This window comes from Eschscholzia californica, unplaced genomic scaffold, assembly GCF_041429995.1.
Source record: "Eschscholzia californica isolate CP2 unplaced genomic scaffold, dmEscCali1.0.p SCAF_2, whole genome shotgun sequence".
In the NCBI taxonomy this organism is placed as follows: domain Eukaryota; kingdom Viridiplantae; phylum Streptophyta; class Magnoliopsida; order Ranunculales; family Papaveraceae; genus Eschscholzia; species Eschscholzia californica.
Genome location: NW_028238309.1, coordinates 47,702,181 through 47,772,474, shown reverse-complemented (window position 1 = coordinate 47,772,474; position 70,294 = coordinate 47,702,181). Strand labels below are relative to the sequence as shown.

General features: G+C 37.7%; 5 protein-coding genes, 1 long non-coding RNA gene and 1 pseudogene across 15 annotated transcripts; 5 read left to right on the top strand and 2 right to left on the bottom strand.

Moving 5' to 3' along the window:
- The first annotated feature begins 11,327 nt into the window (after positions 1–11,327).
- LOC147558534 (iron-sulfur assembly protein IscA-like 2, mitochondrial) lies at positions 11,328–14,325 on the top strand. Of its 2 annotated transcripts, none has more exons than XM_086660224.1 (5): positions 11,328–11,644; positions 12,077–12,313; positions 12,945–13,075; positions 13,384–13,492; positions 13,990–14,325. In XM_086660224.1, the coding sequence occupies exons 2-5, from the start codon at positions 12,155–12,157 to the stop codon at positions 14,050–14,052; spliced, it is 462 nt and encodes a 153-aa protein (XP_086516350.1). In that variant the 5' UTR covers positions 11,328–11,644; positions 12,077–12,154; the 3' UTR covers positions 14,053–14,325. The 2 variants fall into 2 exon arrangements, with proteins under 2 accessions (XP_086516350.1, XP_086516351.1); XM_086660225.1 differs by having other exon boundaries at positions 11,390–11,644; positions 12,086–12,313.
- A 1,390-nt stretch (positions 14,326–15,715) lies between these two features.
- On the bottom strand, positions 15,716–17,120 carry LOC147558533 (uncharacterized). The gene is made up of 2 exons (XR_015233490.1): positions 16,910–17,120; positions 15,716–16,534 (listed from the first exon to the last, which is right to left on the bottom strand). It is a non-coding gene; the product is annotated as an uncharacterized LOC147558533 (long non-coding RNA).
- Positions 17,121–22,017: 4,897 nt separating this feature from the next.
- EMB1345 (Transducin/WD40 repeat-like superfamily protein) lies at positions 22,018–30,032 on the top strand. 2 transcript variants are annotated; one of them, XM_086660241.1, is made up of 11 exons: positions 22,018–22,176; positions 22,868–23,213; positions 23,339–23,485; positions 25,335–25,553; positions 25,712–25,776; positions 26,730–26,795; positions 26,995–27,066; positions 28,212–28,274; positions 28,879–28,948; positions 29,115–29,198; positions 29,700–30,032. In XM_086660241.1, exons 2-11 carry the CDS (start codon positions 23,019–23,021, stop codon positions 29,772–29,774), a joined length of 1,056 nt encoding a protein of 351 aa, XP_086516367.1. In that variant the 5' UTR covers positions 22,018–22,176; positions 22,868–23,018; the 3' UTR covers positions 29,775–30,032. The 2 variants fall into 2 exon arrangements, with proteins under 2 accessions (XP_086516367.1, XP_086516366.1); XM_086660240.1 differs by having other exon boundaries at positions 22,030–22,176; positions 22,863–23,213.
- A 7,435-nt stretch (positions 30,033–37,467) lies between these two features.
- Positions 37,468–45,820, top strand: LOC147558531 (ethylene receptor-like). 6 transcript variants are annotated; one of them, XM_086660234.1, is made up of 9 exons: positions 37,468–37,919; positions 38,864–39,089; positions 39,443–39,629; positions 40,576–41,521; positions 42,405–42,773; positions 42,906–43,172; positions 43,301–43,428; positions 43,606–43,803; positions 45,107–45,820. In XM_086660234.1, exons 4-9 carry the CDS (start codon positions 40,619–40,621, stop codon positions 45,465–45,467), a joined length of 2,226 nt encoding a protein of 741 aa, XP_086516360.1. In that variant the 5' UTR covers positions 37,468–37,919; positions 38,864–39,089; positions 39,443–39,629; positions 40,576–40,618; the 3' UTR covers positions 45,468–45,820. The 6 variants fall into 6 exon arrangements, with proteins under 6 accessions (XP_086516360.1, XP_086516364.1, XP_086516361.1 ...); XM_086660238.1 differs by lacking the exon at positions 37,468–37,919 and having other exon boundaries at positions 38,904–39,089; positions 40,576–41,045; positions 41,134–41,521; XM_086660235.1 differs by lacking the exon at positions 37,468–37,919 and having other exon boundaries at positions 38,928–39,089; positions 39,443–39,502.
- Positions 45,821–56,281: 10,461 nt separating this feature from the next.
- LOC147558530 (glycolate oxidase 1-like) lies at positions 56,282–59,768 on the bottom strand. The gene is made up of 12 exons (XM_086660233.1): positions 59,625–59,768; positions 59,191–59,376; positions 58,940–59,064; positions 58,821–58,867; positions 58,653–58,730; positions 58,171–58,295; positions 58,018–58,084; positions 57,865–57,927; positions 57,619–57,688; positions 57,421–57,521; positions 56,926–57,030; positions 56,282–56,605 (listed from the first exon to the last, which is right to left on the bottom strand). Exons 2-12 carry the CDS (start codon positions 59,331–59,333, stop codon positions 56,420–56,422), a joined length of 1,110 nt encoding a protein of 369 aa, XP_086516359.1. The 5' UTR covers positions 59,334–59,376; positions 59,625–59,768; the 3' UTR covers positions 56,282–56,419.
- A 3,088-nt stretch (positions 59,769–62,856) lies between these two features.
- On the top strand, positions 62,857–65,224 carry LOC147558529 (indole-3-acetic acid-amido synthetase GH3.5-like). The gene is made up of 2 exons (XM_086660229.1): positions 62,857–63,217; positions 63,522–65,224. The coding sequence occupies exons 1-2, from the start codon at positions 62,913–62,915 to the stop codon at positions 64,669–64,671; spliced, it is 1,455 nt and encodes a 484-aa protein (XP_086516355.1). The 5' UTR covers positions 62,857–62,912; the 3' UTR covers positions 64,672–65,224.
- A 232-nt stretch (positions 65,225–65,456) lies between these two features.
- LOC147558528 (pentatricopeptide repeat-containing protein At4g14850 pseudogene) lies at positions 65,457–69,313 on the top strand (annotated as a pseudogene). Of its 2 annotated transcripts, none has more exons than XR_015234407.1 (3): positions 65,457–65,654; positions 66,020–68,416; positions 69,015–69,313. The product of XR_015234407.1 is annotated as a pentatricopeptide repeat-containing protein At4g14850 pseudogene, transcript variant X2 (transcript). The 2 variants fall into 2 exon arrangements; XR_015234406.1 differs by having other exon boundaries at positions 65,457–65,680; positions 66,056–68,416.
- The last annotated feature ends 981 nt before the right edge of the window (positions 69,314–70,294 follow it).

Sequence of the window (70,294 nt, the reverse complement as noted above, 5' to 3'; positions counted from 1 at the left end):
TAGAGAGAGAAAACAGAGTTGAAGAAGGTGAGAAAATTATTTTCCCAGAAGGAAAATATTTCCGGGAAGACGAGAAAATCGTTTTCCCAGAGGGTGCGTTTGGCAGATTTCCGGGAAAAACAGAAGGAAATCAACTCCTTAAGGGTCTGTTTGGTGGGAAAATCGCAGAAAAGTAAGTTTCTTTCATCTTTTTCTTCTATTACTTCGAATATTTATCGTTTCTAGCATGAGTAGCTAAGTCTTTTATATCTAGGGTTTAGATGAAGTTTAAATAACTATTCTAATAATAAATTTATTACAGTTTTTATTGTTTTAACGATAATATCTTCCGGGTTTTTAGACCGTTCATGGACTGAAAACCTGAGTTATACAAAGAACTATCAAATTAGACCAAAATTAATTTGTCCTTAGAATTGTTAGGAGAACGGATTCGAAAACCCTAGGTTCCCTTTTTCTGAATATCGAAATATTTATTTATTTATTTATTTTTCTTGAGTTTTATATTTTAATTCTATTTTATCACCATCAAAACCAATTTTAAATCTCAATAGTTTTAAGGTTAGAATTAATTTAACTTAGTCTCTGAGGAACGAACCGGTCTTACCAGAACTATTACTTGACGCCCGTATACTTGCGGGTGGAAACCTATTTAGGTAACTTTTTAGGCCCATCAAGTTTTTGGCGCCGCTGCCGGGGACTTAGTTTAAATTTAATCTAATTTTATTTCTATTTTTTAAGTAAGTTTATATTTTTGGACACTTTTACTTGCTTTTCCGTTTTTGGTGTAGAAAAACACTAAGGAGCAAAGGAGAAGGCGCAACAAGGAGAGGAGCTCAAGAAGAAGAATTTACATTTTTTTGTTATTTTTTATTTTTATTTTATTTTTTTGTGAGAGAGAGACTTTTTAGACTTTCTAGTTTTATTTTTTTTATTTTTTAAGTTTTGACCCTAATTTAAAGGGCTAAATTGTAACCGAAAAAAAAAAAACCAAAACGAAGTCTCGGAACATTCGCGGGTCATCTACAAAGGTCATCGCCTGTCTTGAACGGGAGGTAAATTTCTTGAACACCCACGAATCTCCTGTCAGTGGGTTTTTGGTGTGAATTCGTGTGCCTAATTGCTTTGATCAAACTGTTAGTGTAATCATTCTAGTAAGGGCACTAACCCAGTTACAAGATAAGAAACGGATTTCATCACCGTTCTCTTGCTCACATAGGTAACAACATTCACGAACCCAAACCTCACTTAAAAAAGCTAAAATATTATTTAGACATCAGCCCCTAAGGTATCGAGCTCATAAGACCCTTCAAAAACAACTCAGGAAATTGACTTTTATCTAGGCATTCTCAGAGGAAAGTTTGTAAACAATTCTTGTCAAAAAGGCCGCCTCGAGAAGAGGAAACGTTTGCCGAAGGAACACGGCTATCACAACGTTCATCGTTGGTTGTCTTCCTGGAGAATTGTTTACCGACTACTCTGATCGAGTAACCTTTATAACAGTCAAAGTTCAAGTGTTGTGGTGAAGTAGGAGCTGTCTAGCTTTTTAGGTGAATCTGACAAACCCACTCATTGCTAGATTTTGTCTAGGTTGCTTGGTGGAGTCAGCCTGATTGTGTTTGCTTTCCTATAAGATCTTTGTAGGGCTTCCTCAGTTTTCGGTCTTAAAAAAAAAAAAAAAAAAAAAAAAAAAAAAAAAAAATTTGATGAGAAATGGATAGATCGTGGTCCCAATATAATGGCAGAAGGGACGAGAGTTCTTCAAATCTACCATGGTGGTATTTAACAAATGGGCAGAATAGTAGTAGTCATCCTAAAGACAATGTGCATAATGATGGTCGTAGGGATTATTGTCAACCTCAAGAAGGTTATGAACCATATTATAGATATCCTGATAGATCATCTTACATGCATTATAGTGGAGAGTCTTATGCTCCAAATGTGTCCCAACCTCAATGGGAAAACATTGAAACTATTGACTCTCCATCTTTAGGATCATCTTCGTTGGCCGAAGAAATGAGTATGTTAAAGAAGGTTCATGAAGAGTCTATGAGTGCACTAAGGAGGATTAGTGGAGAGTCTTATGCTCCACGCGTGTCTCAACCTCAATGGGATAATGGTGAAACTATTGACTCTCCATCTTTAGGATCATCTTCGTTGGCCGAAGAAATGAGTATGTTAAAGAAGGTTCATGAAGAGTCTATGAGTGCACTAAGGAGGATTAGTGGAGAGTCTTATGCTCCACGCGTGTCTCAACCTCAATGGGATAACGGTGAAACTATTGACTCTCCATCTTTAGGATCATCTTCATTGACCCAAACTGTTAGTGATCTTCAAAAGAGTACTTTCGAGTTTTGTCAGACTTTAGAAAAGACTGACAATATCTGTAGACCTCTACAAGAAATAACAACTAGTATTATAGAAGAAGATCACCATGAGAATGTAGAGTACGGTCCACAATGTCCTGTGTACTATGATGACGAGGATACAATTTTAGAGGAGTACAGTTCTCCCGACAACATCGTTATTGAGACTAAAGTCTCAGAAACGATGGAGCCCAATATAGAGATATCCTCTCATTGTACCGAACTTGAGATCCATTCAGACCATAATGAAGAGTTCACTAGAGTTGAAGATAATTTGAAGTCGTTTGACTCAACTGAGGATGATGAATCATGGTTGACCAATTTGCTAAATGAGAGGATTGACTCGCCTGATTTAGGCGAAGATTTAGAATTCTTTAGGGACACCGATGATAACATGATAAAAGAAATTATAGAAGGACTATCTAACTCGACTTCTAGGGATTGTGAGTCTGATAGTAGGGTTTCTCCATTGAAGGAACCCGAAGTACCTGTTTTAGAGAACCCTAGTTTAAGTCCGGGTGTCATTGATAGTCCTCTAGATTGCTTTGTATTTTGTCCCTCAAAACCATGTGTAGATTTTGAAGCACTCACTCCATCTGTCGATCATCCATATGAAGACCCATTATATCCGGTCTGTACTCTCTCTAGTGCGGTGCCAAACTTAACGACCTTATTGTCGTCTAAGTTTGGGGATTGCCCTTCTTTCTTGATAGTCTCACTTACACTATCACCAAGTTACGAAAATGTGAGACTATCGTTCACTGAAAACTTTGTGTTTTGGGTGGACCCACAGATGTATCGATTATTGGTTTACAGTTAATCGCATATTTGTAATCCAGTAGGTATAATTTTTTTCTATTTTTCGAACCATCTGTTTCGTCTGGCTGAAGACGTTAAACTTAGCGCTTTCTGGGAGGCAACCCATGCATAGGACTCCTGAATCTGGTAACATCTTTCCCTATTCCTGTTATTTTGCATAGTCTTCAGAACATTGAGGACAATGTTCGGTTTAAGTTTGGGGATGGGGATTGAATTTTTAGTCCTTATTTCAAAAATTCAAAAGGGTTCAATAGTCCTTATTTCAAAAATTCAAAAGGGTTCAAAATTTTTAATTTTTGGATTAGAAACGTGAGTCTAGTTGTTTTTGCTTGTTAATAGTTATAGAGTCTAGTTGGTTGTACTATGCTTTTGCTAAGGGTTTTTCCACGAATTTCGAGTCTTGAAATTGTCTGTGCACTAGCCATGTGAGTATTAGATAGGTGAAGAGTAGACTTTTCTAAGAGAACTTAATCGATCATTAGTGGAGACTTAACCCAGGTGAGATTCTGAGCCTTTCTTTTTGTTTTGAGTGATCTCTTCTGAGCTAATTCTGAGTAGAATGAAGAGCTACTCAACCTCGCAATATTCATTAGAACTCAGTTGATCTCTTGAGTTCAAATTTTACAACCACTAGGGATGTCATCAGGAATGCAAACCTTCTCTTGTAGTCTGAGAAACTTGAAAATAGTGTCAACTAGAGGAAGATAGGAACGCCATCATTATTTAGAACCCTGAGAATAAGGCATGAAGCAAAGTTGAAAGAATTTTACCCAAGGAAAAAAATAATGTGAAGAAAGCATGTTATGCATTTTGAGTTTTTATTACCAGAGTCAGTAGCAAAAAAAAAAAAAAAAAAAAAAAAAAAAAAAAAAGAAAAAAAATGAAAGAAAAAAAAGTGTTTATGTATTTTTGTTTGAGTGTTTACTCCTTGAAGTATTTCTTGAAGATTTGAAGACGTCGAGTTCTCAGGAGTTCTAGTCACATCATCATTAGTATCTATCTACCTTTAGGAAGCATTGTTAGATAGTAGATCAGGTGAGAAGAGTCGGTTAGCTTCCCCATTCCATATTAGTGGTTGTTTCCTTCTTTGAGATCAGTCGTCCACAGAATTTTAGTCCGTCTTTTTCATGTGTTAAGTTTTCCTTCATATTCATACCAACACATAGAGTGAACCATTCTTGAGTGACTTTGATTTTTGAGTGAATGACCGTGAGGCAGTCGTCGAGGCGAAATGTATCGAGACGGTAATCGAGGTCTTGTCTTTTCAGAACCGAAATGATACTCATATTGGCTGGTCACGTGCACTTCGAGTCTTGATTACTAATGAAGGGATTTTTAGCATGTGTATGGTTCGATTGATTCGGATTTCATTCCTATTAACTTTCGAAAATCTACCGGATGAACATTTTTAGTCCACATCATATTTAGACCCTTTTGCATTTTTGATTTTTGAATTTTGTGGGTATATTCACTGCAAACCCTCACGAGACAAAACTCGTCCTCTTGGGTAACCTAGAGGTTTAACGGCTTGTTGCACGTGCTAAGTGCAATCGTGGGTCCCTACGAAAGTGGTGAAATGGGTTTAGTTTTATTTTTCTGTTTTGCTCGAGGACTAGCAAAATCTAAGTTTGGGGATGTTTGATGAGACATGGAAATGTCCCATCTGAGTCTCTTAATTTAGACGAGATAGTCTCTCTAGAGCAGTTACTCTCACGAATTACTCTCTTTTATGTTCAGGTACCTTTTTACAGAGTTACGCGTGCAAAACGGATAAAGTCGGAAAGAATACAGACTAGGGGCATTTTGGTCATTTGTTGATTCTGTTTTCTTGGTCAACATTAGTGTTCGGATGGAAAGTAGAGTCCAAGGCGAGCCCGTAGGCGAAAACGGAAGTCAAATCGGAGTCCGGATCAATGAAATATTCAAGGTCAAAGATTGGGGTCAAAATCATTTGACCAAGGGTCAAGAGGGACACGTGGCGCGCATCCAGGAAGTCATCGGAGGGACCAAAGAAGTCGCGGGCTACATTCTGTCACGGTCAGAAGTACACCCAGCTATTAGAAAAACACGGGATTATTTAACGGACCCGATTTAGCTGAGATACGTGGCAACATCAGGGAGCTGAGGCCGTACCATTTCCGTCCAGCCGCGAAGCACCGAATCCTATACAGATTTCCAGCAACAGAACACCGAGATTTTATCTTCTCCGGCGACGAAGTTCGTTCGGATTTCCGTTTGAAATCTGGGGATAACGAAGAATCTATGGGCCGGGTCTATAAAGGAGAGAGGAGTTCGGCTGAGAGAAAGAGGTTTTTTTTATCATCGGTCTTAGAACAGAACGGTAGAGAGAGAGAGAAGTTGAAGCTCGGCTGGGAGCAGGGCTCCTCTCAAGCTCAACTAGAAACAGAAATCAGAGAGAGAGTGAGAAGGAACGATAGATAGAACAGAACAGAAAAGGAGATAGAGAGAGAAACCGAGAGCTGAATCTCGGTTTTAATAGAGAAATAGAACAGTAGAGAGAGAGAGAGAGTTTTTGAGTATTTCTGCTTTTTCTTTTCTTTCTGATTGTACTCTTTATTCGTGAGAGATAGAGAGAGAGACAGAGAGATTGAGAAGAGAGTTTTGTAGAGAGAGAGAGAGAAAAACAGAAACTGGATTCCTACACTTGCTCAACCTCTTATTAATCATACTAACTCTCAATTGTCTAAAGTTTCGCAGTTGATAGAGCATGATAATTGGAATGAGGAACTTCTAAATAATACTTTTGATAGTAATATTAGAAATTTAATTTTGTCAATTCCTATAGCAGGTAATGAAGAAGATCAAAGAAAGTGGACCCTTACCAAATCTGGCCAATTTTCGGTAAAATCCTTATATCAAAATCTATGCATCACTATGAACTCGCCTATACCTTTATCTCCTAATTGGAACTTTATATGGGCCATTCCAGTCATCCCCAGAATTAAGATGTTCATATGGAAAATATGTGCCAAAGCTCTCCCGGTTAGGGAAAGAATAGGTAAATACATTGACAATAACTTGCAGTGTCCTAATTGCAACGAAATTGAAACTATAGATCATGTTTTGCTTCACTGTCCTATTGCAAAAAATATATGGTTTTACTTCAATATCATTTCGGAACATATACCTTCGGTGGCAGAATGGATTTTTACTTGGGAACAGAAATCTCAGGGTAGTAGCACGAGTAATAATATTCATTATGCCACAATTCTATGGATTATATGGAAAGTTCGTTGCGACCATTGCTTTCAACATGAGATTAATACTCTTGACAAAATACAAAATATGATTACTACCTTCCCTAAATACATAGAAAACAATATAACCACAACCAAAACAATACCAGGAAAATGGAACCCTCCTGACAGGTCTTTCTTGAAAATAAATGTAGACGCGTCCTTCATTGATATTCAGAATGTTGCAGGTACAAGTTTGGTAATACACAACAATGAATCTAAATTTTTGGAAGCATATGCAACCACCACTAAAAGCAGAAATGCAGAGGAGAGCGAAGCGATCGCAATCCTAAATGGAATGTTATGGGCTGAATCCCATAATTATAACAAGATCATCATAGAAAGCGATAACATCATTATCATACAATATTTACAAAATAAGAGGCAAGAAATACAATGGCAATCCAACATTCATATCAAAAAAATTCAGGATATTAGGCGAAGGCTGGAAACAGTCAAATTCTCTTACACGAACAGAAAGTTCAATCAAGTGGCAGACAAGTTGGCAAAGTGGGCGAGGAAGAGAAATAAGACGCAATCATGGAAAAATGTTCCGTATATAGTTTCTAATATGTATTGTAATAAGACTCTATTGTTCTAGTTTTTAATATATTTATCACTTTCAACAAAAAAAAAAAAAAAAGAATAAGGTCTATTTTCTTAGAACAAGTCCAAAATTAGAGGTTACAATCCAAAATATATTAAATGACAAATTCACTCCTATCTGAAGTTAAATTCAATGGGCAGGTCTAAAGGCACCCCAAGTAATTGTTAAAGGCGCTTTAAAATCAAATTCACTCCTGCATCTGGAAATTTCATGAGCCAATTAGGGTCGCAAAGGGCTCTATCCAATCTTTCTTTTGTAAGATGGTGCATAGCCTTATTATTGGTCCAAGTATAAGCCGGGCCATTATAACCAAGGTCTATCAAATTAGCATCACTAATAAATTTCTGGAAATTATTCAAAAATGGGATGCTAGAGGTGCCACCCCATTTTTCATTATGGTTAGAAAGGGCATTAAGATCCCCCAAACAGCAGTACGGGTTGTTGGTAGTACGAATTCGGCCAATTAAATTGTTCCAAAAAGTCGCCCTATGTTGTACATTTGGGGGACCATAGATACAGAAAATGTCCCACTTATCACCCGAAGTGGAAATTACAGTAGCATGAATTAAATTATGCGAAGAAAAATGAACATCTAAAGTAATATCGTTAGCCCAGTGCAGAATTAAACCACCACTGCGACCAAGAGAGGGAACAAACATATAATTAGAAAGATTAAAATGCTGAAAACAAATAAGAGGGATATAGTTAACAATCTTCGATTCAGAGAGAAAAACCAATGACGGTCTAATGGCTCCCAGGAACTGTTTTAACGTTTCTTTTGTCGGGGTGTTCCCAAGTCCCCGACAGTTCCACGCAAATATCTTCATGGAGAATTCGGCATTTGGGTTGCCGGCACCCTTTCTTTGTCAAGAATGATTTGATTAGGAGTTCGTTTATAATACTTCAATGAACGTCCTACGTCGCCTGTTTCCATACAATCATCTGTTGGGTATGGATCTACTTCCATCCCCGGACGTGATTGTCCACCATGTTCCTGTCTAATAGAAGGCAAACCTGTGACTGCATAAGACAAGTCAATTCCTCTTTTTCTAGATTTACATAAATTAGACAATAAATCACCAAAATTAGAGTGAATAGAAAAATCATTAGTGATACAGGCCTCACTAGACTCTTCAATATCCTGTCCAAAAGAGTCTATTTCTTTCAATTTATTTCTAGAATTGAAAGGAACCTTGTACTCTTCACTATAATTCGGTGTCATGGCTTTTAAAACCTTAGCTCTCTGTTCCTCTGTAAGATTTTGTTTAAGAAGATCATTAAACGCCATCATAGTAGGGCAAAACTTGATGGTATGGCCTGTGAATCCGCATGAAATACAGAATCTAGGCAACTTTTCAACTCGTATATGGACTGCCACCATCTTATGGTTAGTTAATTTCAGATAAACGATGGCCGGAAACTTGCTAATCAAACTTAATTCTATTCTAACACGGCCAAACAGATTCCACTTTCTAGCCTCTTCGACAGTAGTAGGAATAAAATTCCCTAATGGGGCTGCCAATCGGTTAATAGTTTCTGAAGTTAATCTAGTCGATTGATAATAGTTAACCACCATTTTCAGATCTCAGATCTGAATCTTATGAAATACGTAAAACAAAATCAAATCAATGTCGAAGTTTTTATTCAATTTTACCTGTTCAAAAGGTGTATAAACCTCGGAGTTCAGACCTATCTCCTTATGTAATTCGGTGTATAAATTCATCACTAAATTGATAGCTAACAGAATCCGACCTTACTTAGAAGATAGTATAATGTGGACCCAAAATGCTTTCGTTCCTTCCCGTCAAATATTAGATAATATTATTGTAACTAAGGAACTATTGCACTCTATGAATTCTTCTAAAGCCAAGAAGGGTCATTTTTCTCTGAAAATGGATATGGCTAAAGCATATGATAGGGTCAATTGGGATTTCCTCGAAAAGGTCTTAAGAGCTACGGGCCTGGATGGCCTCATCCTCCGTTTAATCATGTCATGTATTACCACTGCTAGATTTAGTATTCAATTGAATGGGTCAAATATTGGAGATTTTACGGCCACTAGAGGCCTGAGACAGGGCTGTCCTTTATCGCCCTATCTGTTTATTCTATCCTCACAGTCTCTCTCCCTCCTTTTCAATTATTATGAGAATCAAGGTACGTTTACAGGATTTAAGATCAATGCAGCAGCTCCTACTGTTACACATCTACTCTTTGCTGATGATCTCATAATCTTTGGTAAAGCAAATCAACAGAACTTAAATGCAGTAATACAGATCATGAATCACTATAGCAACTTCTCTGGACAGAAGGTGAATTTCTTTAAATCCTCTCTCTATTTTAGCAGAGGTGTTCCTCAGCAAATGGTAGATGCTTTTGTTCAACAGCTCAATGCCCCTTTAATGCTTGATAAAGAGAAGTACCTAGGAGCTCTCATACTCAAGAAGGAAAACCGAATAGATAGCCACAATTGGTTAGTTGATAAGTTCAATCAGAGTCTTTCAGGATGGAAGCAAAAGTTCATAACACAAGCTGGCAGAACCACATTAATTAAGTCAATTCTAGCATCATATTGTACTTATGCTACTAGCTTTCAAATTATGCCTGCAGGAATCATTAACAAACTAGAGAAGATAGAGAGATGCTTTTGGTGGGGACATAGTATGGATGAAAAAAAGCTCCATTTTGTTAATTGGGATATCATATGTAGCCCTAAACATAGAGGAGGCTTGGGTATTAGGTCGATTAAAGAGACTAACCTTTCCCTTATTGCTAAATTGGTTTGGAGATTCCTAACCAATCCAGACGATGTTTGGGTCCAATTACTTAAGGCTAAGTATCTAAAGGATAATAAATTTTGGAATATCAATAGTAAACAGGGTAGCTCACATATTTGGAACAGTTTTCATCAAATCAAGAATCACATGGAAGGTAACATACTGTGGCAGATAAGGTTTGGTAATAACATAGATATTAGATCGGATCCTTGGATTCCATCCACTCCTAATCACATGCTCACTTTTATTAATACATTACCTAACAACTTTGTTAAAGTTTCTGATCTTATTGAACAGGAAACAGGGAGGTGGAATTCAAATGTGATCATGGCGTATTTTAACCAAGATGATGCTAGAACAATATTAGATATTCCAATTCATGCTAACAATATGGAAGACAAACTAATATGGTGTCCTGCCTCTAATGGTAAATTTACAAGTAAATCATTCTATACCCAGATCAAACAGAACCCAATACTAGGAGACCAAGCATATCAATTTCCATGGAAGCACTTTTGGAAACAAAAACAGATGATTCCAAAAATCCAACAATTTATATGGCGTTTAGTTCATGAAGGTTTACCTCTTTTGTCTAACATAGGTATGAGAATCCCCCATATAGATCAAGACTGCATGCTCTGTTCGACAGGAGAAATGGAATCAACTAAACATCTATTTGCAGAATGTCAAGTGTTTCATCGTTTAATAAGCTATGCAGGATTACAGGACATGCCGTTTATTAAAGAAGATCCAATCAAAACCATGAACTATATACTAAATAATTCAAATATTTCAAAAGAGATTTGGTATCAAATTACTTATCTTTACTGGGAATGGTGGAAAGTTCGTAATAATCTCCACTTTCAGAATCAAACCCCTAATTTGGAACGGTGTTGGTGGAGTGTGAAGGAATCCCTAAGGTATCTTTCTCTTTCTCCTCCTGATTTCAATACTAACCACTCGGTGCAGGTTAACTGGATTCCACCTCAAGAAGGTAAGATCAAAATCAATTTTGACGGATCTTACAAAGAATCAGAAGCTTCCTGCGCTGCATTAGCGAGAAATGAAAAAGGGGAGATATTAGGTATGAGAAAAAAGCAGATCCAACCGGAGTCTCCATTGATCGCCGAAATCGCCGCTCTAGAGGAAGCAATAACCCTAGCTGAGGAATGGAGCAGCCGACCTCTTATAATAGAGGGGGACGCTAGGGTTTTGGTGGAGTGGATGACGGCCGTTGATCCGGACATATCATGGAGATTATCTTACAAAATCAACGGCCTCAGGAAGAAAGCGCGTGATAGCCAGCTGGACATCCAGTACTGTCCACGTGACTCGAATCGGGCGGCACACGACCTGGCCCAGTCGGTCCTCCCATCTAGAAACTAAAGTTTAATTTTTAGCCACGAAATGTTAACAGTTTACTAGTTAGTCCCCAGAGTTGTTATGTTTGTGGATTTGGTCTAACTTTGTAACTTTATTTGAATTAATATATTGGCTTTCAAAAAAAAAGTTTAACTTGGGCGTCTACATCAGTCATGTTGGGCGCTTTTAGCTCCAAATTGAAATGGAAGAGAGAAATTTTCTGGTTCAGCTTGTTCTTCACGTCCTCTTCTATCGTCTTCTTCTCCTCTTCTTCTTCCACTCGAAACCTTTGGGTTTAGAAAACAACCCTAGGTCGAAGGATTAAAGTTGTTGCCATTATTCGTGCTTAACTCATCTCTTTTGAGATCTCAATCGTTCTCCCACATAACCCTCTCTCTGGGTCGAGCCCTAGATTCCGATTTCTTTGACGATTTTCAAACTGAAATTAGCTCCAGATTATAGGTATGTATTATTATGGTGCTCCTCTGAGAAATTTGCTTCCTATTATTGTCCATATGCTTGAATTGATCATCATGTAAATGTATTCCTGGAAAATGTTCAGAATATTGTTTATCCATATATATGTTTGAATTGCATTAATGCTTCTAAACAGACAAATCACTGTCGAATTAGGGTTTCATATGTTGTCTGTAAATTAGGTTTACACTCTTATTTGACATAGACACTAGATTAATTAATTCATCTTGTTATTCTTTTTCAGTTTTAATCTTTAATGTTAAAACCCTTTCTTCTTTCTTGTAATTATCTTTTATTGATGATAAATTAGGTGTCAGGAATAGTTCATTTACTTTTAAGGGTATAAATGCAAAATATCATTTCAGATTTAATTATTCAAGTTGAGAAACAAAAATGCTAACTTGTAAAACTATTCAGTCAATTCAGATTCAACCACAAAAAAAAAAAAAAATCACACAACCGAATTCTTAAGTTGTAAGATGCTTTGAGAGGTTAATGATGGCATCAAGATCTCTTCTTCACCGACTAACTCCTTTCATCAGTAATCGACTCCGGCAAAATCAGAGACTTCTTAGCTCTGCTCCTCTTATACAAGAATCTCCATCTCCATCTCAATCTCAAGATGCTGTTCAAATGACTGATAACTGTATCAAGGTAATGTTTTTGGTTTGTTGTTTCCTTTTTATTCTTCTCATTATATGTGTTAGATTTTACTATTAGGGTTTTACATTTTCGTTTAATGTGTTAATGTTATCTTTTGGATTATATCGTGATTCACAAGCAATTGACTTCAATTATGGTTTACTGTGTTATTCTTGTATGAGAATCATTTTAAGTAATGAGTGAAGGAAGGTTTCAATAAGAGTCATAACAGATACTCCATATGAATTATATGAACTAGATAAGAAACTAACAATAATCTTTAATCGTTTATAGGTAAACAAGGGGATTGTCACATTTAGTTCTTTTGACACAGTCTAAAGAAATCTTTAATAGTTAGATTTCGTAAAATATATGAATCTATAATGGCAAATGTTCGATAAATGATTATGGGTTTTCTGTAACCCATTCCAGGAACAAAGTGTCCGTAAATGACCAACTTTTGAGTCTTTTTTGCTGCGGAAATTCATTGTTTTCTTGTCACTGAATCTCAATGATTGTTTAATCTCACATTTAAAATGGTGTTTTGTTATAGTGTGTAGATGTATACACTGTTAGTCTATATCTATCTTATCCTTTCTAAGTATACAATATAATTATTATCGTGTTTACATTTTTCCTGCAGAGACTGAAAGAACTGCACTCAAAAGAATCGTCTGCTGAGGGGAAAATGCTCCGGTTGAGCGTGGAGACTGGTGGGTGTTCTGGCTTTCAGTATGTTTTCTTGCTTGACGACAAGACAAATTCGGATGACAGGTTCTTCTCTAACCCCTTACAAGGTGTATTGAGATTTTTTATTTGCCTTCGAGGGATGCTCCTTGAATTCCGTCATAACACTAGGTGTTCCAAAGGTCTTATCTGGGAACTACTTGTCCGAGTCATGGGTGACTTTGCTTGGACTGTCAACAATCCCATTCCCGTGATCTCACATATTTGGCCGTTTGGGAAACAATAGGATGGTTTTACCCATGGATAGCTGCTCACCTGGATTTGCTTATAAGCCACTGGACATCTTTTTAAAAATTAATACTAATCGTTTTTTTTTTCTCTTTCGATGCATGTAGAGTTTTTGAAAAAGATGGGGTCAAACTTGTGGTCGATAAAATCTCACACGATTTTGTTAAAGGTGCAACTGTTGATTATGTGGAGGAGCTCATTCGTGCCGCTTTCCTGGTCAGTTACATTTACCCTGTCACAATTTACTCTTTCTTTTCTCAAATTGGAAAATTCACCCAAGTAAACAACCATTCCATATTGTCACTAAATCTTGACTAAAGTTTTGGATGTTAATTGATTAAAAATTATTTGAAAACTATGTTAAGTGAATTAGTAAACCTAGCTTTTATTGGATCAATCATCAAACTGATCTTTTCACTAGCGTGCCTTCAAGCACCGCAGTTATGAATTTCCAGCAAGAGTTTGACAAACTGCAGATCTGTTATTTATTTGTGTGCTTCAAAATACTCATGGTCGTGGCACTTAATAGTCTTCCAGAGAGCAAAATAGGCTTCATGCTCGTAAAGAAAATACAAAATTTTTAGCTCAAGCATTATTAGTTCTACTGTCTTATTGACTAGCCATAGAGGTGATAGTTGTTTCAGTCTACTTATATACTTAAAAAAGAATCTAACAACAGTATACCGTAAAATGTTTGTTACTATTATTTGCAGGTAACCGAAAATCCAAGTGCGGTAGGCGGATGTAGTTGTAAAAGCTCTTTTATGGTGAAGTAGTTTATTCTTTTGCTAGTGGAAGTCTTCTTCATGGAACTCCATTCTTGCTCGTGCCCCATCAAGGAGTTACTTCATTCCTACATCTTCGGCTCTTGAGATACATATTTTATATTTTGACTTAAATAATTAACTGAAGTTCTTAGTCTCAGTTGTACAATAATCTCACATTTGGAAAGAAAAACAGCTTAATATGTATATTTCATATGTATCTTTTGACTAGAATATCTCTAGCTCTTTAAATTTTTTACTGCCAAAATTTTCAACTACCAAAAATTGGTGTTCTTGTTTCTACTAAACGGAAAAGCTTCTTTTGTATTGAGTTGCTTGATAATTGGTCGTTGCTTGTTAATAACGATTACTGTACAAGACTTGTTTCCAGCAAGTTTTTCTTATCTGTTATTTGAAGTGTGCTGAAGTCCTTGTTGAGTAATACAGATAATATGACTATATGAGCATTATTTGGTGGCAAGAACAGGATCCCGAAATCTCTTTCACCTAGGTTATTGCTTTCAATCCGGTTGAGATACCAAATGGAGTGTAGATGAAGACGATGATGGTGTTTTTCCCCCTTTCTCATTGTCTGAATCTAATTCGTTTGGCTCCTCAAAATCAAATGGACCCAAAACAGCTCCCACTAGTTAAATAAAATAAACATTCTGAAATCTAACTCGAACTAATTCGTAGTATTTAGAAAAAGAACAGATATTGTTGATCTCTTGTGTGAAACACTGGATGACACAGTACCCATTGTAGACGTAACTTAATATCGAAAAGACAACTTTTTTTTATCTGAAAGTCAAAATGTATAGCAAGTGATGCCGATCGAAGGCCAGGTGAGGCGTCTCTTCCCTCTCTAGGAGGGGTTCGTTTGAGCCCCTCTGATTGTCTACTAATTCTGTTTAAACTTACCCAATAAGAAACCAAAGTAAATATCCAGATGCCGGAGAGACTAAAGGAGGAATAAAAAGGTGAAACAGGAAAAATCTAAACACAACTTATGAATTGCAACAAGAAGTGGAATTTATGTTTTTAAATTTCAGTAAAACACTCACAGGTGACTGTCAAAAAGTGAACAGGGGAAATTTTTGAGCATAAATCAGAAAGAAAACCTGAACATTCTCAGCAAATGTCTACCCTTTGAAAACCTGAGCAATTCTCAGCAAAGAATTGGGAACTTCCCTGCATTAGCGATGAGTAAGAAGATCGATACTTCACTATGATCGAGGTCTAGTTACTCCAAGTAACTCGAGAAAACAAACACGCCCAACTACTCAAAACTAGACGTTGTTGCTTGTTAAGACCACGACCGAGCAGCCGTGGAATCAGCTTAAAGCAGTAAACTTCCACATGTTCCCGCTTCAGAATTAAGAAAATCTTGATGAAAACAATGACCACTTTGACTATGAACTGATGACCATGATTAGGTGCCATGAAAGTTCTTGGCGGTGGTAGTGTCTTCAGAAAGCGATTACTGTCGGTACCTGTAAAATTGCCTATATTGCTGAAATGAGGTAGCAACATTGCTGCTGCACTCACTTGAGCAGCAGCAATGCTACTGAATTGATGCAACAGTGCAACTGAAATGGGCCTTCTTCATTATCATCTGCTGTAATTGCCTGGACTGCATAGCAGAATTCTAACTTCTAAAGATCGAAACAAGCAATTCATCACAAGAAACTGAAAAGTATATTCAAAACAAAAACAAGAAAGTGAGTCATATAGCGTAACAAAATTCTAAACATTGAAATGAAACATCAGATAGCTAATCATACTAAAAAAAATAAAAAATAATTAGGTTACTTGAGTGCCGTATTGACAAAATATAAGTTTCAACATCTAACTTGTTTTTAAGGAAACATCTCCAAATAAGTATTCAAGTCTTCCTCTACCCATTCCTTCTTTATTTGAGTTTGCATTTTTTTGAACGCATCTCGTAATATAGGTTGGAGGTTGCTAAGATCAGTGTTCATAATTCGTTCTTGCTCTTTTCTTTTTCTTGCTTTCTCCTTTCGCTTTTCTTTGCATTCCTTTAGCCTCAGAGCTTTCTCCTTCAACTCTAGGGATCTCTCTTTAAGTTCTATATCTTTTCTCAGCAGCACTAATCTAGCCTCCATATATCGTTGATTAATAGCGAATTGTTTTTCTAAAGTAGATTGCAGGTTCCTCAACACGGTAATCAATTCATTGTGCTCGCCTAATCTTCTCCTTTTCTCTTTACTACCTTTTCGGTAAAGAGGTTGGGTAATATCTTCCATGTCATCATTTTCAGTAGTGGCTATATCCAAGTTGATTTGATTATCTTCAGTAAAAGGAAAAACTGAAATTGAAGAACCTTCGTCACCATATAATTGTTCATTCGTAGGAGGATACGCAGCAAGAACTTCATTTGAATAGTCTGTATGTTTCTCCATCTGGAGAGAATCGCTAACCCTAACCCTCTTGTTGTTCTTATCATATTGTTGAGACTCCATGACCCCGTTTTCTTTTGAATCCAAGAGTACATGCAATCAAAATAAGAAACAATTGTTCGTTAATAATTATTTATGATTTAATAATCACAGAAGAAATCATCTAAACTTATAGAAGATGAAGAGAACTGGTCAAGATTTACAACACAAAAGCTTATTGGGAATTTCATCGAACAGTTCGATGAGCGGAACCCAGGAGTTGCACATGGTTGATGACAATGATTAGGGTTAACAAATTCAGTAGATATAATGATGGAGAGAAAACTAATGCATTAATCTAGAGATTTAGATGATGACTAAAATCAGAAATTAACAATGTAATCAAACTAATGTATGAATCTATAGATTTTGAAGATGGAAAATATCACAAAATTGCAAAAAAGTATTACTTCGTTGCAGTTGATAGGAAATTCAGGAGAACCCTAGGCCAGAAAATTTCATTCACCACAAAAGGTGAACTTAAAACCAAAAGCTCCCTCCAAAAATTAGTGAAATTTTAATTTTGGCGGGATCACATATTTTTGGGATTTTAATTAATTATGTTTTGACCCCTAATTTGGGACCAACTCACCGTTTTAGCTCCCAAGAGTCTGAGAGTTCGATTTGGCCCCACGAGCATTTTTCAGTTAGTTATTACATCAGCAAGTTCGAACCTGTATTTTGCCCAAGGGAAGTTTTATAAGGCCTCCCCAATTTTGTTAAAAGGCCTCCCATGAATCATTTTACTTGCTAAATTATCACTGAAGGGAGGCCTTTTAACAAAAATGAAGGGGCCCTATAAAATCTCCCTTTGCCCAATCTGTCCCTCTGAGCAAATCAGCTATGACCAGGCCAATCTCGAGACGTCAAATCTGAGCGGTTAATAAATGTTCAAAACCTTCCTTTATCGTGAGATATTTACTTTAAACCTCATTTCTCTATCTTCTTCTTTTTCCTCAATTCAATTTATCTTTTTTCCATTTATTCCAATTGAGGTCCTTCCTCTATAACGGATTTAATTTCTTCTCCAAGTTCGTTTAACCGACGCCAGAACTTCTTCTACTTAGCTCTTCTATTTCCATCTTCGGTCAACCAACGCATGTTCTCCAATTTATAGAACTTTTGTATATGTTCATTGTTGTCTCTTTTTGCGAGTTCAAAGTAGAAAACCTTGTCATTACTATTGTTCATATTAATGGGGAGTGGTGGGAGAATGTAATTAAGACTGAAGTGAGTCCATCATCTTATGCCAGTGGGGAAGAAATCTTTCTCGTTCCAGACATTCAAGTCCAACTTTGAAAGAAATTCACGTTGCTTTGTTTGGTGGATAAAGTTGGTTCAAACATGGGGCTAGAAGGGGGGTCTAACAACCACACTTTGGTCGATTCTAGAGGTTAGTGTATTTGAGACAATATTGATTCCGGTTGTAGACGATATTTTGTTGAATACCTATTTGAAGTTGGACTGCCACATATTTGTCACATATGCTTTTACATAGACTAACCTGAATGCCCTCCTCCATGCACCGAGAATACCCAAGACAAAATATAAGGCTATGATGAAGGAAAATAGTCTGTGAATTGGTAAGGGAGTTCAATTTCCTAAACAGGTTGTGTGCAAAGAGATGAAAAATAATGGAAAATGTAGTGCACCTGGTTGGTCCAACATGGACCTTAACACAAGTGCAAAAGATGATGAAGATCATGATTTTTGGGGTGATATAAATCCTGAAGAAACATATCATTTAAATGGGGATGAAAAGGAGATATATCCTAAAGTGAAGGTGAACAGAGTGAAGATAGTGACAAGTATGTTCCCTGATTTGGAGAATTCGAATCAATTTACATAAAAAAATGACTTGTACAATACATATGAGGAAGATGGGGTGAAAAGAGAAATAGGGGCCAAACAGAAAATGACTTGATTATCTCACAAGTCAAAAATGAAATGAGAAGATTGAAGTTTAAATTCAAAGCAGATGACTGCAGCTAGTTTGTGTATGTTGTTTTGCTTAGCGATAAAGAGACATATTAACTCACTAGAGGTAAAGCGTACTTGTTCTACGAATCAAGATGATACAACCCCAATGGTTAGTTCAACTTGGATTCCTCACAAACTAAAAGGATACGTTTGCTGAGAACCAAAATCTAACACTTGAGAACACACAAGCCTGGGTAAAAGCTCACTATGGTGTTAATGTCAAGTACAAGAAAATTTGGTTCGGAAGAACTAAGATGTTAGAACGTATTAATAAAAACTTTGAGGAATGGTATAAACTAACACTTGAGCTTGCAAGACATATATTGGTCTCAAATCGAGGGAGAAGAACTACAGTTTAGAGACACGACTTAATCGAGTCCTTCACAAGTATGTATGTCTATTTTCGAGCTTTTATTGAAGGGTTTGTGAAAGGTTGTAGACTAGTAGTGGGTCTTGACGGTTGCTTCTTAAAAGAAAAATATGCATGCGTTTGTTTATTAGTTGTGTTTGTAGATGTTACAAGCAAAATTTTTAACTATCTACGTATGTAGATACAAAATACAAGGATACATGGTTATCATTTCTACTTGAATTGGTTCCACAATTGCAAAGACACGAAAATCCACTAACTATCTTATTTGTTTTTTTTAAAAAAAGGTATAACAGATGATGTTGATACTGTGTTTGGTAGTGGAAGACACCGATATTGTTTCTGACACTTATACTTCAATCAAGTTCGCCCAGGTCACACATCTTGAAGAGATAACATGGAATACAGATGCTTCATCACACATTTCACAGAAAATGGGAGAAGTTAATAGTGGGAATGAAGAACTGCCACCATAAAAGCTTATTTCTGGGAAGATTAACTGAAGCAGATTTGATGCTTCTTCACAAATGTAAAATTTTTTTGATGAAATTTTAATGGAGTTCTTATGTCAGACTGAACAGAAGTTAACGACTATGAAGAAGTAAATGGAGGGAAATGGGTGATTGACTAAGGGAAGTAAATGGAGAAGAAAGTATATTGGGAAGGAAGATTTTGAACATTTATTACCATCTCTGATGTGACGTTTCGAGCTTTCAGCTTTGGCGTGGTTATAGCTGATTTCATGAGGGGTAGATTGGAAATAAATAAATATTGGTCAGAACTTGCTGACGTAATAACTAAACGAGAAGTGCTCCCATGGGCCAAATCGAACTCTCTGTTACTTGTAGGAGCCAAGATGGTGAGTTGGTCACAAATTGAGGCCCAAAACGGACTTTAACCCTATTAATAATTCAAAATCTGTAAAAAATTGACACCTAAGTAATTTTTAAAATTTTAGGGTGTTGCACTGGAGATGTTAACAATTTTTAGAGAATCTCATCAGAAATACTTCAGAGTTCATTATTTCATTTGATTTTTTTTTTGGTGAAACGTTATTTCATTTGATTAATTAGAGTAAACAATCAGTTCATCGAAACGAAGGTTTGAACAATATTAACAACGTGAGAAAATATTTTTTTTTATCAACCATAACTATTAAGTGAATATCATGATGAAGAATTAAAAGCTTCTTGTGAGAATTTTACAAATAGTCTAAGAAAAGACGATTATTGTGACGTTGTAGGGGGGGGGGGGGGATTATTTGTTGAGTTAACACTTTTGCTAGATGTTTTGTCAAATGAGATTACAGAAGTCGATGAGACACTGATTTTCTTGAAGAAAACAAATTGTTTTCCAACTGCAAGTGTTGCGTGTAAAATTTTATTGACTATAAGAGTGATTCTTTATCAATAGAAAGAAACTTCTCAAAATAAATTTTTTAAAACTACACTTGAGCTCGACTATATTGTTGGACAAACTAAATTGATTAACTTACTTGAAAGTTAATCTTTTTGCGAGGTTATTATTAAGATTTAGTAGATGAGTTAGTTTCAGTAAACTTAAGGATAAAATATTTCAAGAAAAGATGGCTGCAATGAGGAAGGAAGCATCAGGGGCGAGTCCACATAGGGGCCCGTGGGGGCACAGGCCCCCACGACCCTACCGTGGCTCGTTAATATTATGCGACATTTGCCGCTATATTAGATACATATATCTATATATATATATATATATATATATATATATATATATCCGTTTTTCACATGAAATTCTTCCCTAGCTTAACTGGTGAAGCGATTATGTTTCAACTTTGAGGTCAAGGGATCGAGTTCCCCACACAACATTCTTTTTTTTTTCTAGAAAATTTCTACTACTTACACTTTTTTTTTCTAAAATATCTACTACTTAAGTTAGTTGAAAATTAAAATTATTGTTTGGTTTAAGATGACTACTTATTAAAAATACATTATAAAGGTCATGCTTGGCTTAAAATTGGTTCTTATTGATTGAGATAACTCAATTTTGACTTCCTCAAAGTGACCAACTAAATAAAATGGTCTCGTAGAGACGATGAGTTTTCTAAACGTCTCCCTTAATTTTGATTTTGTCTGATTTTTCGGTGACTTGTATTTTGAATTTCAAAATTGTCTTTTTTAGACTTTTGTCCTGATAAACATGTTATTAGAAAGAAAACTTAATCTTCATCGTTTCTTCAATTACGATCACTTCCCCTTCATCATCTAGCATCGTTCTTCTTAATCTTCACCATCATCTCTTCATCCCCTCTTTTGTTTTTTATTTCAGTACATTTTGGAATCCAGTTGGAGGAAAGATCCTTGATCCATATTGTGAAAACTAGAGATCGATTGTTATACATCAAAATTAATACGGAATATCTAATAAAATTTTGTTAAGAATTTGCTGTCCGATTCTAGTTAGATCGTGTACTGTGGAATTCTTTCATTACCTATAATAAAGAGGTGCCCCCACTCATAAAAGTTTCTGGCTTCGCCACTGGGAAGCATTATGGAGACGAATAAATGATGAAGATTCTAAGTTATTTATTTAATTATATTTTTTGATATCAACAAGGCTACAAAATCCGCCTCTAGGGACTCCCACTCGAACCGCATGTGAGAGAAACAAGAGTTTCTCTCTCATCTCACATGTTTAGTCACGTAGAGAGAGAAACAATGGTTTCTCTCACATGCGGTTCAAATGGGAATCCCTGGAGACGGGCTGAGTATACTTTTTATTTTGATATATTTTATCTGTGGTTTGAATTTAGTTGCAACTTGATATCTTGTTTAAAATTAATTGTCTCAAATATCGTTTTCAGTTCAACGGAGGATTTTTTTCATTTTTTGGTTAAAATAATGAGAGACCTTGTTAAAATTTGACATCGGACCGACCGTCAGACCGCTGAATCCTTAGCTACCACGCTAGCCGGAAGAAGACCACTAAGATTGGTGAACTACAGCTAGGTACGTGTTGACTACTATGATTTAGATAGAAGTATTATTTTCTCTCCAAATCATAGCCATCTAATCCATGGCGATACTTTTTCTGTCTAATCCATGGCCGGCGGACCAACATAAAAACCTTGGCAATGTCCTAAGCTGGGTTTTGTAATTATTAAGAAAGGTAGGGGTAATTTGGTACATTTACTTTATTTTTATTTTTTTTTAAATTTTTTTTTTTTTTTTTTTTGTTAATTGGGTCGATTTTTGGGGTGGGAAAGTGTTGAGCGTGAGTTTCTTCATTCCTGGGCAGTCAAGAGAGCTTGCTTCCTGACTTTGATTCTTGTCTTGGTCTCTAAAATTTGAGGTTTGATCTTCTTATTCAAGTTATACTCTTCAATCTATAATACATTTTACTTAAAAAAAATTTCAATTTGAAGATTGGAGTTTTGAGTTCTTCAACTTTCTCTCTAGGGTTTACTGTAAAACTTAGGTTTATGACATTATATACCTTCTGATTTAGAGGTTTATGGGAGTTGGATTGAAATCAAATTAAGGGTAAGTTTTAAAAAAAAAGAAAAAATCAGATTAGGGTTAGAGTTTATCTTAGTTTCTTTCTCTAGGGCTTATTTTACAATTCCTAAATAGTTTAGTTTCATTGAAATCATATTAGGTTTAAGAGTAATGAGTTTATCTTCATTGTGAATTCCAAACCCCAAGGTCTTGAATCTTGATAGATTATACAAATTCTACTTGTGACTTGTTAAGTTTTATACTTATTGGTTATTACTTCTTTGGTTTTGATTGATTTATTAATGTACAAAAAATATACAATCATACTGAAGCTCAATCTTTAGTTATTACTTCTTAGGGTTTACTTTTTTGATTTTTTTTCTGCACCACTTTAAATCCTGTCTGGCTAATTTGAAATCCTGGTTCCGCCCTGTGGCCGGTCACATACTCTAGCTGGGATTCATCAGGATAGTGGTCGGACATACCATCAGTGTTGTTTGCAAAATAATTCTAATTTTATTCATGTACTCTTTGACACAGAGCAGTTTAACCATATACTCGAGTTACCTTGAAAGCTTTTTCAAAGAAAACCACCATTCTCGACGAGAAGGAGCATTTTCTTATAAAATCTAGACAAGACTATCAGCCGGGTAAGTGTGGGAAGAAAATAGTCTCATCAGTCAATTAGCACTGAAAATGGATTTGGTTGAGGGAAATCTCGAACTGAAGGAGATTCAAAAACTTGAAGGTCACACTGACAGAGTATGGAGTCTCGCTTGGAATCCGACTACCGGAATATCTGGAACTCCAGCTATGCTTGCTTCTTGCAGCGGTGATAAAACCATCCGTATATGGCAGCAGAATCCATTTGACCTTTCATGGGAATGCAAGGTTCAACCTTTTTCTGAAATTTTGTGTGTTACCCATGTTTATAATGGAGTTGCTTAATGAAAACCCTAATAATTGAATTGATTTTTTTTTTTTTTAATAAGTTCATGTTTGTCTGATTGAAACAGGCAGTTTTGGATGATACCCATACTCGTACTGTTAGATCTTGTGCCTGGTCACCTTGTGGGAAATTATTAGCTACTGGAAGTTTTGATGCCACTACTGCTATCTGGGCAAATGTAGGAGGTGATTTTGAATGTGTAGCTACTCTTGAGGTACTTGATTTATCTGTTTCAGTTCAGTCTCATCTTAATTAAGCAGATGATATTAGGAAATATAAGCAAGGCAGTTGCTCCAAAAGAGAATTCCCAAATTAGTTCGAAGTAGTACAGTAACCGATTTTCTTTTAGGTGTCGTTTGGCAACACTAAAATAAGTTACTTTTTTGCTTATTTAAGTAGAAAAGTCGAAAAGTTAGTTTGGTACGCAAAAATTACCGACTTCATTCAAGTTAAAATTTGACTTTCTTTTAAAGTTAAAATTTTTAGCTTTTGACTTCAAAGTAAAGTAACTTTTTTTTGAGACATGCATGAATTTTACTTGACGATTTTTTTTTTATCTGTTTCCGTTCCATTACCACAACTAAACTTCTACCATACCATTCTACCCCCACCACCACCACAACAAGCGTTGCACCTCCCCCACCACCCTACCTCAACTACCACCACCACACCTTAACCACCACCTTCGTACCACCACCACCACCACCACACACCACCATACCTCGACAACAACCATCTCGTAGCTCCACCACCAAGGTACCTCCTCCACCACCACTGTACCTTCCCCGCCACCACCACCACCACCACCATACCTCCATCATTACCACCTATATATCTTATCCACCACCTTTACCACCATCACCATACCACCACCACCATTACTCCGTCAATATCACTCGCATACCTTATCCACCACCAACGTACTTCCACCTCCACCATACTTCCACCACCAGCACCACCATCATACCTCCACCACCACCCATACCTGTATCACAATCACCACTGCTGCCACCATCATACCTCTACCACCACCATCAAACCTCAACCACCACCATCAAACCTCAACCACCACCACACCCCATAACCATACCTTCATGGCACCACCACTACCTCCAATATCACCACTACTTCGTATACGAGAGTAATCGTGGAAATCATAAACAAATTCAATTAAAATCAAGTATCTCTATGAGGAAGAAAAATAAAATTATCAAAAGTAAATGAGTTACCAAACTAACTTTTTGACTTTTTTACTTATAAGTAACATTTTTGTCAAATATACTTTTGAAATTTTTTTACTTTTTTAAAGTAAAAGAACTTCTGCTACAAGTAAAATGACTTCTACTTTTGGTTGCCAAACGACACCTTAATCTGCGTAATCTAAACAAGTTAGGTAATCTTCAGCATAAGACTGAAATCCACTGAAGCACTAGAGGAAGAAAACACACTGATAGTTTGTAGACTATGTGCTGAACATAACGTGGATCGAGTATTTCCCGCACACCATTTGATTGGTGGAAACTTGGATTGTCATAAACGGTTGGAGGGAAGGGGAAGTTTGTCCAAGTTCCAAAAATCACATATTTTATGGTCGTTTAACCCGAACAGAGTTTACAAAATTGCGCTCGTCTAGACAGCTCTCTCCTATAATGAGAAAGCAGTTCTTGTTCGACTGCTTGTCTATATGTATATGTATATGTATATACGTTCAGCTACTTGTTCTTTTGATTAACAAGAGTCTGTTTTACATCGGGAGCTCCTACTCGGAGTACGCATTTTAAGTTCAGAAGGATAAATTGTTTGTTACTCTTCTCTATCAGCATGTCTGCTCTATTTGTCTAGAATCCTGTTTGTTGGTTAGCAAGTTTTCAGTGTTCCCGTTATTGTTACCCAGAAGACAGTTTTAATAACTTGCTTAATCAGAATTTTGTACAAAGTGCATCTTTTCTTACAACTCTTACTTATCACAAACAGTTGACATAGTCAATATGGGCCTTTCTGTTTTTTATTTTCGTTCTTTCTCTCTGAGAATTCACTATGGGGCTATTGCTTTTTCTGTGTAGGGTCACGAAAATGAAGTCAAAAGTGTGTCATGGAATTCATCTGGTTCCCTGCTTGCAACATGTAGTCGAGACAAATCTGTTTGGATTTGGGAAGTACAACCTGGGAATGAGTTCGACTGTGTTTCAGTTTTGCAAGGACACTCGCAGGATGTGAAGATGGTTCAATGGCATCCGCATCTGGATATTTTATTTTCTTGTAGCTATGATAACACTATTAAGGTATAAGAAGTTCAAAAGCATTTCATTTGGTTCCTTTCAAGTTTTCAGATGAAAAACTCAATTAAAATGCTCGGCTTTTAGGTTTTTCTAATTAAAAAGTGAGAACATCTTAGTGCAATTGAAGAATTTTGCATGTCGTTCTCTGTGTATGATGACAGATATGGGCTGAGGACGGGGATAGCGATGATTGGCATTGTGTTCAAACTATGAATGCAGCAAACAAGTATTGTTCTATAACATCTCTGTTTCACTCTACTAGTCTTTAAAAGCAAACTCAGCCATCACTATAGTGGTCCTCTCTGGTTTTAGTTCGTTTGGGTTTCCACAGATAAAAGAAATTCAGACTAATTGTGTGATGAACTAAGAAGAGACTATATAGTAGACTCCTCTTTCTCATGTTGTACATAAGATCCAACTTCAGTCTTAAAGAAACTCCAATTTGGAATTTCGTTCTCTTTATATTTGTAAAACTGTTTTGCTTAACTAATTGTAATTTCTACCTAACTTGATAGTACTATAGTAGAAGTGCATTTGCTACAATAGAATGATTTGGTATTGGGTTTGTCAGATAAAAATACATTTTTGACTTGATAAAAAAGATCTGCAATCTTTCCTGCAAATACAGGAAAAAAAGCTATAGCTTCCCAATAAAAGAAGAAGAATACCAGCTAACTTTGTCGGAATTTAATTCTTTTTCTTGTACGAGAGGATAGCCCCTTACGTATTATATCTGTTCATTTACAATATGGGTCTGTCCATGAGATGGAAGTATCAGCGATTACTATATGCATATATCCAATTCAGAATCTTAACACTTCCTTAGAATCGTGTGATGAGTGTCTGCTTGAAAATTGAAATCCCTGAACATAACATCATCGGAGGATGAAAGTACCATGTGTCATTGATATCTACCAAAAGAAATATGTCATTGGTGCTAGTGTATTACTGTATCTTTATTTCCCTTTTTTGCCTTCATGCTATTCTGTATCTAGTGGTTTCTTACCTAAAAGAGCCTCTCCGGAGTTGAGTATTACTAATATAAACTCTAAACAAATGTTATTTGATTGGTGTTTCTATCTTCACATGTACTTCTTTGTCACTTGGATCTATCCCTTTATCAACCATCCTTTTCATCAATAATGTTGCTTCTTACCTATTTTGACTATTCATTTGTAGTGGGCACTCGTCTACCGTGTGGGCATTATCATTCAATTCTACAGGGGACAAACTGGTTACATGCAGGTGACTAAAGCTGTTATTTGCAAAATCATGTTTATTTCTTCCGATTTGGTGACATTAACTTCTTTTTCCCAAAAAAAAAAGAACGTAAATATCCATTTTAGTTCTAATTTCTAAATATGATTTTGTTTTTAGATCCTTTTATACATCTTATCCCGAATACATCATAAGGGGTTTAATACGGTAAATGGGCTTATTGCAGTGATGATCTTACCTTGAAGATATGGGCAAGTGATACTAGAACATCACCCGATGGGAACGGCTATGCACCTTGGTGAGAGCCACTCATGTATATTTGATTATATGTGCACATAAATTGAAAATAAGTATTTTCATTGACTTTTGAGATATTCGTGGGTCCAGTATATAAAGCTGATGTTTAGTCTTCAAGGAAAAATGTTATAATGCCAATAACATGCATGACATTGAAGTGTTATATTCAGTTAGTAGGAATCTAGATCGCCAAGAAGTTTACGTTCCTTTGGATTGTTTTGACTCAAATAGGTATGTATTTTGAAGCACTCAGAAAGTTAAAAAAAAACTTCATTTTCAGAAAAAAAAGTTAAAAAAAACTTCTTGTATTAGTTCTCGGAAGTTTAGGAAGGTGAAATGATTATGGTGTCAAAACCATTCAAAACTTGCACACGACTGTTCTAACTTAATTATGTCTTCTATTACGCTGTTACAAGCACGGTCCACATGTTATTGGTTCCCGACTTCCCGGCATGGGTACCAGGTGTCACAGAAACTTGGAGAAAGGCAAAAACAGGGGACACACAGTGCACATCTATTTTCCTGTCTTCGTTATTTTATTATAGATAATGATCTTCTCTCTTACTTAAACTTTGTTTCATACTTGCATACAGACAAGATCTTAATTTAGAGTGATGTTTTGTGGTCTTAATATGATTATGTGCAATTACAACATACAAGATCTCACATTATTATATAAACTTGCCCACAGAAGTGGCCACAGCTGACTTAATGCACATTCGTGTGACAAAACAATAAAGAATTCCCGGACTCCAGTGCCCTATTACATAATAGATGTGGATTGTAGAATGAAATTTTGTGGAAGTTTCTTAGTAATGCTCACTTCTTATGAGATGCAATCCGTAGTTCTATTTTGCTGATAAACTTCCTGTTACTAGTGAATTGGAGATATCAGTATAACTAGTTTTTCAGAATCATCCCATTGGGCGGTTGGAGTTGGGAAAAAGAACTGCAAAAATGGTGCGACGGTGAAACGTCGATATGATTGCTGGTGGACTTTATTTTTAATTTTTAATTTTAGGTTCATCATTGTTACATAATAAACACAAGATGCTGATCTTAAGTAGTTTTTGTGCTTTTTTGTACATGACAAGGACCTTCTTGTTCTTCCCTTTATCCACTGACTCTTTCACTCCATTCTTACAGGAAACATGTCTCCACTCTCACAGGATATCATGATCGAACAATATTCTCAGTTCATTGGTCAAGGTAACAATTCATGATACCAAGTCAAATCATATCTTCATTCATATCCAAGTGTGCTATCTAATCTGCTATTTGTAGCTCTGTTTGTTTCATAAATGTTGGTATAAATTTGCCTTCTTCCAGTATTTTGAGCTGTTAGTTGTCTATACTCGTTAAGTAACCATTCAATGATATACTTATATTTAGTTTATAAAAAGAAAAAGAAATGGTTTTCTAGGTAGGTGTCGTTTCGTTTGAACAAGGAAAACTAATATGTGCTTCTCTATATGAAATATTATAATTCGCTTTGCTAGGATACCAGATGCTATGAAAAAATGACAGATGCTCAAGCTAACTACTGCTAAGTTACTGAGTAAGCGACTCAGGTCTGCTTTAGAAGTCAGCTCTCATTTCAACCAATTCGCGTTCCTCATTGGCTATGTCATTAAGCTGACTTTGTTGATTAAAAGCTAGAGTAGTAGTTTTTTGGGACATTGTTCCTGTGTAGAGTGAGACTGTAGGTTCTAGTTGTTAATTTATTCTTCATTTCTTTTAGATATTCACTGTGCAAATTCTCTTATTATTGTTATATTATGGATATGTTTTGGTGTACTTGTGATATCCACAGAGAAGGCATAATTGCTAGTGGAGCTGCAGATGATGCTATACGTCTTTTCATCGAGAATAACAACGGATTGGTACCCCCTCTCTCTCTGTCTCTCTCATACACAGGCACCTTTAAGAATACCGTATTTAGCGCGTCTCGTGTTTTACTTGGATTTATCCCTTCTTCTGCAATGATCTTTCTAATACCGTTCTTGAAGAAAATGCAAGTTTTCATCTCATTTTTGTGATTATTTTCAGAGTGATGGACCATCCTACAAATTGCTGCTGAATAAAGAAAAGGCCCATAACATGGACATAAATTCAGTGCAATGGAGCTCAACAGTAAGTTTTATCTTCACGTTAGTTATACTCTACAGAAACAAACTTGAGTTGGTAGTCATTATTCCATTATTTATATCTACAGTCTCAAACACCTTTTATCTGGATCCATGGTAGGATACCATCCGATGTTAACTTTTATTTTCTCGCACTTCTCAAATTTTTGTGACGAGACCATCACGGGCATGAGGTTCATTAAGTGTATATAATGAATGGGATGTGAAAATTCTCTGTTGGAGCCTTAATCATTTGGGCCTAATACCATTCGTGACTCCCTGTGTCCTGAGTCACGGTTCACCATGGCAATTTATAGAAGAAACCCGGTCTATGTCTCATTCATACAAAGTCTAGTATAAACCCAAGTCGATACTCTATAACTCGAGAACAAATGCAGCCGAAATCATTTTAACTCTGCTTAGTTCTCCATCTTTATCTAATTTTCGGCGCGACATTTGACTTTTGGAGTCTAAAAATGTTTATCTCTCTGTTTTTCACATCGAGCAGGAAACCAGGTTACTAGCCTCTGCAAGTGATGACGGGAGCATAAAGATATGGGAGTTAGCATCAGCAATACCCTGATACACACAACTGTATTTTCCTTCATCCATCTTTCATGTCTTATAACTTTGCATTTACCATATGGTATTTTATTGATATGTAAGAAGTCTCACAGATATATTACTTGAAGCCTTTGTAACCGATGAAATATTATCCTTGATAGTTAGGTTAGTAAATTAAAAGAAATCAAATTTTTTATCGGGGACATAGAAGAACGGAAAATAATCTCAAGTATCCAAGTTATTATTAAGTACCAAGGTTTGAATCCTGGCTTACATACTCTATCTCTCTTTTTATATATGTATATAGATCTACTTAGTGCCCTATATTACTATATATAAAGTATAAACATAGGATATGAGATAACAATGATCACTAGGTAACGAAGAAGAAGATGAAATGAGACACTGTTCTATATCTTTAATCTACCTGAGTTAGCCCGTCGACCTTCTTGAACTAATGCGTCACGAGCTGACATTAATCCAGTAGGGAAGAGAGATGAATCAAAAGTAGAACAATCAATCCATTCTTTGAGAAGCTCTTCTTGTCCCCATAAATCTGGTATCCATACTCGACCTGCTACTTCATTCCTATGTTTCTTTAATTTCTCTCTTCCAGATAGTTCAGCCGATGGCTGCTGAGACATCGATTTCTTCATATTAGCAGTTGATTCCTCTGTTATTCCAGCATGAACAGGAATTGAAGGTCTGTCTGTCGGTAGTTTTAGTAGTACGTGTTGTTCAAATTGCGTGTCGTCGTTATTACCATGATCATCAGGATGGGTTTTTTTCGGTTCCGATAATGAGGGGAAGGCTAGAATTATCTGTTCTTGTTCATCTTTGTTACTAGTAGTTCTATGTGCCTGATGAAACATTCTTTCCGTCTCTTCTTGATCTTCTTCTTCTTCTCTGTTTTCTTCTTGATCTTCTTCTTATTGAATTTGGAATGAGTTCTTGTTGTTTATGTTCTTGTTGTTACTGTTGATTGTCTGAAGTTAGGTTATGAATATATATGTGGGTGGGGGGGGGGGGTGGGGGGGGGGGGGGAAGATAGAGAGAGAAAGAAATGGGTGGGAAATTAGTTTACACGTCCCTATATTGTGTTTGTATGGTAAACAACATAAGAACGTGCTTTGTTTAAGACTAGAATTTTGATTGTGTGACCTAATGCAATTCGGAAATACGGAAGTTGTCAAACTTGGAACGAGAAAAATCTTTTCAAAACCAACTACGGAACCAATCGCGTGGTCAAAAGAGATTGTCATATCTGGTAGACATAATTAATATATATTTTTTACGATTTCAATTTAGTGGTGGACAGCAAAAGTATCCGTATGGAAATATGGGTTTCAAGCCAATCAAAGCGTTCACGGATTGGCTTAGTGACCCTCATTTGATTCAATATTTTTATCGATAGAAGTTTTGTCATCCTGTAGGCATTCTTCTTTATATCGTAGCGTCATCCTGGTATGGAGAAGGTTTTTTTTTTATGGCATTTGACAGAGATAGCACGGACTAAAAGCAAAATATAACTACATACACAATGGTACACATATTTTGAGAGGTATCAACACAGCACAATGGTGAAATATGGAGTGACTTGACCGTTTGTGGATTCCAGCTGGTTGGGAGGTCAGCCTCACAATTTATCAATGAAGGGGTAGGTTGGTTATCTGTCAACTTCATGGTGCAAGATTAGTAAGAAGCAATAATTTCTTGGGTCACACACACACGAAATGATTCTACGACCAACGAATAGTTAATTACCTAGAAGGCAACATGCTAGAACCATAGAAGGCAACATGCTAGAACCATAGAAGGCAACATCTTGTAAAGGGACAAAGATAGGGTGGTGGAGAGAGATGGTGGTGGAGAGTGATGATGCACAAAATTCCAGGACTAGCGTCGAGTAGTCAAGAATATACCAGACTCCAACGGGTCAACCTGGATTAAGACAGCAGGACTGTTGGACTCACAACGCTCCGCTAACTAAGTCTAGAATATGGAGGTCGGCAAGGATTAGCTAAGGGGATGATTCCAACCCTGTTTCGCTTACAACACAATCAGATCAACCCTGAAGTCTCTAAAGGAATGATGGGGGGGGGGGGGGGGGGTCCACATAAGCTAGGCTGATGCGCCACGCCCTAAACTAGGGAGACAGAAGCGCGTCGCAGGCTTACCGTCTCAATCCTAGAATCTCCCTAAAAGATCCCAGTCGATAAAGATCTTAAGCGTATAAGCAAGTTTGGACTTCAAGAGTCTCAAAAGAGGAAACATCTCCTAGAAGATCTATCACTTCGGCAGAATATCTACGAAGTATCTTTGAACATAGGAACTTCTATTTATCCTGGAACCGAGATAAATCTAAAGGGAAACTTCCCCTAACGGTGGATCACAACCTCCTCATCTAGACAGTCTATCACAGTCGGTCTAATTCAACCTATAAAAGGGCCCCTTCGTCTTCTACAAGACATTCAGGAACAATCTCACATCCTGAAAACAACCTTACATCTTGGAACACAATCACTTTCACTGAGTTAACACAACTCGCCCCCAAAAGGTTCAATCAATATTCAATCTTTTACTGCAAAGAACAATATGACTGTCTCGAGTGTCAGAGCTGTTTTCGAACCCTTTGCAGATTTTCGACCCAGGTTTACGAGGAACAAGGAGCGGGAGCAGGAGCAAGGAGCATGAGCAAGGAGCAGGAGTAGGAAGGAGGAATCTAAATCAACATAATGGTATATTCTATCATAACGAACGCTGTCATGCATCAAGTCCTTATTTCTTGACTAATTAACGGAAAACTATTTTTTTTGACATCAGCAATTGGCGTTAGTAGGAGAGGGGGGGGGGGGGGGGGGAACTCCAACAACATCATCGAAAACTCCTTCGATTCAGACATTTCAATGTCATTCTGGATTGTCTTGGAAGTCCCGTACTTCCTCAATCAACGATCTGTTTCGGGACATACCCCTCAATCGTCGGATGATTGTGTGCGCATCCATTTTTCTGAATCTCTTTTGAAGATTAGGTTCCATTGTGGCCAACATAAGACATGTTACAGAAATCGATTTCATCCGGATAATTTTGGCCTGCTTTTGTTCCTCAACCGTTGAGGTGCAGTTATCTTTGGAATTGGGGTATCTAGTAAGCTTTCTTTGTTTGTGGATCTACGAACACTTCTCAACACCTCCCAATCGTGGAAGTTATTCATGTTCAATTTGTCTACGTCCAAGATCGAACACAGATTGAAAAGACTACCTTTTGCCATCGTAAAACTACATGAAACAGAAAAAGGATTTTACTTAATATTACATTCGATATTTTGCACAAGATTCTATTTTTGCCACATTATCCAAGAAAACCGTCTCTGGTTGAATAATGCGATTTCGAGATCTCATTTCTCAAGGATTAAGCGGACTAGGACTCTGCCCTTAATCCCATTGATTTGGGTGAGTGAACTACTTCACTGGTCATACACTATGACTCCCGGTTGATGGTTTTACATGTTATATGTAAAAACCATCCTTTTGCCTCGAGTATCCAAAACTCTTTTGTTGATCTCGTTAAGTGGAATCATTTAGACGTGTATGCTTCTGCCATAGGCCTACCCGCATTGCCTCAAGGTAGAGATGTCACCCTGCTAAGGCTAGGGGTGGGAATCGGGCGGGTATGGACGCCCGCGGGTAGTTTTGAGTCGGGCTCGGGCGGGTCGGGTAAATTTTTGCTCTGCCCACTCGGGTTCTCAGGCGGACTCGGGCGGGCTTTTCTGAAATCTCCTCTGCTCAAAGCCCGCCCAAGCCCACTAAAATATCGGGTTAGCCGGGCTTCGGGCAAGGCGGGCATCGGGCTTCGTGACTGATATTTTCAATCCAAAATAAGCTTTTCTAATCTAAACAATTTTATAAATCTAAACCCTAAAAAAATCTGCATTCAACAATTTTGCAAGTATGTTATTCATATTTTGATACACAAATATATACTCAACTTTGATTTACATCGACTATTTCTATTACATGATATATATATATATATATATATATATATATATATATATATATATATATATATATATATATATATATATACCAATCTAGATAGGTCTGGTAAGTATACAAATATCATATACCAATCTATGTAGATCTGTACAAATATATATACATAGAAGAGAAAAGGGTTAACAAGAACATTAGAGTAACCCATAAACAATATACAAAAAAAAAAAAGAAAAGAGAGAAAAGAAAAAGTAAAAAATCTAGTGATGTCTTTCTTCTTCTCTGAAGTTATATTCTTCTAAAGCAATACCAAACTAACCATAAAGTATAATGGGAGAAGTTACTAGAAAGAGTGAGATAAAGAAAGGAAAGGGAAGGAAACATAAATAAGAGATGAAGTTGGATCTCTCTCACTCTTCTCATGGACTGAAGGTTGAAGCACAAGAAAAGAAAAAATGGGCTAAGGAAGATAAAACTATATATTAGTAAATATATTAATATATTTAGGGTTACAATTAATCAAACGGATGTGGGACACTCCTTCAGATCTCATCCAACGGATAAAACTAGTTCAGGGACTTGAAGTTATAATAGACATTTTAGGGGCACCCGCCGGGCATTCCATCGGGCTCGGGCTTGGGCGGGTAGTAGAGTGGAACAATTTACCCGAGCCCGCCCTCTAAAATGTAACGGGCTGAGCGGGTACTACCCATCATCGGGCTCGACGTCCACGGACCTTATCGGACTCGGGTAAACGTGTCGGATATCGGGCATTTATCCCACCCCTAGCTAAGGCAGACCCACCATCACGAACAAGGGATCAACGAATGCCTTAATCTGGATAAGCACTTCACTCAAAATTATTTTTAGGGATTTTTACGTTATGTCTAGCATGCGTTATAGTGAATTATTTAGCCTAACCATGCACGACATAAAACGTACATAAATAAGTAAATACACGCGAGAAAGTAAGTCAAGCACACATGGATCCTAGTATGACCCCTAACCTAGAATATCTAATCTCCTTTGGTTTCTTCTTGTTTTGCCTAGATCGCCATCTTTGAACCTCTATTGATTTCTCTCACTCAAATCAGGATCCCACCTTGAGTTTCTTCAATGGACTCATAGGCCCTAAACTCTAATTATAAGACTCAAACGATTTGCAGATCGTATAAACTTGAAATTAAAATTATTACAAGTTTGCACCCATCCGTGCTTAAAACAACAATAGAATAAAACAAATTCTATGGCCATACTAATTTCCGCATTCACATCACATGCATTCATATAATTTTCGACGCTAACAATTATATATGCATGATAATCCGGGAGATACTTTTGCTGACATCTCTATGTCATATACGAACCTTAAGTCTTTACTCAAGGAATTAGACTAGTGGTGCGTCTTGGTTTTATCTTTACGATTTCCAAAATCAAGTTTAAAGAGAACTTCCATTTGGGCCTCGGATGGCCTCGGTCAATATCAGAAAGTTTTGGTGGGATTGGGAGAAAAAATCGATTTTAGACGAAAAACTCTCACTTAAATCAAGACCCATTAAAATAGCCCAAGACGACCCGAGACAAGTCTTGGTCCAAGCCCAAGAACTTGTCTCGGCCTAGGCCTAGAAAAGCCTTCGGCACGGGTCGGGCATGACACGACCCTAGGCCGGCATGGCCCAACTCGTGGCGGTCTCGGTTGGGATGCGTCCTGGTCATAGGCCAGGACGGGGGTCCTTAGTCCAGACGCGTCTAGTTAAGGACCGGGTCTTTTGTGGTGTCTCGGTTGAGACCGAGACACCATGGGACATCCTAGACGCGTTTGGTTGAGTCCGAGAATCCTGTGTCTCGGTCTCTAAGACCGAGACCTCTCGGTTGTCCTTGGACGCGTCCTTACACGTCTAGGAAGCTTCCTGGATGTCTCGGTCTCCCAGACCGAGACGCATCTGGGCCAGATTTTAGAAGTTTCTAAAATTTGAAAGATTCCCCTTTTTATTTTCTTGTGCTTGTGAAAGCTTATGTCCTATGTTTTTAGCAACTTCAAAAAACTCCCAAATTTTGATTTAACCAACTTCTAAAATTGTTAAAACAAATATTTTCAATAACCAAAATAGATCAACAATTGATGTTTTGAAACATTTTCAATGATCAAATTTTGAAATCAACTTGATTAATTTTTAAATCACATTCAAAATTATCAAATTGACATGGCCAAAACACTTTTAGACATAACTATCTATTTAAACGAGCATAGATTGATCCGAAACTTAGCCAAAGTTATCTATGTGCAAGAGGATCTGACGCCACTGTTGGGTCATGATGTCTTCTAGTATTGTAAGGGGGAATCCCAGACATCTAATTTCTAACACTAGTATTCCCAGGATCTCATGCGTAAGCTAATAATGATAACTAAGTTAAACTAGTTGCATAAATACCTTTATCGTGAGTTTTCTCTCGAATCTTTCCAATCGCTTTTGAGAAGACCAAGAGCTCCAATTGTAGCTCCTCTACTTGGGACACCGAGCAATCACCTTAATCTCCCAACTTGTTGCTAGCTTAAATACCAATGGTGGTTTGACGAAAAACACCTTCTTCTTTGACTAGGTAGATATATAGTTGAGATTTTTCTGTCTTTCTTTCTCTACTTGATGTTGTAGAGGTTGAAATGCTTCTTGAGAATTTTCCACACCTTATTTAATTCCCTAAGAGACCTTATATAGAACCCTAAGTTAGAGTTTCATCTTAATTAGGTTTCCTAAAAGCCCCTTTTGAATAAGATTAAGGAAACCCTGGAAAATAGAAACTAGTTTCTATTTTCTAGTTTCCCTTAGTTGTGGCCGCCCCATGGATGCCCTCTTGGAAGATCTGGCCGGTCCCTTAAGGGCACCCGACCAAGCATGGTCGACCCCTCTTTGGGCCCAAAACATCCCTTTGGTGCCCCGGTCCAAAATCCCTCTATTCGGGCATTTTGTACTATCTTTGCCTAAACTTCCTTTAGGCCATGGGGACATATTTATGAGTCTCAACCATACATATATGTCTTATCCCTCTAGTCATATCTTCTGATCAAGTTGACATTCTTTGCATAACCCGTTGTAGGATCCGACCGAAGTTAGCCGCGAATCGTTTGCGATTCGACGATCGTAGTTGGTTTCTAGCTAAACTATACGACCCCTAAATCATCCGGACTTGATGATCTTCTTCATCAATTGTCCTATCCGACAAATTGCTCACGCGTATTGCATCTTTGGTCGAAGGGCATCCTCTTCAACTTGGACTATTACAAGCTTGCACACTTCCCAAGTCACTCACTCACTTGGTTGCTCTCAAGTTGAGTCGTTTGCAAATGAGGACCCTTCACCCTTTTATGACCTAAGGGGTTAGGAAAGTTATACACACTTACAAGGATGGAGAATTCTAAAACATACTATAGAATTCTCTACACACATCCTAAAGACTCTTAGAAATATCTTGGTCATTCAAAAATTATCTCCAGGGTTCTACAAGCTTATAGAATCTTCCGGAATCTCCTTGAATTCTCATGAGTTCTCCACACAATTCTGTCTCCAGAATGCTCTAGAGAGTTCCACCAAGGCAAGGGAAGTCACTTAGAACCATAATTGGGCCATTATTGTGGGCAAAAAATTATGGGCGTGACAGTACGCTTCGAGTGGTGAACAAAATTAGGATTTTTTATACTCCCTCCTTCTCAAAATGAAAGTCCATTATTCCTTTTTATGTTGTCTCAAAATGAAAGTCCCATATCATATATAGCCTACAATATCCAACATTTTGGCAAATATACCCCTCCTTAGTTCTATCAATATCAAATGCATTTATTAGGAAAGATAATGAATGCACTACTTTTGTCCAATAAAATTCACTAGATTGAATTACAATAAATGCTAGCATTCTTATTTAATAGAGACAATATGGGAACACACAAAACGAAAATAAATCGGGTGAGTATCGATAATGGACTTTCATTTTGAAACGGAGGGAATATGATATTTTTCTAAACTAGAGGGGCATAACTATCTTTTGACGAGTTTCAGATAAGAGAGAATTACTAAAATCCCCACATTTTGAAAACTGTCTTTCCATAAATTCTCACATTTTTTTTAGTAATTACATTTTTCACCACCTTTTGTTAAATTTAACAGAAAAGTTAAGTTCTTTCAACAAAAAAAAAAAGAGTTAATTCCTATATGGCCCCCTACTTTGTGACCAGCTTCCTTTATGGCCCCCTTTTTTTCGTAAATTCAAATATGGCCCCCTATTTTCAGGTAAATGTCATTATTACCCTTCTTAATAATAAATTTAAAACATTAAAAAAAATATATTTCCACCTCACCCCTCTCTCTCTCTCTCTCCAATTCACCTCTCTCTCTCCAACTCACCTCTCTCTCTCCGACTCACCTCTCTCTCTCTCCAACTCACCCCTTTCTTCTCCGGCAAGGTGGCCGGCCGGCCACCTTCAAACCTAAAAAAAAAAAAAAAAAATTTCTCTCCTCTCTCTCTCTAAATTTTTTTTTTTTTAAAAAAAAATCTCTCTCTCTAAAACTCCGGCGAAGGGGGTTTCTCTTCGCCGGAGCACGGCAGACCTTTAAAGGTCTGCTCGTGAACAGACCAGATCTGGTCTGTTCACGGCTCCGGCGAAGGGAAACCCCCTTCGCCGGAGTTTTTAGAGAGAGAGATGAGAGGAAAAAAGATTTTTTTTTTTTTTTTTTGGAGGTCGCCGGCCGGAAAATTTTCCGGTCGGCGACTATATTCGGAGAAGATGAAGGTGAGTTGGAGAGAGAGAGAAGAGTGAGTTGGAAAGAGAGAGAGGTGAATTGGAGAGAGAGAGAGGGGTGAGTTGTAGAGAGAGATGAGGTGGAGAGAGAGAGAGGGGTGAGTTGTAGAGAGAGATGAGGTGGAGAGAGAGAGGGGTGAGGTGGAAATAAGTTTTTTTAAATGTTTTAAATTTAGAATTAAGAAAGGTAGTATTGACATTTACTTGAAAATAGGGGGCCATATTTGAATTTACGAAAAAAAGGGGGTCATAAAGGAAGCTGGTCACAAAGTAGGGGGCCATATAGGAATTAACTCAAAAAAAAAAACCTCAAAAGTTAAGTTATTTCAAGTTTAAATACGGATTTACCCATTTGTTAAATAAACACTTTAAATCAGAAGTGTCCCACACCATAGAGAGGGCGGCTTGAATAGAAAAGAGGGGCGTTTATAAAACATATGGGTAACCTTCTCCCTCCTCAAAATTGGATTATCATAACAACGCCAGGGTTCCTTCCACAAATCTAAACTAACGACTACAGCAGGGAGTCTTTCTCTCTCATCTCCAGGTACTCTCTTCTCTCTCATTATTTACTTAATCTTTTCCCGAAATCAAACTAGGGTTTCTAACAGCAGAAAAAAAAAACCCCTCCATTATTTACCTCCATTGTGTCAATTTCTTCAAAAGAATTACATAATGGGTTGATGAAGATATATACTTAAAAAAAGTGGGCTGAATAAGATATGAATGATGTCCCTCATTCCCCTTTTCCAAGACCCGACTGAATACATTGCACTTACTGGAATATATTATTCACTACACCATCTCTTATTTTATTAAGTTACACCTTCTATTATATCAACTACACGTGGAAGGTTAATACCATCTTCTAACCGATTGTCCAATCTGCGAACTTTTCAGATGGCTTTTGTTGATACTAGTTTGCGACGAGATACACGATATCATCCTCTAACGCTGCTGGTAAGAAAACTACCACATTTTTAGGTCGTCCTGAATAGGCTGAAGAACTGCAAGAACATAATTTGCCTAAACTCTCTCTCTAAGAAAAATAAAGGCTTCGTCTTGAATCGCTTCTCAGAAGAAATTTGTAAGTTCATCAACTTTTTCTAGGGTTTTTTTTTGTAAGTTACTTTAGGGTCTTAAGCTCGTTAGTGAACTTGATCAATCATGTATATCTTCTTGAATTAGTAAAGATATCATCAAGCTAGGGTAATAAGATCTGTTTTTGGGTACTGTCTCTTCATTATTAATTGTTCTAGTTTATTAATTTACTTGATTTTGTAGATAATCTTATCTTTGTTTTAATTAGTCACAATTTGAATTGTTCTGCTTTGATTTTGTTACATTTTTGTTTGAAAATTGAATGTATTTTAATCTTGTTGTGCTATCATGACTTGGCTCGATCTTGTCCTGAATTTTTGTTTCTTCAACTGCCATTCATCCTACTGATGAATTCATTACTGATAACAATTATTTAAGTGAAGATGCATTTTTCTCAAAAAAGCAATTTGATTAGAATTCTTCAAATGCGTCATTTTGATTGCCCCCCATATGTATGTAATTTTACTTCTTAGTTGTGGTCTGAACTCTGAAGTTCTATCATCAATTTTATTATCGCCTCATGTATATAGCTCTGCATTGGAGAGACCATGGTTTGAATCTTAACGTTGTCAAAAAAAATTCGTTACAGCCTCTGAAAAAATGAGATTTTCTATTCTGGTCAGGGACCATATTTATTGCTTAGTCCGATTTATCTAGAAATCAGGAACTGCGCAAAGTAAGCATGATATCTCGAATATTATGTTCATTCCTGTTCTTTTTGAGTTTCAGATGATTTTATGTTAGTTAAATGATTTATTATTTGTTCATTGGTTGCAAACGGAACTGTATATTTCCCTCTTATATTTGCCTATTTTATTCATTTCCATTGTAGCCATGTTAACATTTTGTCTGTTTTTCGATTCGTAACTCCTAAAAGGTTGTTTTGTTGTGGGGTGTTTTATTTTTGTTCTCATTAGTTTGGGTTTCTACAGGATAAGTGAGAAAAGGGTATTCATTCAGTTCAGTTCAGTTTAAATGGAGTCTTGCAACTGTATAGAGCCCCAGTGGCCTGCTGACGAGCTTCTAATGAAGTACCAGTACATATCAGATTTCTTTATTGCTTTGGCGTATTTCTCTATTCCTCTTGAGCTGATATACTTTGTGAAGAAATCAGCAGTTTTTCCTTATAGATGGGTGCTTGTACAATTTGGTGCTTTCATTGTTTTATGTGGAGCAACCCACCTTATTAACCTATGGACATTCAACATGCATTCAAGAACAGTAGCAGTTGTAATGACCACTGCGAAGGTTTTGACTGCCGCTGTTTCATGTGCTACTGCTCTTATGCTTGTCCATATCATTCCTGATTTGCTGAGTGTGAAAACTAGGGAATTGTTTTTGAAAAACAAAGCTGCTGAGCTTGATCGAGAGATGGGACTGATTCGTACCCAAGAAGAGACAGGTCGGCATGTTAGAATGCTTACTCATGAGATTAGAAGTACCCTTGACAGGCATACGATTCTTAAAACTACTCTTGTCGAACTAGGCAGAACTTTGGGGCTTGAAGAGTGTGCATTGTGGATGCCAACGCGCTCTGGTTTGGAGCTTCAGCTTTCCTACACTCTGCGCCACCAAAATCCTGTCGAAGTTACAGTACCTATTCAGCTTGCTGTGATCAATCAAATTTTTAGGAGCAATCGCGCGATGAAGATATCACCAAATTCACCTGTAGCAAGACATAGACCTCTTGCAGGAAAATATATGCCTGGGGAGGTTGTTGCTGTGCGTGTCCCACTTCTGTACCTCTCCAATTTCCAAAGAAATGATGGTCCAGAAAATTACGCAAAATATGCATTGATGGTTTTGATGCTTCCCTCAGACAGTGCCAGACAGTGGCATGTCCATGAGTTAGAACTTGTAGAAGTGGTCGCTGATCAGGTTTGAATGGACTCTTACTCTTGTGTTTTTTTATATAATATATATAATAATAATGAGAACTAAGAAGCATCCGACTTTATTATCTAAAGTGAACTACATAACCTTTTTGAAGTGGATCGTATACCTATATTTATGTTGCGCGCATGAAGCTATGCAGTACGACTCGGCCGAGTCAGCCGAGTGACTCGGGACTCGGCTCGGACTCGGACATACACCGAGCCGAGTCCTGACTCGGATCTGACTCGGGTCGTTACTAGTATATGCCAATTTTTTTCCCCTTATTTGTCACATATTAATTCTGTTTTTGAAAATATTCTAGAAATACCAAAATTTTCCGTTTCTTTCAAAAGATTATTAGTTAGTAAGTTGCAATTACAAAGTTTATTAGTAGTAAGTATTTAAACCTTTGAAATAGCAAAAGATTTTCTAGAAATATACCAAAACATAGTTATAGAAAGTTGCAATTTAGTACTCTAAAATATTTGAATTGAGCACTCTAAAATAAATTGCGACTACTGACATGGTGAGGCATTGATCTAAAATAAACATCAAATATTTGAATTGAGCACTCTAAAATAAATTGCGACTACTGACATGATGAGGCATTGATCTTTAGAATCGTCGCTATCCTTTATCTCACTGTTGAATAGTTTATTTTCTCCACGTGTGCCAACTGATAATGAAGACAGTATGCGTTAATTCCTTAACTTTATGATGTTTCACTGTGTGGCATTGATTTAACTTTTTTCATGATACTTGTTCGTTCTACATCTAAGAACTTGCTCACTGATGTACTCTTCATTGTTATGTTTATTGAACTTGTATGGCATTTCCTTTTGTTCATTAACGGATCCTAAGGTTTATATCTTCATATTGTTTACAGGTGGCAGTGGCTCTTTCACATGCCACAATCTTAGAAGAATCTATGAGAGCGAGAGATCAACTTATTGATCAGAATGTTGCCCTTGACCTGGCGAGGAGAGAAGCAGAAACTGCCATTCGTGCTCGCAATGATTTTTTGGCAGTTATGAACCACGAGATGAGGACCCCGTTACACGCTATCATTGCACTCTCTTCCTTAATGCAGGAAACTGAATTGACACCTGAACAGCGCCTTATGGTGGAAACTGTTTTAAAGAGCAGTAACCTTCTAGCAACACTCATTAATGATGTGTTAGATCTATCAAGGCTTGAAGATGGAAGCCTTGAACTTGATATTGGGACATTTAACCTTCTTGGAATGTTCAAACAGGTAAACTTATAATCAACCATAATGTTCTTTCGCTTTCGCAGATTCCACTTTATCGTTACAGTCATTAGGTAGGGACATGTTTGATCAATACTGCTGCTAATATTTGCATGTAATAAAAAAATGTTAATGCAGGTTATTGACTTAATTAAGCCCGTTGCATCTGTCAAGAGGTTGACAGTATCACTAAATATGGATCCAAATTTGCCCGAGTATGTTGCTGGAGATGAACAACGTCTCCTGCAAACAGTACTGAATGTAGCTGGAAACGCTTTAAAGTTTTCAAAAGAGGGTAGTATCTCGATTGTTGCTTGTATTGCAAAGTCAGAATCTTTAAGAGATGCGCGGGCTCCAGAATTTTTTCCAGAGCATTGTCCTGACCACTTCTACTTGAGGGTACAGGTTAGTTTCACATGCTCTGTGCTGATGTTCTTGCAGCAGATTTGTGGTTCCTCAACATCCTTGACTTATTTGTTATCGTTGTTGCTTTTTTATAGATTTATTTATTTATACTGTTTTCGTTCATGCAGGTAAAAGATACTGGGCTAGGAATCAGTCCCCAAGATATCCCCTATTTATTTAATAAATTCTCACAAAATCAGTCTCTGCCAAGTAAAAATCCTAATGGAGCAGGTCTTGGTTTAGCAATTTGTAAGAGGTAATATTACTTTTACTGGTTTTTCTTATACTGTTCATTGTTTTTCTGCGTATACCAAGTTGGTAGTCTAATACTGCTTATCTTGGTAATACTGCAGCTCCTCAGATGGGCTCCCATATTTTTTTTTGTAAAGAAATACAATATTAATGTTTATTCACTTTATGCATGGTAAATCAGGTACGTAAATCTCATGAATGGGCATATTTGGATCGAGAGTGAAGGCCTGGGAAAAGGGTGTACTTCTATATTCATTGTAAAACTTGGAATTGCGAACAAGTTAAATGACGCAGAACCACGTTTTGCACCGAAACTGCAAGTTAATCACGGCCATGCAAATTGTCAAGGACTTAAAGTTATCCTTGTGGATGATAATGGGTTAGTAAGCTTTAAAGTTCGCATTACCTGATGTCCATTCCTATCTTATACTTGATTCCTGAATAAATTGATGTGTAATCTGTTGGCAGAAGTTTCAGCAGAGGTTAACTTTAACGTCATCCATTCTTCATGCCAGAATTCAATTAGCTCATCCTTATTCATGAAAACTTAATCTATGTTGCCTTTAGGATTCAGAGAGGCTTCTTATTTGTAGAGAATGATAGCCCCACTCCCTAGGTTTCCTAGTTGGGGAACAAATATAAAATAGAAATTCAAAAATCTTGTTGAAACTTCTTTGACGACAAGTAGTACCAAGAATTATAACTTCAAGATAATACATAATCACGTATAAATCTAAATGTTGATTTTGGATCTAACATTGAATTAGTAACTATGTTAGTAGCGATAGTTTTTTTTTTTTAATTAAATTGAACTGTCTATACAATCGTCTTTAGCTTGGTTTTGTAAGTCAAAACTGATCAGCAGATCGATTTTATCAAGTTTGTAAGTACGTGTAGTGATGGTAATCATTATAGCATGTAGATCAACATACACCCTTTGGATACTCCCTATGCAGGGCCACACCCTAGTGTAAATAGTGTGCTCGTTATATGGAAAAGCAAGCAAGGGGCCTACCTTATATGTAAATGCGTGTTTAGTTCATCAGTTATTACGTAAGAGCACCTCCAATGCAACACTCGATCTTAGAAATTCTGAGTGTCACATAGGATTTGTAGAGTTTTTCCTCTCTCCAGTGCAAAACTCAATTTGGATCTCTAAGATGATGTGCCGGTTTAATAGATATATCTCAAGAGGTCACTCTATCTTTAATATTCTCTTGAGATATCTCTAATTGTAACCCATCATTTTTAACAGTTACACCAATAGAAACCGTGTCTTCATATATCTCCAATGAAACTGATTATTTCTTTATAGAAATAACCACGCCTCACAAATAAGCAAAGCAACTTTACAGCTTTGCTTGGAGACGCAAAAGAATTGAGGATCTCTATTTTCACCACTTAACAATGAGAATCTCAATCAAAGACATTCTTTTTAAGTTTTTAATTTTCAAAAAAAAAATTCTTTTTAAGTCTTTTGTTCGAGATGCTCTATATGCTAGTTGGGCTTCTCTGAATCTCTGTAAAAGTATAATACCGAGAGCAAACAAAACTTGCTGTTTTAGTTCAGTATTCAATAATTCAACCTTTCCCAGTATGCAATTATAATACCCTGAGGAGATATAACTGTTATTTTCTGGCATGAAATGACACCGTGACTCATCTTTGTATTGGTGATGCAGGGCTAGTAGGATGGTGACAAAGGGACTCCTTGTTCATCTGGGATGTGATGTAACCGTAGTTAGCTCAGGCAAGGAGTGTTTGAGGAGTATTAACCAAGAACATCAACTGGTACTCATAGATGTATCCCCGCCGGGGATGGAACGGTATGAAGTAGCTGTAAGGATGCGAGAAAGATTTTCGACATCCCAAGAGAGGCCCCTGTTCGTAGCACTTACAGGGAGTACAGATAGGGTAACAAAGGAAAACTGTTTGAGGGTCGGAATGGATGGAGTGTTAGTAAAACCCATTTCACTTGAGAAGATGAGAAGTGCTTTGTCTGAGCTCCTGGAGCGAGGAACTATTTCTGTATGCAGGTGGTAGCGTAGCTTAAGAGGAAAATGAGAATCTCTTCTTTCTAAAGGATGAGCGAATCTATCCGCTTCAGGAAGACAGCAGTATGACATAGTTTTTGGTCCTAATATCTGACAGAGGTGAGATTATATATGATGATGATGGTATCAGTCGATTTTGTTGTTCGCCTTCTGAATCACCAAATTTATTCTGTCAATGAAATGTATGGGTTGAATCGGAAACTACATGCCAGTGAAGATGAATCCTTTTGCCAATATTGGTAGCAACCTTGTGCAGTAACAAGAGAGTGATGTTAATAATTTGATTATAGTAAATTCAGTGTACACAAAACATTCAATGCAATTAGTACAAGTTAACCTAAACAGCAGCGGAATTCAGAATGTCAATGAATGCATGGTAGACCCAAGTGTTGTTTACAACCTTTTGTTTTGAAGGAAGAAAGGGTTTTAAATGGATGGAAATAAGTGGAGAGAAAACAGGTACTTAATTATCTCATATCTCATACTCCAAAAAAAAGCTGTTTCTTTAGTTGCTTCTTTTATGTGACTTCACCCTCGAATCTCTTCACCACACGAGACTTCGTTGCACAGGAATGAAGAACATTAATCTCATTTAGCTAGTAAGGCTGCCATCGTATAATTGGGCCTAAATAACACAACCAACCAATTGAAGGATCTAAAACTAAATATTTTTTTCTTACTTCCATGACCACCTTTATCGGCTGCTACGAGACATCTTCACCGGCCACACCATTGTTATGAATAATTTACTATCCCGGGCAATTACAAGCCTAATCATATTTTTGCAGCTCATATTATTCTCTCTACAGGGCAGCCCAGGACTAAAGTGACCGCTTTGGACCCAAGCCTAAAGAGACCGCTTTGGACTCTCACTGTATTTAGAGCCTTGTGTTTGGCTTTTGTATCTCACTTTTGAAATAATGACTAGATTCGAAACAAAACTCTAGCATGACTGAAGTTGTAGCTTAGTAGTAATTTCTTAGTGAGATTAAGTTTTCTTTGTAAATATTTTAAAGCTAACTAACGTGGGTTCCAACAAGAAGTCTGGTGTTTCTCTCTATAAGAAGGTGTTTCTAAGATTTTGGGCCCTCACCAGTTTGGGGTCCAAAGTAGCCGCTTTGAGCCGGGACCGCCCCTGTTTACTTTTCTTCTATTTGATCCGGGATTGTTTTAAGGGAGAACCCCAAACCAATTGGTCTGACTTTGGGGAAGGGAAAACTCTAATATTTTTCTTTAAAGAAAGGAGGGAGAGAAAAAGGACGGGTGTTGGTGTTAATCTATTATATTAAAACAGCTCGGTCGGTTACTAAAGGTATAAGTCTGACCGTCCATTCTTTGTGTGGTGTTTGCATCTGACGGATTAAAATTAAAATATTTCAAACTTTATACGGTTTAAAAGCTTTTGTAATTAAGATTCCTAGCCGAGGTTATTTTAGTCATTTATCAAACAAATTTTTTTTCTTCCTCCATTTTATTCTAGTCGGTTATCCTGGGGATAAGTCTGGCCGTCCATTTTATTTTAGTGATATTTCTTCCATAAATACAGTTTTCCCTCCATCCTCTTTAAACACACGGTTTCTCCCTCTCTCCTCTTTAAACACACGGTTATCTCTCCTCTATTGATTTTGGAATATGATTTACAAATTAAGGGAAGTTAATGTAATTTATGTTGTAATTTAAATTTATTTTCTCTTCCTCAAAGGCGTTAGCCAAGAGGGATCTTCCCCGTCCGTAGGACGGGGAGGAAACCTAGTGAAGATGTAAAGGAAGAACAATGCAAAAGATGAATATGTTGGTGGCGGTGGTGGTTACCGGGTTAGTAGGGTCGTCAGTGAAGGAGTGTGGTAGCTGCCGATGAAGAAGAAAATAAAAAAATAAAAAATTTAATTTTAGATCCTTAGTTTAGTTAACACATGTACACCTAATTTTTGTTTGTTCACGTAAAACAGTTGATTGTCCGTAAATTGACAACGGTGGAAATAACATTTTAAATGTAATTGAGGAAAGAAAGTTTTTATTCAAGAAAGAAAGTGGGAGTGAACTACGATGTGACTTGGCGTAAGTATTTCCTTTGAGAGAGTTTTTGTGTTAGAAGTCGAAGATAAGTATAAGTTCCAAAGCATAGCCAAAAGTATTACCATTTTATTTTGAGGAAATTGAGTTCAAGATCCAATGTTAAATCTTTTTGTACTAAAAAGACAAGTTATATTCTTTTCATTTTTTCTGTTAAAAATCTAAATTTTGTATGTTTTTTGTTAAGAACTCAGATATTTCTATTATGGTTGGTTAAAAATTTAATATTTTTTGCAAAAGTGTTACAAGGTGTTGCATGACATTGCAAAACTGTTATAATGTTTTACAAGGTGTTGCAAGGCGTTCCAAAACTGTTGCAAAACAGTTGTAAAATTGTCGTAAGGCGTTGCAAAGCTGTCGCAAGACGTTGCAAAACTGTCGCAAGACGTTGCAAAACTGTCGCAATGCACTATAAAGTCGTTGCAAAACTATCGCAAGTTGTTGTAAAATTGTCGCAAGGTGTTGCATATTAAAAAAATACTCAGGGAGCTGAAGACTAAACAAACTTGACTAATCATTTTTAACCAATGGCGATTTTTTTTTGGAGAGTTTTGGCCAAAGTTCGTAACAACGTCCAAAATTTCGTTAAAATTTCGACGTCCGTAGTCTTGAATTTAGCAGTTTCAGTTGTTTGTCTTTAATTTTTCCGCCACGATAAGATATTGAAGGGATACACATCACTTAATCTGTATTATTTCAAGTAAATAACAAAGAAATTAGTAATGGCTAACAAGGAAAAATCACCACACCCTTCCTTGTTTTTTTTTTTGTTGAACCCGTCCTTGCTTGCTAGCTATATGTCACGCCCATAATTGTTGGCTCACAAAACTGGCCCAATTGTGGTGCTAAGTGACATCCCTTGCCTTGGTGGAACTCTCTGGAACATTCTGGAGACAGAAGTGTGTGGAGAACTCTTGAGAATTCAAGGAGGTGCCGGAAGATTCTAGAAGCTTGTAGAACCCTAGAGAATACTCTGGAAGGTCCAAGATATTTCTAGGAGTCTTTAGGATAAGTGTAGAGAATTCTAGAAGGTGTTCTGGAATTCTCCTCCCTTGAAAGTGTGTAGAACCTTCCTTGCCCTTAGACCTATAAAAGGGGAAGGGGTCCTCATTTGCAAACCACTCAAGTTGAGAGCAACCAAGTGAGTTAGTGAGTGACTTGGGAAGTGTGCAAGCCTTGTAATAGTCCTAGTGTGAGAGACTTAGAGTGCTTGTAATCTACACCATTGTACTTGAGAGTTCTTAATAAAGATTGAGTTCCACCCCAAGAGTGTTGGTGTGTTCCTCTCCTAGTTCTCTTAAGTATTCAAGTTACTAGTCTCTTGTAATTCCGCTGCCAAGAGACCCTCTCGGGTTTGCCTTAGTCAGGGTTACGGGCAAACAAGTAAAGTAAGGCTGACTTGTGTTCAACTAGAGCTTGGCAATATACGCTTAGAGCCGGTTTAGAGCATAAGTGCCGCACGGGTAATAGGCGACAGTGCTAGGCCGAATTTTACTCCGTGACAAGTGGTATCAGAGCCAGGTTCGTGTGACCGAAGCAAGGTAAGAATACGTCGGAATTATGTCGAACGAATCCGAGGAAGGAGGAGTCATAGCCGACCCAAGGAAGGAGGGACGTCCCAAAACGAAGAGTGGCAAAACAACTCGAGGCATGTCCTGTGACTCCAGGTGGGAGGCTTCCTTGGAAGCTCGATGGGAAGCTTTTGAATCTAAAATGGCCAGGGAACTTGATGGCCTCAAGGAGCCCGTTCGGAAGGTTGAGGAGTCCTCTTCCGAGCTAAGATCAAGACTTGGAGCCTTAACGGTTACCCAAGATGAAGACAGAATGGAAATGAATACAGCCTTCAGGGTGTATAGAGGGGACCTGGAGACACTAGAGAGGAAAGGGGTAGTACAGGACGGTAGGATAATGGCCTTGGAAGCTAAGCTTGAGGAATGCATGTCCAAGATAGCTACACTGGAGAGGAATATGACTCAAGGCACAGTGGTAGTCCGAGAAGCCAGCCGAAGGAAGGTACCCGAGCCTAAGTGTTTTTGCGGAGCCCGAGACGCCAAGGAAGTAGAGAACTTCTTGTGGCATATGGAGAGATACTTCAAGGCCATAGCCCTTGAAGATGATGAGGAAATGGTGGAGACTGCCGGCATGTACCTATCAGATGATGCACTACTATGGTGGCGTCGGAAGACGGAAGAAATGGATAGGGGGCGATGTCGGATCGATACTTGGGAAGCTTTCAAAAAGGAGTTCAAAACCCAATTCTTCCCAGAAAATGTGGAGTTCGGAGCTAGAGAACGACTCATGGTGCTCAAGCAGACAGGACCCGTTACTACCTATGTGAAGGAGTTCAACAACCTAATGCTTGACATCTCAGACATGTCAGAGAAAGATCGCTTGTTCTTCTTCCTACACGGATTGCGAAAGTGGGCAGTCACGGAGCTCCGTCGTAGGGGAGTTGAGGACCTATCCACGGCCTTGGCTACAGTAGAAAAGCTGGAAGACTTTAGGCCCACTCAAGAGAAAGAGAAACCTAAAGAGCCAGCCCAAGACCGAAGAGGTGGAGAAAGCGACCGCAAGAAATACAAGGAGAAAGAAGACCCTCCAAGAGGTTGCCTCCTCTGCCCAGGTAACCATCCTACTCACTATTGTCCAAAAAGAAGTACCCTTAGTGCCATGGTGGCCAAGTGCGAGGAACAGATGAGCAAGGGCAAGGACAAGGTCGAGGATGATGGGGACTATGCTGAGATGAGCTCGGTCCGCCTCACTGCCCTGGAGATGGGGCAACCACCCACCAAACCAAAAACAAAGGCAAGAAAAGGACTCATGTACACTGACCTTACCTTAAACGGACAGTCAACCCGAGCTATGGTCGACTCCGGAGCGAATGAGAACTTCATCACTCCTCAAGAGGCTGCGAGGTTAGGGATGAAAATCGAAGGCCAAAAAGGATTCACAATGAAAGCAGTGAACTCCGAGGCTAATGCCGTACATGGAGTAGTGCGGAAAGTACCACTAAAGGTCGGAGCATGGAGCGGCAAGCTAGACTTCTACGTCGGAGACATGGATGACCACAAAGTTATCCTTGGGCTGGACTTTCTTGAAGTATCCAAGTCAACGGTGATTCCACACCTTGGCGTGCTCCAGATCATGGACGAGAAGTCCCCCTGTGCAGTACCCTTAACCTGCATCAAGGAAGGTACTTCTCTTACTTCTATTACTCTCTCCTCTCTTCAGCTGGGTACAAGTAAGAGGAAGAGAAGGCATGGCACGCAAAAGAGAAGATCCCAAAGATCAGGTCAGCACCAGGCAAAGCAGCTAAGGTGTCCTTGTGGATGCGAAGACAAACCACAGCCAAGTGGGTCAACCACAGGCGACAAGACCAAGGATCGGGACGAAGAACATGTGCGGAGCCAGCATGCACAACCAAATGGAGGAACGTCGAAGCCCAGGAACGCACGAAGGCATCGAAGGCATAGGCGAGGCTCAAAGGAGCAACGCAGCAGCCACGGACAAAGCAGAAGAGCAGAGTCGTGCAGTTGCGGGTGTTGCTTCATGTTCGCGACGAGGACGTCTGCGAATTAGGTGGGGGAGTATGTCACGTCCATAATTGTTGGCTCACAAAACTGGCTCAATTGTGGTGGTAAGTGACATCCCTTGCCTTGGTGGAACTCTCTGGAACATTCTGGAGACAGAAGTGTGTGGAGAACTCTTGAGAATTCAAGGAGGTGCCGGAAGATTCTAGAAGCTTGTAGAACCCTAGAGAATACTCTGGAAGGTCCAAGATATTTCTAGGAGTCTTTAGGATAAGTGTAGAGAATTCTAGAAGGTGTTCTGGAATTCTCCTCCCTTGAAAGTGTGTAGAACCTTCCTTGCCCTTAGACCTATAAAAGGGGAAGGGGTCCTCATTTGCAAACCACTCAAGTTGAGAGCAACCAAGTGAGTTAGTGAGTGACTTGGGAAGTGTGCAAGCCTTGTAATAGTCCTAGTGTGAGAGACTTAGAGTGCTTGTAATCTACACCATTGTACTTGAGAGTTCTTAATAAAGATTGAGTTCCACCCCAAGAGTGTTGGTGTGTTCCTCTCCTAGTTCTCTTAAGTATTCAAGTTACTAGTCTCTTGTAATTCCGCTGCCAAGAGACCCTCTCGGGTTTGCCTTAGTCAGGGTTACGGGCAAACAAGTAAAGTAAGGCTGACTTGTGTTCAACTAAAGCTTGGCAATATACGCTTAGAGCCGGTTTAGAGCATAAGTGCCGCACGGGTAATAGGCGACAGTGCTAGGCCGAATTTTACTCCGTGACATATAGCTCTTTGCTATTTTTGTACACGGATTATAAATTGTTCTCGGTAACCTGGTTGGATCATTACAAAGTTGAAAATCAAAGTCAACTAAAAGGTCAAAACAGTGTAGCATGAGGCTATTGTTAGTGTGGTTTGTATTTCTTGTATTCTTTTGTATTTCCTTTTATAGTCGAGGACATAAGGGTTAATTATAATTACATCACTTCTCTATAAATATAACAACACTCTATTCCTTAGGGCATCTTAACTCAAATCACTTACATGGTATCAGAACCAATCTCTAGAAACATTCCTCTTCTTGGTTTTCTGTGCTTCTTTACTCTTCTTCCACTCTTCTTTCACGACTGACTCCATTGTGAATCCCGCCTCACCTTCTATTGTTTTTTTCTCTTCCCAATCTCTCTCAATTCAACTCCCCATTCTCTACCCTCTCCAACATAGCAAATCTAGTTTCCGCTCGACTAGATTATACCAACTACCTATTGCGGAGGAGCCAACTTCTACCCATTCTTCATTCTCAAGATTCTGTAAGTTCAATCGCTCTTACCCACCTCCTTCAGAGTTAATTCTAAGCTCATCTGAAGTGTCCTCCACTCCTCAAAGAAATCCTGACTATATTTTTATATCGCAACTATCAAATGCTCATTTCATGGTTGAATGCCACTCTAACTGAACCAGCTCTTAGTCAAGTTTTTGGCTTGACTACCTCTAGACCTGTGTGGGAATCCCATGATTTTTTTCTTCCATTAACTCTGCTAGATTAATGAATATGAAACTTCAGTTTCAAACTCTCAAAAAGGGAACTCTCTCTGATTTTGATAATCTTTTTCTTCTCAAGTCCATTTCCGATTCTCTTGCAGCTATTGGGCACCCTATAGCTGGCTCTTTGCTTGTTCTTTTGTGGTCTCTGGACTTGGTTAAGACTACGAAAGCTTTGTTACCTCTATCACCACTCGGCTGGTTCCTCCTAGCTACTTTGAACTCCATTTTCTTTTACTAACTCATGAGTTTCGTGTTGAGCTCATTCGTAGTCAGAACATCCAACTGATGATGCACAAAATGTTGAGTCGTTAACTAACATTAATAAGTCAAGAATAGACCAGAAGTCCAATGGGTTAACCCGACTTAAAGGCAACATGACTGCTAGACCCGCAACGATCTGCCACCTACGCCAAGAACTGGGAGGTCAGAAAAGATCAACTAAGGAGTTCCAACCTTGCCTAAAACACAATCATGTCAGCCATGAGATTCGCCAGAGAAGTAAGGGGGGTCCACTTAAGCAAGGTCGACGCCTTACGCCCTAAACAATAAAGGCAGAAGCGCGTCGCACACTGACTGACTTAATCCCGAATCTTCCTAAGATCTTAGTCTGTTAAAGATCCCATGTGTTTAAGCAAATTGGACTTCAAAGAGGCTCAAAGGAGGAAACATCTCCTACAAGATCTATCACCTCGACAAGATATATATGAAGTATCCTTGAACATATGAACTTCTATTTATCTTAGATACGAGATAAATCAAAAGGAAACCCTAACTACGAACAGTAGTCGCATTCCCAACAGTGGATCACAACCGCCTCATCTACACCGTCTGATCACAGTCAATGCAATTCAGCCTGTAAAAGGGCACCACATCGCCTTCTTTAAGGCATGTTGAGTAAGTTCAATACATTCTAAAAGGGTCATTCAATTCTCGATCTTTTTACTGCAAAGGGAACCTGACTGTCTTGAGTGTCGGATTGGTTTTCGAACCCTTTGCAGGGTTTCCCCCTGATTCCTAAGGAGTAAGGAGCAAGTTGCGGGACCAGGAAGGAGTATCATTCATCTAGACAGAATATCCAGGCATAACAGACGATGTCATGCATCAAGTCTCGATTCTCTTACTGATTGACGGAAAACCACTTTTTGATGTCATCACCAACCAATTGCCCTCTTCTCTTAACCATCTCCTCTAATTCGTCCTCATCAATACTTTGCACGTAGAGGAAACAAAGGTAGACAAAACAGAGGCGGAAATAGAGGTCATAGAGGTTATAGTTCAAAATAGGAAATTACCGAAATAATTACTCCTCTATCCTTGGACTTCCTCCTTCTTCACAACTTATATGCCAGTACTTTGGAAATCTAGGACATTCAGCTCGTTGATGCTTAAGTCTACTCAGTGCTAATGATTTGGCTCATTCTTTTGCTGCAATGGAAGTTGATTCAACTCCATTAGACCTAGTGGTGGGTAATTTCCTTCTCCCCGCTACTGAAAAAGAACTTAATATCAGTATCTCATATTCTTCGTTACTTTAATTTCTTTGTAGTATTCCATCGAAAGGGTTTCTTTGTTTAGGATATTCTAACATGGAGGAGACTCCTCGTAGGAATGATTGGCGAAGGCCTTTTACGATTGTCATCCCCAAAAGCAGCTTCACCACCAGTTTCCTTGTTTGTTTCCTCCACGTCCAATGCTTCTTCAAACTCCTCTGAAGTTTGGCATCGTCGTTTAACTCATCTCAATTTGCAAGTTTTGAATTCAGTTACTAAAAACAATGGTTTAAGGATTAACAAAGTTTGTAAGGAATTCACAAAATGTTGAAGTTGCATTACTAGCAAACATCACCGTCTCCCTTTTTCATTTGTTAATCATTATTCCTCTGCCACTAATGAGATTGTACATTCTGATCTCTTGAATTCGTCACCAGAGACATCCCCCTCTGTTCATCGACACATCTTATTTTCTAAAAACCAAATCAGAAGTTAAATTTCATTTTCAAAATGTCAAAATCTTTGTTGAAAAGCAATTTGGAACACAAATCAAAGTCCTTCAATCTGATGGTTGTGGTGAATATGTCAATTCTGACTTGTCTAATTTTCTTCTTCAAAATGACATTCAACATCGTTGATCTTGCCGTCACACTCCACAATAGAATGGGGTAGCTGAGCGTAAGATAAGGCATCTAGTTGAGATTGTTTTTTTTTTCTTCTTCATCAAGGCTCTGTTCCTCATAAATTTTGGCCTGAAGCTTTTCAAATTGCTATATATACCATTAATCGACTTCCAAGCTCTTTCCTAAAGGGTATATCACCATTTCAAAAACTTTTCAAGTTACCAACTTTATATGATAATCTCAAACCTTTCGGTTGTCGATGTTTTCTTCTCTTAACTCAATTAGAAACTCCAAATTGGATGTCAAAACTCAACCATGTATCCTCCTTGGATACAGTCCAAACCACAAAAGGAATAAATGCCTTGATGAATCCTCTTCTCAAATCTATATCTCTTGCCATGTACTATTTGATGAAGAAGTTTTTCTCTTCTCAAACAAATCTTCAAACATCAGAGAAATGAAAAACCCTAATCCATCTTCTATCTATTTACAATGGACGATTCAAAATTTTAATCTCCTTCCAACACCTAATGGAACAGTTGTCCCCATGAATTCAACGCATGTTACGAACGTGTTTCCCTTCACATTTCCATCTATTTCAGTTAATCCAACTGGTAGTCCCACCTCTGACACACGTCTTCCTTATTGGTGCCATCTGTGTCCATTTCTCCAACTGGTGGTACAAGCTCTGGAGAGCCGATTATAAGTGGATTTTTAAGGTCAAATAAAAAGCTGGTGGATCTATTCAACGTTACAGAGCTCGTTTAGTTGCTCGTGGCTATTCTCAACAGTATGGAATGGACTACGATGAAATCTATAGTCTAGTTGTTCAGCCAACGGCGATCAAAATAGTATTTCTCTTGTTATTTCAGTTAATTGACATATTAAACAACTTGATGTGAAAAACGCACTTCTCAATGGCAATCTTTAAGACTACGTAACTCAACCCCAAGGGTTTGTTGATCCACCAAACCCTAATTTTGTTTCCAAACTACATAAACCCTAATTTCCTCAAAGAGTTAAAGGCTTTTAGAACTGAATCAAGTCTAATAATTTAACAGTAATATGATTTAGGAAAAGAATTGTAGCTTCATTGGTAAAAATCTTGTACGTATGAATTCACAAATCTCATCAAAAAAAAAAAGTATGAATTCACAAGTTCAATATTCTCTGTGTTAATTTTTTAATTTTCTCAACTCATTATTATCTCAAACTATTACTAACAATATCAACTATTAATTATATATAATCAAGTTATGGAGTTCAATACTTATTATTTAACTTGTTTTTAATAGAATGAGTGTAGTTCAACTAGCATGGTTTTTACTCCATAACTAATCAATTAGTCTTAGATTAATGTGACTTTTTTTTCTAATTTAGTTCATCCTAGATTTTTACTGCGTTACTTCTAAACAAAATTACACTTTCATGCTATCGAATTAAGGACCCCAATTTTTTCTATGCACGCTCTCCTCAAATTCTTAGCCACACTACTGGTCAAAAGAAGTCATATGGTGTAGCCGTGAAGCGAAATGAAACAACGATGCAGGAGAAGCATATTGATTGAAAGTTGTGTACAAAAATTTCCATTAAAGGAGCTCTCTTTGTGCACAATTACAAATGCTCAAGTTCTTTTGTTGATTTATTTGATCATAAATATGTCCCAATTAAAAAGACTGGTTTTCTTTTTGTGTATCTTACAACTTGGGGGAAAGGTGAGGAAGGTCCCAGGTGGTCACGACATGTTTACGAGTGATCTCGCGGAGAGAACGACACCCACTTAACGCCATTGTTAGCTCAAACTCGTCATGGAGCATTTGGAGTACCTTTCTTACACCAGCCTCGCCATCTACAGCCAAAGAGAACAGCACAGGCCTTCCAATCTGTCATTAGCAACATATTCAATACATAAATAGGTGACTTATTTGTGGGAAACAATCACATATACCACATTTGTTGCTATTACTAGCTAATTTAAGTAGTCGGGATCAGCCAATCCCCCAGACTGACTTGTCTATCTAATCGAGGTTGCCGGCGTTGATCCTATGCCAAATCCAACGAGTTAGTCGTTGTCGGTCAGACTTCTAACTATTAGAGTTTAATTAAATTAATATAGTAACGTTCATGATAGTAAAAACTGGGCCGACTTAGTCGGTTCGAATGGAGAACTGTGTAGCTGCTAATAGTTCGTCTCTTTACTTACAAAGACACCAGAAGCCCCCAATGCCAATGCTTTGAATACGTCAGTTCCACGCCGGATTCCACCATCAAGGAAAACTGGAACCCATCCTGCTGCAGCTTTCACAACCTGCAGCAATATAGTTGGTAGCATGCAGAAGCACCTTAATTTTACAAGTGATGCACAAGTGTGACTGGTAAAGATCTCGAAGCTCGCAAGGTGTTACAGCATTATTGGTGATGAGGTGGACATTATTATGATGACATGGTCCCCAATGCGTTCAGTTGGGCGACCACGTGTTGTAATGCATAAGGAGACCATGTAAAATGGCTTTACATATACAATGTTTTAAACTTATATATTTCAATGGCTTCCCTTCAAACTTTTTTCGAATGCTATGTTTTATAGTTTTGATAATTGTTTTCGAAATGGCTTAATAGCATTACTCTTTTCAACTAAGTGAAACATTTAGTCGAGATGACATTTTAAACTTAGTCATTAACATATAATATGTGTTACCTCTTCTAAGCAACTGATAGTAGCGGGGACATAATCAAGTTGGCGAGCTCCATGGTTAGAAACAATAATCCCAGCTACTCCGGCTTGCATTGCAAGTCTTGCTGCATGATGGTTCTAATATGAGTTTGACGTACCCAAATTGTATATGGAAGTACGGCTAAAGGAGAAGAGAGAAGGGATGAAACTCTAAGTACTTACTATCCTCAGCAGTCATTACACCCTTTACTAGGATCGGCAATTTGGTGATTGTCTGGAGCCACTCCACATCCTGAAACGAAGATAAGACAAATTCTCAACAACGAGGATAAGTTTTTTCATTCCACCCATCGGAAGAACGCACAAAAAACTCGTGCTGAGTTGGTGAACGGATAATAGCTTTTTAAGTTGTTAAGAAGACTCAAAAATATGAAAAATCAACATAGCTCTTGGTTCACAAATGGAGACCTTCCAATTCAGTGACCGATCTACTTGGCCAGCAACATAGGAAGCAAGTCCAGAATCATTTGTCTGCAAGAACCCACTAAAGAGTCATAAATAAACCTGTAAGAAATAAAGCATTTTTATTAGTTTGGAAATCCAGAACATTTGACTTTCCACCTTATCCAACTTCTCAATGTCCAAGCCTTCAAAGTTCTTTAACGTCAAATATGGAGGTAATGTAAACCTGCAACAAATTATATTGAGTTCCAACACAATGACAATGTCATAAACTATTGAAGATTGGCTATTTATAAAGCGTTCCAGCTATACCGATTCTTGATATCAGCTTCCCTGCGACCAAGTCTTGGAGTATCAACAGTGAGGGCAATGGCCTTGAAACCGGCCTTTTCAGCTCTTTTAACTATCTGTTTAACTACATTCCTGTTTTTCATAACCTAGAACATACAGAAAAATCATTGATAAAGTCATATACAAAAAGTATACATGGTGTGTGGAGATTCTTCTGAGAAGAAATAAGTTACCGAAACATCTCCGACGGGCCTAACAAAACCTTAGCATACCACACACCAAAAGACTTGGGTAAGATGAGGGAGAATTTTTGGTTCTCTAACTTTCGTACACAATTGCAGGACTAATTCCTTTCCTTTCTAGTGAAAGTCACCCTTGGTTAGAGTAATTCTTAATTCAGCGAAACTAGACTCTTTGTTTCACTAGTTAATCATATCTAGTAAACTTGATGATTATGGATATAACTTTTGTTGTAGAATAAAAAAAAAGTAGCCTGAGCTTACATAGAGCTGAAAAAAGCGAATGCCGGGTCCTGTTGATGCCACCTCTTCAACACTGGATGTAGCCCATGAAGATAATGTCTGGGACAACAAATAAGTATAACTGGAATAATAAGTTCTAACACATAAATTCGAGGGAAAAGTATACGGAATGATGAGATATTGTCAAACCATTATTGTTCCTACTGCTGCTGCGGCCCTTGCTGTTGCTAGTTCTCCTGCAGGGGGAATAAAATCTTATATTGAATCAATTTTCATTCCACTAAGCCTAGCATGAGAAGCATATATACCTTCTGGATGAGCCATTTTCTGCATAGCAGTTGGAGCAACCATGATAGGCATTGATATATTGAATCCCAATATGGATGTAGTTATGTCTATCTTGCTTACATCAACAAGAATACGGGGCCGAAACCTAATTGCAAATTAAGGACTTCTTAAAAAAACAACAACAATTCAAATACCACAACAGAACTAGAAATCGAAATTTAGTTTTATGAAAATATATCATCTAGCTAGCTTGAGAATATTGAAACCATACATTATCCTAGAGAATGCTTCTCTGTTCTCCTTAAGTGTCCATTGATCCTCAGCACCTGATGCATAATAGTCAAACACCATCTTTGGCAATCTTTCTCTTGCTAAGGCCTCATACTCCGAAACATTTGTTATCATCTCAGTCATTCTTTACAAACCCAAAGTTTAATTTTATGTTTTCCAGCACAATCTAGATGGAATATCATTAAAAAGTAAGAATCAAAATCATATCAACAAAACCAAATCCTAACTTTAAGATGACAAATTAAAGTCCATAACTTTTATTATACAGAAAACTCAGTGAAACAGATCTGGATTCAAATTCATCTAAATAATCGAGACAGTCAGATCATAAAGTAGTCATTTTAAGAATCTAATCATAAAAGAAGCTACACAATCTAATCTAATCATAAGGAGAGGGAAATACGAACACAATACCTAGTCAAGTTGTATAAGATTCAATTGCAGAATAATATCAAAACCAGTACAATCTCAGTCTGGTATTGACTATTGAGTGATCTAGTACTTGTACGAGGGCGACCGGAGGAACGTTGGCACCTTATTAAACTAGAGTAGTTTTACAATATAGATAGTGAGTTATTTCCTTTTTGGCCCATACTTTGTGACCAGCTTCCTTTATGACCCCCTGTTGTTTGCAAATTCAAATTTGGCCTCTTTTTGTTAACACTATCAGTTAACTTTAGTGGTTATTTTTTTTGTTTTTATTATTGCCCTTGTTATAAAAGAGATTTTGGGAATTCAAATTTGGTCTCCTTTTAAATATGGGTCGATTCCCAATTTTTTTTTAACTTATTTAGAACAAATTAGGGGCCAAAGGTGGAATTTGTTTTAAAAATATTAAAGACACTTCTCTCACCTCCATCTCATCACCTATATGTCCCACATCATCACTCACTCGCCACCTCATCATCTTCTTCGGCGATGGTCGCCAGCAGACTAAAATTCCGGCGACCATCAATTTTTTTTCCTTCTCTCTCTTCTTCTTTCCCTCTCTTCTTTCTTCTCTTTTTCTTCTCTCTCTCTCCCTCCCTTCTTTCTATTCTTTTTCTCTCTAAAGATTCGGCGAAGGGGTTTGGTTTTCAACCCAATTCAGACGTTAGGACTATTCAGACATTGTTTCAGATTTTGTCAAAAAAAAAAACGTCTGAAATCTGAATTAATAAGAAAACAAATAGCACCTAAAAATCTTTTTTTGTGACTTAAAAAAGTGGGCTGAATAGATATGAATGATGCCCCCATTCCCCTTTTCGAAGACCTGACTGAATACATTGCACTTACTGGAATATATTATTCACTACGCCATCTCTTATTTTATTAAGTTACAACTTCTACTATATCAACTACACGTGGAAGGTTAATACCATCTTCTAACGATTGCCCATCTTCTACTATAGATATGAATGATGCCCCCCATTCCTCTTTTTGAAACATTTTCAATGATCAAATTTTGAAATCAACTTGATTAATCTTTTAATAAAATTCAAAATTATGAAATTGACATGCCCAAAACACTTTTAGACATAACTATCTATCTAAACAAGCATAAATTGATCCGAAACTTAGCCAAAATTAGCTATGTGCAAAAGGCTCTGACGCCACTGTTGGGATATGGTGTCTTCCAGTGTTCTAAGCGGAATCTCAGACATTTAATGGCTAACACTAGTATTCCCAGTATTTCATGCATAAGCTAATAATGATAACTAAGTTAGACTAGTTGCATAAATACCTTTATCGCTAGTTTTCCCTCGAACCTTTCCAATCGCTTTTGAGAAGACCAAGAGCTCCAATTGTAGCTCCTCTATTTGGGAAACCGAGCAATCACCTTGATCTTTCACCTTGTTGCTAGCTAGAACACCAATGGTGGTTAGACGAAGAACACTTTCTTCTTTGACTGGATAGATAGTTGGGTATTTTCCCTCTGTCTTTCTCTACTTGATGTTGTAGAGGTTGAAGGCTTCTTGAGAATTTTCCACACCTTATTCAAGTCCGTAAGAGACCTTATATAGAACCCTAAGTTAGAGTCCCACCCCAGTTAGGTTTCCTAAAAGCCCCTTTTGAATAAGATTAAGGAAACCCTTGAAAATAGAAATTAGTTTCTATTTTCTAGTTTCCCTTAGTTGTGGCTGCCCCATGCATGCCTTCTTGAGCAGATCTGGCCGACCCCTTAAGGGCACCCGGCCAAGCATGGTCGACCCCTCTTTTGGCCCCAAAACATTCCTTTGGTGACCCGATCCAAAATTTCTCCATTCGGGCCTTTTGTATTATCTTTGTCTAAACTTCCTTTAGGCCTTAGGGACATATTTATGGGTCTCAACGATACATATATGTCTCATCCCTCTAGTCATATCTTCCGATCAAGTTGACACTCTTTGTGTAACCCGTTGTAGGATCCGACCGAAGTTAACCAAAAGCGATTCGACGATTGTAGTTGGTTTCTAGCTAAACACTACGACCCTTAAATCATCCGGACTTGATGATCTTCTTCATCAATTGTCCCATCCGACAAATTGTTCGCATTGCATCCTTGGTCGAAGGACATCCCCTTTAACTTGGACTATTACAAGGCTGGCACACTTCCCAAGTCACTCACTCACTTGGTTGCTCTCAACTTGAGTCGTTTGCAAATGAGGACCCTTTCCCCTTTTGTAGGCCTAAGGGGCGAGGAAAGTACTAAACACTTACAAGGATGGAGAATTCTAGAACATACTCTAGAATTCTCTACAACACATCCTAAAGGGTCTGAGAAATATCTTGGTCATTCCAAAGTAATTTCCAGGATTTTACAAGATTCTAGAATCTTCCGGAATCTTCTTGAATTCTCCACACAATTCTGTCTCTAGAATGCTCCAGAGTTCCACCAGGGCAAGGGAGGTCATTTAGAACCATAATTGGGCCATTATTGTAGGCCAAAAATTATGGGCGTGACAGTACGCTTTGAGACGCGCTTCGCTTCAATGCGTACCTTAACTGAGTCAATACTTACGCATTACAAGTGAATTTCAACTCGTGCGCCTTTAGAGTCTGATGCATGCACTTTAGGGCAGAGCGCCTTGAGGCGTACAACGCGTACAAGTCAAAAATAGGGTGGGTGTATTTAGAATTCCGGGTTTAAATCAGAACAGAAGATTTGTAGGGCTTTTTTTTTCAGCTCGTTTTTCTTTCTCTAGCCTCCATATTCTTCTCCAACATCAGGTATTCTGATGTTAATTTTAAAGTAATAAATTAGAAAACGCAGAAAGAATACAATTCCTCTTTCCGATCTTAAATCGATAGTGAGATTCGACTAAGAATCATCTGTTCTGGATAACAAACATTATCTATATAATAAAACACAAAGATTTGTGCTGACAAACATCCTTTCTTAATTATGGATATTGTCTAGGGACCATTTGTCGTATCTAACATGTACTAGACAGCAAGACCCCATGGTGTCTGAACTTGGATCGGATTCTTCAGCTTCTGAACTTGAGGACTATTTCGAACCACTTCAACGGGCCGAGTGCCAAAAATGGGTTGCTAGTAATAATTCACTGGAAGAATTTTATATTTGGCTCATTGATTGAACATTTTAATTTAATTAAGAGTACAGATAAGAGAGAACTTCTAATTAATTATTTAAGTAGTCAATGATTCTGGTGGGTTTTTCTTTATAGTTGGTAAGGAATTTGAAGAAAAACTAATCTTAATTTATTTGAGGAAGACAAGATGAAGAACTCAGAACAAGAAAGTATCTTAACTGAAATGCAAAAGGAAGCACTTCAATTCATTGAAGAAGTGACTACTAATGCTGATCAAATACAAAAACAAGTCTTTTCTGAAATCATATCTGCTAATTCGGGCGTCGAATATTTGCAGAGACATGGACTCAGTGGACATATAGACCTTGAGACCTTCAAGAAGGTGATCCCAGTAATCACTTATGAAAATATCAAATCTGATATTGATCGGATTGCTAATGGTGATGATTCACCAATCCTCTGTCAACAACCCATTTCTGAGTTCTTTACTAGGTAACAACTCCACTCTTGTGTTCTCTTCTTGACAGCCCAAAATAAACCAAAATCTTGTTGTTTTCTAAAGAGATTTAGGCACAGAAGAGGCTTTAAGTCAAAACTTACTCTAAACCTACACGAATCAACTGTCTTCATTTTCGAGTCAACTCTATCACTCTCTCTTGATAGGATTTTTCACTCTTGATGGACGGTTGATTCGTTTTTAGGTCTAAGGTAAGTCTACTTTTGTAGTCTCTTCTAACATTTTTTCAACTACAATGCTAAATGGTTGTCATCTCTCTCTCTCTCTCTCTATGTATAGTTCCGGGACTTCAGGTGGAGAGAATAAACTAATACCAAAAACACAAGAAGATATTCAAAGGGGGTTGTCTATTGGTAGCTTCTTTATGCCTGTCATTAGCCAATATATTCCTGGTTTAGAGAAAGGCAAGGCTATGCAGTTTATGTTCACAAAACCTCAATCAAAGACTCCTGGAGGGCTAATAGCTCATTGGTTTTCAACTGCTCTCTACAAGAGCTCAAGTTTAAAGGAGATCATGACCTTGTCTAATCCCTTCACTTGTCCGCTTGAAACCATTCTTTGTGAAGATTCTTACCAGAGCATGTACTCTCAGTTGCTTTGTGGGCTTTACCAAAACAACCAAGTTCTTCGAGTTGGATCTCCTTTTGCTTCTAGTTTTCTTCAAGTGATAAGGTTTCTAGAGAATCACTGGACCCTTCTTTGCAATGACATTCGGACTGGAACAATTGACAACAAAATCACCGACCCATCTGTCCGAGAATCAGTGTTGAAAATACTTGCACCTGCTCCAGAACTTGCCGATCTCATCGAGAGTGAGTGTGGTAAAGACTCATGGGAAGGTATCATATCGAGGTTATGGCCTAATGCTAAGTACATTGAAGTTGTAGCAAGCGGTAGTATGTCTCAATATATTCCAACTCTTGATTATTACAGTAATGCCCTACCTATAGTCGCTACATGTTACTTGTCTTCTGAGTGTTGTTTCGGTATAAATCTCAACCCTTTATGCAAGCCGAGCGAAATAGCTTTCACCTTCATCCCTACCATGGCCTACTTTGAGTTTTTGCCAATTGAGAAAAGTAACAAGGACATTGGCGATTTGAGTCTACAACAAGAATTAGTCGATCTTGTGGATGTTAAGCTAGGTCAAGAATATGAGGTTGTTATCACCACTTATGCAGGACTTTATCGTTACAGAGTTGGAGATGTGCTTCGGGTAGCTAGTTTCAAGAATAAGACGCCTCAATTCAACTTCATTTGCAGAAAGAACGCGATTTTGAGCATTGATATCGAAAAGACCAACGAATTGGATTTGCAAAATGCTGTGAACAATTCCATTAAGCATCTCACACCGCCCGATATAAGTCTAGAGGATTATACAACTTATGCAGACACATCAACTATACCAGGCCATTATGTATTCTATTGAGAGCTTCGGAGTCGCAATAGTACCTGTAGTATTACGCCCATCAACCTTCCCCCATTGACATTTGAGGAATGTTGTCACACAATTGAAGAGTTCCTTAATAGCGTATATCGTCAATTTCGTGGTGTTGGATCGATCGGGCCATTAGAGATAAAGGTAGTCGAAACTGGAAGTTTTAACAAGCTGATGGAGTGTGCAGTCAGTAGAGGTGCCGCACCGAGCCTGTACAAGACTGCAAGATGTATGAAATCCGGTCCCCTTCTTGAGCTTCTAAACTCTGGAACTATTTCTAATCACTTGAGCTCAAAGTGCCCAACATTTATTCCTGGTCATAAAGAGTGGCACAATCAACCCTAAGCTGAAATCTCTAAAGTTCACTTGCAAAACCCAGTATATAAAATGGCTATGTATCAGAATTTAACTTGTTTGGGTGACTGTTGATGGTTTGTTTTGGGTCCATTTGATTCATCAAACCCCCCATATTTAAAATTGTTGATGTTCCATTACTTGATATGCATTATTAAGGCATTTGTGGAGAGCTCATTTTTGCTCGAAATATGGATGAAACAAAGAAGCAAAACTAAACCAATTGAAAACAAAACAAGACAAGGTTGTTAGCATGAAATGTTCATCAGTCGGTTGCACCAAATTATGGCAGAAAATGTAAAGTTCATCGGGGAGGCACCCAGCCCCCTCCCTCATTCACTTGTCCTAATTTGTTTTTGTTACTTCTTCTTTTTCGTCTCTTCTTCTTCTCTTCCTTCGTATCAATATCATTAGCCCATTATGGAAGCAATCTTGTTTTCAAACCCATCATCATCTATCCATAACAAGGAGTTTCAGAGAGAAAAAGAGAGTAAAATCATCATAGAAATAACTTTAATTCCAAACCAACCTTGACTCTAGCATGTTATTTAAATACACGGTTCAAGTCTCTAAAATCTCTAATTTAATTGTTGTATTACTAATTTTTCTAACAAAAGATCGTGTTTCCGAACTTGTTGCGTTGTTAGTGAAAGTTTCCTTCCGCAAAACTCTTGACACCCAAGTTTGATTAATACTTAAGATCCTAACCGATTGAGATCTTTGATAGAATTCGGGATTAAGTCGATAAAGCATTCACACTTCTACCCTCCAAATTTCGTCTCTTCACGACTTGAAATCTTAATCGCCAAATCTTGTAACCTTCCTTTCTCTTTTATGACATCACAACTAATTTTCTTATCATGTTGCGTTTAACATTGAATTGGAACAAATATAACTTAGCGTTAAGGATTTGAAAATTAAAATAAAGCTTGCATACAAAATTCATTCTTTTAAATCTTCGTACCCCTTGTGATATATTTGAAAGAATTTTTCGTGCTTTGTGGACACTGGTTATACCTAGTCATTTCCAATTTTAGGAAAGATGCCCTTGCATACAAAGGGTCTTGTTGTGATCTTTGTCTTGCTAACCTAGGCCTTTTTTTCGTCCCTACAATTTCAAACCTTGCTTTGTTTAAAAGTTCACATGCTCAAGGACTCTACTGCCTTGGCGCAAGTTATCCAGACCTACGCGAAAACCAGGCAACTTACCAGAGGCAAAAAGCTCCACGCTCACCTAATCTGTTCCGGTTATCAACCATGCATCTTCGTCACCAATCATCTTCTCAATATGTACTTAAAATCCGGAGAACTCAACTATGCCAACAATCTGTTCGACAAAATGCCTCAAAGAAACATTGTCTCTTGGACTTCAATGATTTCTGGGTTTTCTCAAAATGGGTGCTTCTTAGAAGCTTTAAAAACCTTCAATATAATGAGAACATCTGGAATAAATCCTACCCAATTTGCCTTCTCAAGTGTAATTCAAGCCTCAGCTGCTTTCCCAATGATTCAATTTGGTAAACAATTGCATTCTCTTACTTTGAAGTCGGGTTTTAATTGTGAGTTGTTTGTGGGTAGTAATTTAGCTGATATGTATTCAAAATGTGGGTATTTAATTGATGCTTGTCGAGTTTTCGATGAGATGCCGTGTAAAGATGAGGTTTCATGGACGGCTATGATTGACGGGTATACTAAAAATGGAAGTTTTGATGAAGCTTTGTTAGCATTTAAGGAGATGTTTTACGAAGGATTCAACGTCGACCAATACGTGTTTTGTAGTACATTGGGTGCTTGTGCGTCCATGAAGAATTTAGCACTTGGAAAGTCTCTTCATTCATGTATTGTGAAGTTAGGATTTGTATCAGAGATTTATGTGGGCAATGCATTAACTGATATGTACTCGAAAACAGGTGATATGGATAGTGCTTCGTGTATATTTGAGATTGGTTCGGAATTGAGAAACATAATTTCTTATACTTCTCTGATTGATGGGTATGTTGAGATGGAGCAGATTGAGAAGGCTTTAAGTGTTTTTCTTGAGCTGATGGAGCAGGCGATTAAGCCGAATGAGTTTACGTTCTCTAGTTTAATCAAGGGTTGTGCCGTCCAATCTGCACTAGAACAAGGACGGGCATTACATGCACAAGTTATAAAAACTAGTTTTGATAGGGATTCATTTGTTTCGTCGATCTTAGTAGACATGTATGGGAAATGTGGGTTGCTCGAATCTTCAGTTCAACTATTTGATGAGATCGAGGACCCTACCCCAATCGCATGGAATTCTTTGGTGAGTGTGTTTGCTCAACATGGTTTGGGCAAAGAAGCAATTCGAATATTCGAGAACATGATTTCTAAAGGAGTGAAACCGAATGACATCACTTTTGTCAGTCTTCTTGTTGCTTGTAGCCACAATGGAATGGTAGAGGAAGGACTGAAGTACTTTAACTCCATGGGGGAAACTTATGGTGTAAACCCTAGAGAAGAACACTACTCTTGCGTGATTGATTTGCTAGGCCGAGCCGGAAAACTAAAAGAAGCTGAGGAATTTATTGGTAGGATGCCTTTCGAGCCTAATGCTTTTGGATGGTGTTCTTTCCTTGGAAGTTGCCGAACTTACGGTGATAAGGAGAGAGGGGAATTTGCGGCAAAAAAACTAATGAAACTTGAGCCAGAGAATAGTGGAACCCATGTCTTGCTCGCGAACATCTATGCAACTGCTGGGCAGTGGGAGGATGTAAGAAGTGTGAGAAAGATGATGAAAGATGGAAATGTGAAGAAACTACCTGGTTACAGTTGGGTTGATATCGGCAACAAGACACATGTTTTTGGAGTCGAGGACTGGTCTCATCCTCAAATGAAACAAATTTATGAGAAGCTTGAGAGTCTTTTGGATCAAATAAGAGACGCTGGTTATGTTCCTCAAACGGAAACTGTTCCCTGTGATATGGAAGAGATTATGAAGGAGAGACATCTCCATCATCACAGCGAGAGAATAGCTGTTGCATTTGCATTGATAAGTGTGCCACCAGGAAAACCTATCATTGTGAAGAAAAATATAAGAGTTTGCATTGATTGTCATTCCGCCATCAAGTTAATCTCTAAGGTAGTTGGCAGAAAGATAATTGTTAGAGATAATTCCAGATTCCATCATTTCGAAGACGGGTTCTGCTCTTGTGGAGATTACTGGTAGTATACTAAACTGGAGATACAATGTCCATTTTTAACGAAGAAAAACCATATGAACAGGGCAGAATATATTCTAGGATCTCAGCTTAGTTCATATTGACCTTTGGTGTTGGCGACTATATCGATGGATGTCCAAGTAATGTTTTCGACGACAATTTCTGTCTCGGTTACAGTTCGACAGAGACCCACAAGTTTGGTAAGATTATCAACTTCTAGATCTCGCCATTGTGGCATTTTTGACACCTTTTCTCTTGAAAAAAGCTAATAGCATAGCTGACTCTTTTTTTGTTGCCACAATAGCATAGCTGACTTACCAGTTAGAGAATGACTTCCGTGGACCTCATGGTTATACTTTATTACCTCGAATGTTTACTAATATTAAATTTTTAATTGTACTAATTCGTGCTAGCTTGTGCTTTCTTTGATTAACGTACGGAGCTCTGAAATATATATACGTCCAGGTCCAAACTTAGTAACCCTTTAAGAAATCAAACTGAAGTTCTGTGGGGAGTAAGTCACAGCCAAACCAGCTGAATTACTTCTCTTGCTAGCTAGGAAATACTTGCATATGAACAACTTTAGGGCAAATACGATTCAGTGCTAAGAAGTTCTCGTAGGCTACTCAGTGCTCATTTTGTATTGATTCCGATTCGCTTCGTGCTTTTTTAAGTGTTCTTGTATTCCTTTTGTTCTTGAAAGCTTATTATATCCTGAGACCAAACAATCAGGCGAATTTCAGCATGCTACGAGACTTCTTTAAGCTAATAGATACTAGCTTATCTTATCTTTTGCAGGTCTCGTGAATAGAAATGTACGTTTTGTTCCCGTGGTGGCTATCTATACAAGAAACTGCACTCGGTGGGTAGGTGACAAGGTGTTCCATAATGTGAAGATGACAATGGCTTCTAATGAGTTGCTTTCGATGGTTGAAGGAGGCTATGCACCTTTGTTGTACGTGTTATTTATATTCGTAATTTTAATAGTTAGATAAGTAAGAAAGGGAGGAAATTTGACAAAAGACTAAATTCCAAAAATCTATCAAGAACCTTTGACATGGAAATATAAGCAAAACTAAATTTGACAGAAGACTAAATACCAAGGGTATATTGAAGTTGCTCAAGTTGATTGTGACCATGACCCGAGTTACTCTACTAATATCTAAATTTAACTTCGACTAGAAACCAAGGTTAGCCTAGTAATGAACCGATGGTCTTGGATAGTCAATGAATGGTATAGTTTATCGTCTTCTTGACTGTACTACGAAGATTTGCTTCGCTAAGATCCTGAACTACATCATCCATCTCAATTTAGTTAGGGATAAACAAGTAGAATCTTAAAAATTCAATTCCTTTTGGAATCCCTTGTCATCGAATATACAAACTTTTCCCCTCGCAACGAATATTTTGCATTACTCGCCTTATCTATTAAGACTTCTCCATGTGAATCAGACCCATTGCTTTAGGTTTATTATTCATATCAAAAGGAATACCATAGAGGGTACATGATCTATAAAGCTAAATTGTTGGATTAAACAACACAATTTTGAGCATTCACCTCTCTAAAGGAGAGTATCCCTATAAAAAAATGAGGGAATTAGAAAAGAAAGAATTTTATGAGCTAGATATATGGCATTAAAAACAATTAGCTTTTTTAATCAACCAATAACTTTAATTTCATGTGTGTGGGTAAAAAGCAAGCCATGGTGCTAAAAGAGGGGCAAGAAAAAGGTAGACCTAAAAATGAAGATTGTTTAGACAACTTTATCTTGCTACACTATTGATAGTAAAACTTAACTAAGTCGATTACATATGTATGTAGTATGTCTACAAGAATGACTTATATACCAAGGAAAAATTCATCTTGAATAAAATAAAATAAGTTAACGTACAGAATTCAGATTATCTCCATGCCGGGGGGGCATCACATGTATATGGATAGGTGACTTGAGAAATTAAACATGCCTAACAAGTTTAGGCATAAATATACAACCATACACAAAATTGTTAAAATGGTCTCGTTCAACTTTGAGAAATTAAAGTTTGCTAAAATCTTATACCAAGTTAAGAATAATTCA

Coding starts and splice junctions, on each gene's coding strand:
- LOC147558534 (XM_086660224.1), top strand. CDS start 12,155: ATGATGGCATCAAGATCTCTTCTTCACCGACTAACTCCTTTCATCAGT. Junction 12,314..12,944: donor TGACTGATAACTGTATCAAG/GTAATGTTTTTG, acceptor TTTTTCCTGCAG/AGACTGAAAGAACTGCACTC. Junction 13,076..13,383: donor AAGACAAATTCGGATGACAG/GTTCTTCTCTAA, acceptor CGATGCATGTAG/AGTTTTTGAAAAAGATGGGG.
- EMB1345 (XM_086660241.1), top strand. CDS start 23,019: ATGGATTTGGTTGAGGGAAATCTCGAACTGAAGGAGATTCAAAAACTT. Junction 25,777..26,729: donor ACTATGAATGCAGCAAACAA/GTATTGTTCTAT, acceptor ATTCATTTGTAG/TGGGCACTCGTCTACCGTGT. Junction 26,796..26,994: donor GACAAACTGGTTACATGCAG/GTGACTAAAGCT, acceptor GGCTTATTGCAG/TGATGATCTTACCTTGAAGA.
- LOC147558531 (XM_086660234.1), top strand. CDS start 40,619: ATGGAGTCTTGCAACTGTATAGAGCCCCAGTGGCCTGCTGACGAGCTT. Junction 43,173..43,300: donor ACTTCTACTTGAGGGTACAG/GTTAGTTTCACA, acceptor TCGTTCATGCAG/GTAAAAGATACTGGGCTAGG. Junction 43,804..45,106: donor ATCCTTGTGGATGATAATGG/GTTAGTAAGCTT, acceptor TTGGTGATGCAG/GGCTAGTAGGATGGTGACAA.
- LOC147558530 (XM_086660233.1), bottom strand. CDS start 59,333: ATGACTGAGATGATAACAAATGTTTCGGAGTATGAGGCCTTAGCAAGA. Junction 58,868..58,939: donor GAAAATGGCTCATCCAGAAG/GTATATATGCTT, acceptor TTCCCCCTGCAG/GAGAACTAGCAACAGCAAGG. Junction 56,606..56,925: donor TGGGGGCTTCTGGTGTCTTT/GTAAGTAAAGAG, acceptor TGCTAATGACAG/ATTGGAAGGCCTGTGCTGTT.
- LOC147558529 (XM_086660229.1), top strand. CDS start 62,913: ATGAAGAACTCAGAACAAGAAAGTATCTTAACTGAAATGCAAAAGGAA. Junction 63,218..63,521: donor ATTTCTGAGTTCTTTACTAG/GTAACAACTCCA, acceptor CTCTATGTATAG/TTCCGGGACTTCAGGTGGAG.